Raw genomic sequence first — 72,089 nt, 5'->3', positions numbered from 1 at the left:
CACAGAAACTGTGAGGTAATAAATGTGTTCTTGTAAGCTGCTAAGTTTGTGATAATTTGTTACACAGCAGTAGAAAACTAATAACCTCTTATAGTGTTGTTAGGCCTATTAAATGAGTTAACATTTCTAAAATGTTTTCATTTCAATGATATAGAAGTGTTAACATAATCATATTCTGGATGACCAGTTTATTATCAAATGTGGCAGGCCCTTGAATAACGTTGTTTCATTCAATGTTGTTTAGTTATCCTGTTGATGAGATGCTGTAGGAATTTAACTCTTGTTTGTATCAATTAGCCTGTAGTAAAATTTTTTTGTTAAATGTCATTTCATCACACTTCCAAGGACCTATTGACAAGGTTAAGTGAGGACTTACTGTACCAGTTGAACTGCTAGACCCTTTGCTTCTGTTTATGACTGGACTAGAGACATGTGTTACCCTTTAATTGTCTCAAACTCATGAGGAAACACATTATGTAAAAGACCCCATTCTCACCCTCACTTGCACCACCTCCACCCCTACTAAGAATTTTTGAGAGCCCCTTGGGTTACAGCTGTGCACAAACTGCTCAACCAACTAGAGTCTACTTGGCATCTTCCATGCTCTTCTTGAGCTGCTCAGTCCCCCAGTAACAAGGTCCCAAAGCCAAGTTCACATGATGCTGTGAATAATCAACTGACTTTTCTGTGCAGATCAAAAAACAGAACTAAGTTTATACTTGAAAATACAATACTTGAGCGATGCCAGAAAACTTGTCACTTTGTGGTTGGCTTCATCAGATCTGAAGCAGAGAAGCTTCCTGAGGTGTCATATCTTAGTAACAATTTCCTAACATAAACAGAAAAACAATTCCCAAGTAGCCTTCTTACTTCCCCAGAACACATTAGTGGAGGATGATGTCACCAAAAGGACTTGGAACTGCTACATGAAGACAGGCCAGGAGCTTGAAGAGGCCATGGCAGGTGAAAGAAGAAAGCAGGTTCTAGATCAAGTGAACCACCCAATGGGGCCCCTAATCCAAAGGGAGGTATTTAAAAAAACATGAAGTTATTAATAATAACCAACATGCTAGTATATTGGGATCTCCATCTATCCATTTATTCAACCATTCATCCATCCAACCAACATCCATCCATCAAATATTTACTAGGAGGCTGCTAGGTACTGGGACCTTTTTAGGTGCTGAAGATATAGAGATGAATGCAACAGGTTGAGTCTTTGTCCTCACAAAACATGCATTCTCGTGGGGCAGAGAGCAGGGGGAGGAGACTCTGAACTAATACATAAATATTATATAACACAACCACAGGCAATAATAAGTAAAATAAAAGGATAAAGGGACCAGGTGTGGCAGGGGAGCTTTTTAGATAACATGGCCAGGACACTTTGCTAAGCACGGGACAAAAAACATGATGGCATATGATTCTACCCCTGAATGCATACTAGTTCTCCTACAGAGGACGGGGAACAAAAGCTCAAAGAATATTTATGTATTTGTTCACAGTTTCCTCTTTGTACATTTATCCTGGTGGAAAATGTTAAAGGCACTTAGAAAGATTTTGTGATGAATTATATGTGAGGAGAGAGCTGAGTGGAAGCTGGGGACACAGGAAGAAGAGTGGGTTTGAGGTAGGAAATAACTCCACTGTGTACATGCAGTAGAGTTTTCTAATGGACAGTCGACAGACAGGCCAGAGAATAGGAGAGGCATCTGGGCAGAGAATAGTGTGACCTGGAGAAACAAGCTGAGGTGTAGACGGGCGAATTGGTTTGACTACAATCACACAGCTTCTAAATGTCTTTAACATTTTCCACCAGGATAAATGCATGAAAATGTTACCACAGTTCTTGGCACATGGTGGTCATATATTGGTTATTTTTTGCCTCCATTTTTCTCTAATAAATTTCATGTGTTTTTCTCTAACTTGCAAATGAATTGCACAGGCATTCCCTGCCCTGCACTTCACTCACAGTTCTGGACATTCATTTGGGATAATACAATGCGTAGGCTTAAAGTGAAAGGCTTAATGCAATTTTATTCAGGCTTGTGGCCCAGAAAATTAGTAAGATTGGAAAATATAAGGTCGCCATTCTGCAACTTGCCATGAAAAAATGTGAACAATGTAGAATCCTATGAGTAGGGTATCAAGCATCTACCCCACAATGCTTCAGAAGAACAAGAAACCTGATGCTGAGTTATACAGCTACTGCACAGGTCTGCTTATGACCACAATGATTAGCACAGATACTGACCACATGCATGAGGTGGGTACAGTTTATAGTCACAGGGTGCCCAGAAGAGCAAGGGTTATGGTCGGTAAAGGCTCCTATAACTGTCATTCATTTATACATTGACTCAAATGTTCATTGAGTACCCAACTGAAGGCAAAGCAAGATGCTCGGTCCCATGGGAGTTATAAAGAAGAATGAGATTAGTGTCCTACCTTTAAGGAATTTACAGTCTCTAACATGAATAAGGAACATTTCTTGAACTCTTGCATTATGCCAGGCACTGTTCTAAGCAGTTTACATGCATTAGCTCTTTCGATCTTCACAATGAATGTCTAGATCACATGCTTTTACTACAGTTCTCATCATACGAATGGGAAAGCTGAAGCAAGGAGGGATTAAGGCACTCGCCTAAGTCCCTGGAACATGTGCTCCAGTTGGGGAGATCAGTGAAAGTCCGGGAGGATGTTGCACACACACTGGGTATTCTGCAATGGGCCCAGTAAGGATGGTGCCAAGGAACAGAAGCTTGAAGGTGGGAGCATCTGAGACTGGTCTGAGGTAGAGGCAATATGTGGAGAGTAACGGTAGACAAGAAGAGAAGCATGCAGCCAACCTGGCACAGAGCTGGTGCTTCATAGATACCTGTGGAATAAAGATTTGAGGAAAAAAAAATACTAATAAAAACATACAGATGGTATACTGGGACTAGATTGATGGAGGCCTGGAAGGCCAAGTTAAGGAGTTAAACTATTACACACACACACACACACACACACACACACATACACACACACACACACACACACACACTGTGGATCCAGAGAATCTGTTTTTTAAGATTTTTATTAAAAATAAAATTAGCATACAATATTATATTAGTTTCAGGGGTATACCATAGTTATTCAGCATTTATATACCTAAAGAAGTAGTCACCATGATAAGTCCAGCAACCATCTGTACCACGCTATCACACTATTATTGACTGTACATTACATCCCCATGACTTATTTCTTTTACACCTGGAAATTTGGACCACTTATTGTGCTCACTTCCCACCCCCACTTTTAATTTTTCAGTTACAGTTGACATTCAATATTATTTATGATTAGACATTTATATAATTTTAGAAGTGATCCCCCTGACTAGTCTAGTACCCACCTGGCACTATACATAGTTATTACCATATCATTGACTATATTTCCTATGCTTTACTTTACATCCCCATGACTATTTTGTAACTATCAGTTGTATTTCTTCTTCTTCTTTTTTTTTTTTAGCTGAGCCATCCTGCCACCTGTTGGCAGCTCAACAGCAACTCAGCTTGGACCAGGAATCAAACCGCTGTTGCTCAGAGCTCAAACTCTTAAGTAAGCTCTTAACCAACTGAGCCATTGGCCAGCCCCAGTTTTTACTTCTTAATCCCTTTTCCTTTTTCACCCTGCTCCCATCAATCACCCCAATAAATCTAGTACCTGACACCATACATAGTTATTACAATATTATTGACTATAATCCTTGTGCTATACCCTACATCCAATGACTATTTTTTTTTCTTTTAAGATTTATTGGGAATTGGGGAAGGGGAACAGTGTTGGGAAATTGGGGAAAGGAAACAGCCAAGTTGTAGTCCTTCAACCTTAGTTGTGGAGGGGACAGCTAGCTCAGCTCCAAGTCCAGTCACCATCCAGCCACCAGAGAGCAGCTCGCGGCTGCTCAGCTCAAGGTGCTGTGTTCAACCTTAGCTGTGGGTGGGTGTAGCCCACCATCCCATGCGGGATGACAACCTTGTTGTTAGGAGCATGTACTCTCACCAGCTGAGCCATCCTGCCACCTGTTGGCAGCTCAACGGCAGCTCAGCTAGGGTGCAGCTCATTGGCTCATGTGGGAATCGAACTGGCGACCCTGTTTCTCAGAACTTGCGCTTTTAACCAACTGAGCCACTCAACAGGCCCCCATGAATACTTTTTAACAACCAATTTGTACTTCTTAATTCCTTCCCCTTTTTCACCCACTACCCCAACTCCCCCCTCATCTGGAAGCCATCAAAATGTTCTCTGTATCTATAAACCTGTTTCTGTTTTGTTTGTTTATCTCATTCTTTAGATTCCACATACAAATTAAATCACATTACATCTGTCTTTGTCTGACACTCCACTCAGCATAATAGCTTCCAGGTCCATCCATAGCACCGCAGATGGCAAGGACCCATTCCCTTCCGTGGCTGAGCAATATTCCGTTGTATATATGTACTACCTCCTCTTTATCCATTCTTCTATCAATGAACACCACAGCTGCCTCTACATTTTGGCTATTGTAAACAATGCTGCAATGAACATATGGATGCACACGTCCCCTCAAAGTAGCATTTTGAGTTTCTTCAGCTAAGTACCAGAAAGTGGGATTACTGCATCCTTCTTTGTCTCTTGTTACAGCTTTTTTTTTAAAGTCTATTTTGTCTGGTATATTTATTGCTACCCCAGTTTTTTGTTTGTTTGTTTCCATTTTCATGAAATAATTTTTCCATCCCTTTACTTTCAGTCTGTGTGTGTCTTTCGATCTGAAATGAGTCTCTTGGAGGCAACATATGAAAGGGTTTTGTTTTCTTATCTATTCAGCCACCCTATGTTTTTGATTGGAGCATTTAATCATGTACATTGAAAGCAACTGCTAATAGATATATAGTTATTGCCATTTTATTATTTATATTCTTTATCTTTTTTTCCATCTTAAAGAAGTCCCTCTAATGTTCCTTGTAATACTGATTTGGTGGTGATGAACTCATATAGTTTTTTCTTGTCTGGGAAGCTCTTTATCTGTCCTTCAATTTTAAATGATAGCTCTGCTGGGTAGAGTAATCTTGGTTGTAGGTTCTTGCTTTTCATCATGTTGAATATTTCCTGCCAATCCCTTATGGCCTGCAAAATTCCTGTTGAGAAATTAGCTGACATGTCTTATGGGAACTCCCTTGTAGGTAACTAACTGCATTTCTCTTGCTGTTTTTAGGATTCTTTCTTTGTCTTTTACCTTTGTCATTTTAATTATAATGTGTCTTGGTGTAGGCCTGTTTGGGTTCATATTTTGGGGGACTCTGTGCTTTCTGGGCTTGTATGTTTATTCCTTCACCAGATTAGGAAACTTTTCAGTCATTATTACTTCAAATAGGTTTTCAATCCCTTGTTTCTCTCTTCTCCTTCTGGTACCCATATAATACAAATATTGTTATGCTTGTTGTTGTCTCACAGATCTCTTAAACTATCCTCATTTTTTTGGATTCTTTTTTTTCTTTTTGCCATTCCAATTGGGAGTTTTATGCTATCTTGTATTCCAAATCACTGATTTGATCCTCTGTTTCATCGAATCTGCTGGTGATTCCTTCTAGTGCATTCTTCATTTAAGTGATTGTATTCTTCACTCTGGTTCTTGTTTATGGTTTCTACGTCCTTTTTAATGTTTGCTATCTTTTTGCTGAAGTTCTCACTAAGTTCCTTTAGTATCCTTATAACAGTTGTTTTGAACTCTGTGTCTGATAGGTTGCTTGCCTCTGTTTTGCTTAGTTAATTTTCTGGAGTTTTCTCCTGTTCTTTCATTTGGGATGTATTTCTTTGTTTCCTCATTTTGGCTGCCTCTCTGTGTTTGTTTCTATGTATTAGGTAGGGGTGCTATGTCTCCCAGTCTTGCTGGGTAGCCTTATATAGCAGGTGTCCTATGAGGCCCAGCGGCACAGTCTCCCTGGTCACCTGCTCTGGGTGCTCCAGGAGTGTCCCTGGTGTGGGTTGTGTGTGCCCTTCTGTTATAGTTGAGCCTTGATTGCTATTGGCATATCAGTGGGTGGTACTGACCCTCAGGCTGACTGCCTGTGAGGTTTGGCCATGTCCACATCTTATGGGCTGCTGTCAGTGGTGGGGAGGTTTACCCCATGGAATAGAATTCTCCCCAGCAGACTCTGGTGCCTGTTGAGACTGCGTTTGTGTGTGCTGCTTATGGGGCTAATTGTGTGGCACTCTGCTATGGTCTGAAACTAACCTCCAAGCAAGTTCTGGAGCCTCTTGGGAGGGGCTTCTATGCAGGCCCAGGTAAGCCACTGACTGTGACTGGCCAGGGACTACCTAGTATGAGCTAGAAAGTGATTCACAGTTGGTTGCTGTGTGCTGTACCTGGAGGTGCATGGGAGAGGTCACTCTGTAAATCAAGGATGGCTGCCACCAGTACCGGGTCTGGGGTAGCTCCTCAAAAAGCCAGGACACTCTGAGGCCTGCTGCCACCTGCTGGCTCCCCTAAGGTTCAACTGCTAACAAAGCCTCCTGCTCTCTCAGGGAGTCAGCAGGATGGAGCAGTGAAACTCTCCAGGCCAATCAGATTCAAATTTGTCCATGTGGGGGTGGGCTCAACACAGAAAAGATGGCACCCGCCTGCCAGCTGCATGGGAAGAGGATCTCACACAGAGAAAATGGGGACTGTCCTTCCAGTACTCGCTTGGTTACACAACTTAGTCTCTCCTCGTGTGTCTCCAATGTCCCCAGAGTCACTGTCCCTCTGCTAAAGTCCAGGGTGAGTGCCTGCTCGGGGCCTTTAACAGGTTGGCTGGGTTTACCTGCAGTCTTCTGTCCCATCCAGATGGTCAGAATCCCCACTGTTTTTCACAGCCAGATATTGTGGGGGCTCCTCTTCCTGGCACAAGTACCCCAGGCTGGGGAGCCTGGTGTGGGGGGCTGGGGTGCCTCACCCCTTTGTGGGGAACTTTTGTGGCTGAGATATGTCTCCCAATTTTCAACTGCCAAACATGGGTGTAGGATCAGTCCATTTTGTGCCTCTGCCCCTCCTACCAGTCTCGATGTGGCTTCTTTATATCTTTAGTTATAAAATTTGTTCAGCTAGACTTCAGATGGCTCTTAGGCTGATTGTGTTATAATTTAGTTGTAATTTTGATGTGTTCATGGGATGAGGCAAGCACAGCATTTATCTACTCCACCATCTTGGATCTTCTCTCCGCCAGAGAATCTTTTAAAGCTAAGGATTATGTAATAAAGAGAACGAATCGGAAAAATTGATGGGACAGAAGGTGTAGGAGAAGAATTGAAGGAGAGGGAAAATGAAGGCAGGGAGATAATATAGTCAGGAAGGTTTTGCATTTCAAAGAAGAGATAAGAGTTGGCTTGTTTCTGCAGCAGATATTCTTTATAACTCATTTCACATTTAAAGTAGCACATGCTTGTTGTAGGAAGTTTGTTAAATACAGAAATGTGTGAAGATAAAAAACACCATGAGACCAAATACCCCAAGGTATTTACTGTTAACATATTTATTTATTTCCTGTTATTTTTCTAGGCATAAATCCTCTAAGTAGATGAGAGATGATGGATGGGTGGATAGAAAGATAGATAGATAGATAGATAGATAGATAGATAGATAGATAGATAGATAGATAGATAGATAATAGAATTGATTGACAAAATTGGAATTAGATTGCTTATAAGTTTTGGACCCTGAGTCCCCACCCCACCTCTTTTGCCCCCATGTTCATACTGGGAATATTTTTCCCATGCTATTAACATTTCTTTAAACAACCACATATTTGGCTGATTGAAATATGATGTAATTTAAGTAATTTACTATTGTTGGATATTTTCTTTGGTTTCTATTTTGTTGTTTTAGTTGAAAATAGTGCTGCAAGGAACAACCTTGTACATTAACCTTAGCCCTTGTCTCTGAATATTTCCTCAGTTTCAGTTCCTAAGAATGAAATTACTGGGTTAAGGGGTAGGAGCATTTTTAAGGTTGTTGATCTGAATTTCTAAGTTGCTTTACTGGAAAGATTGCAACCATTTGCGTATCCCCAGCCCTAGGCGAAAGTTCCACCAGTGGATTGCACATTTTGCGTCAGCTTATAAACATCTAGCCCTGAATTGTGTCGATTATTCTAAGCCACAGTTTCAAATTGAATTTCAAGTAATTTGACTTGGATTGTGTGTCAGGCCAGGACAGTTCTTTCTGGAAGCCAGGTTTGCTCAGCGGACCGAGGATTAGATAAATGATCGTTTGTGTGTGGGAGTAGAAATAAAGACTGACGTCACTGAGCTCCTTGCCTGACAGAAAAGAAAGCAGCTTGGAGAAAGTTCTTTAAAGAAATGGCAGGACTGACTTTTCGACACCTTATTGTTAGATCAGCTTCAACATAGGCAATCCTGATTATTTGGGGCCTGACATCCTTCAATTTTGATCCCTTTTCTGCCTCCTCCTGATGAGCTGAGATTTGACCAATTCACTGTTCATTAACACCTCCACCAGATAATAGAAGAGGGGATAACAGGAAAAGAAAACCAAAGCTTCCCAGGCTTCTTTTTTTGATTGGTAGGAGGACAAAATTAGAAAGTAAGTAAACACTCTAATAATCCCTGCTCTCTTTGACCCTCAAATCATTGAAAATTGAGAGATTGTTTTAGATGTGGCTGGGAAGGTTTTTCTTTCAATAACAAGAGAGGCCTGATTTTTGTAGTTTGGGATATTATACTTCTAATCTTTTTAAAACCTCTAACATATAGAAGGCCTCATGTTTCTTCAAGAAACTCCCTAGGATTTTATCATATCTCATCTCATTCACCCTCATAGCATGCCTCAGTTTGCTTGTATAAATGATTAGCAGGAGGGGGTGAATTAGGTGACTGTCAACTCTGACCCCAGTGGTTATTTCATTCTAATATTTCCACACAGGATGGATGCTCTATGGGAAAGACTGAGGGAGGAAAGGACCCTCTCTCCTTGGCATTTCTTGTAGACAAACTATAGTTTCTTCCCATAAGAGCTACACTATTCTAAGTGCACTACAAATATTATCACATCCAGTCCAAAGGAGGACAGGTACTTGTTAATAGTGCCACCATTTACAGATGAGAAAACTGAGGCACAGTTACTTTAAGTAATTTGACCAAGGTCTCACACACAGTAAATTGTAAAGATGCATTTCAAATAAAGCCAACCTGGCCCCAAAGAGAGTGCTCTCAACCACCATGTTTTGCTGCCTCCGAATAGTCCATCTTGCTTAGCCTCTGGATGGTTCAAATCCCATTGATTCTGCCTTCCAATGTTAACCCCTTAAACAGATCTGTTTCTTGCTTGCCTCAAACCAAAACTGAAAACACAAGCATACCTCACTGTGGTGGTGTGAAGCATAGTTTATTGTTTGTAAAACAACTTTATTCAATTATTGGCATTTGCTAACTGTATGACCTCAAGCGAGTTTAGTTACTCTTTTTGTGTCTCAGTTTATACAATATATCTGTCAAATGGATGTGATACTAGTGTCCATTTCAGGGGATTGTTGTAAAAGTCAAATAAGTTAATACATGTAAAGTATTCCAAATAGTATCTAGCATAGTAAAATTACCTTTTTAAGTTTGTTAATATCATTATTTTACATTACATTACATTACATTACAAACTACACTTACATGCCAGGCACTGTGCAAAGCATTGGAGAAACAGGATTAAACTAGACAGGTGGTCTCCTCCCGTAAGGGCTAGTGGGGAAATTTTTTGAACAAATAATGACAAATGATAAATGTTAGAAGTATTACAATGGAAAACTAAAGGTTTCTCTAGCAGCAGCCAATAAAAAGCTCCAACCAGGACTGGGGATCAGGGAAGACTTCTGTAAGAAAAAAAATTTAGCATAGCAGACACTGAAATCTTAATTTCTCCCCGGAGATAGTCCTCCCTTACTTTCTGATCGCCTCCTCTGTTTTTCTCACACCACCATCCAATCTGTGAACAAGAGCTACAGGTTATAATTCTAAAACACACCCTAATTCTCTTCAATTCCACCAATACTGCCCTTGTCTGCACCACCAATGTCTCCACCTTGCCTCCCATAGAAGTCTCCAAAGGTTCTCCTCCCATGCTTTTTCTCTGTCATCTCTACTAGCCAATCTGCACACAGCATCCAAGGTGATCTTTTAAAAATGAAATGTAAATTAAAATATTCCAGTGGCTTTCACTTATACTTAAAATCTGAGCCCCTTATCCACAGCTTAAAATGTCCTAGATGATTTGCCCTACCCACCTCTCTGACCTATGGTATACTTTTTTATCTCCATCACTGTGCCCTAGAAACATAGGCCTTCTTTTTTTTTTTTTTCCTCTTGACTTTACAAGTCTCATCCTTGCCTCAGGACCTTTGCACTTGCTGCTGCCTCTCTCCCTGGATTATCCTTTTTATAATTAATGTCAGAGCTCAGGTCACTAAGAGGTGATCCTACCAATTTATACCACCCTCTCCCACCCAACTACCACCCTCCAGGGAGCCTTGCTTTCCCTATCCCATTACTCTTTTATTGCCTTCTCAACAACCACCATAAGAAATTATCTTGTTCATTCATTGCTTGCTTGTTCACTCTTTGTCTCTCAGTCCTAGAATATGAGATTCGTGGGATCAGGGGCTCTGCCTTTCCATTCACTAGTCTTCCCAGCATCTAAAACAGTGCCTGGCACATAGTATACATTCAAATATTTGTGATTTGAATGACTGAAGTTAATTTAAACTGAATCCTAAAAGAAGGATGAGCGCTAACCAAGGAAGATGAAGAACAAGTGTCTTCTGGGCAGGAGAACAGTATGTTCTAAGGCCTAGGGTGGGAAGAAGTATGATATCTTAAGTGAACTCAAAGGAAGGCCGGTGCAGCTGGAGTTCCAACAGCAAGGGAGGACATGGCGTAAGATGAAGCTGGCAAGTGAGTAGAGGCAGAGCATGCTGGGTCCTGAAAGCCATGCTAGAGATTGTGGACTTTTGTAAGGATTGTAGGAAGCTGTCTTAAGACTTAAGCACCAGGTTTATGTTGGTGTTTTAAAATGAACCCTTGGGAAAATAGGTGGATTTAGGGGAGATACAGAAAACCAGGTCATAACTCCCTTTCCACTGCCTCAATCTTAACAAAAGCCCTGTGAGGTAGATGAGGAACGTAGGATTATTTCCAAAATTTAGATTAAAAAAACCAAAGATTCTGAGAGCATAAACAAGTTGCCGATGGTCAGGGTGACTTTACTCTGGCCTTTCCTGGCTTGAAGCAGCCATGAGCAAAGGAAACCGGGAGGTGATTAAAGAGCTCATCCAACTGAACGCCCTTGGTGTCTCCCCTCCTCCCTGTCCTAAGGAGGGAGGGCATCAGGCACAATAAGCATTAGAACCTTTGCTTGTAATAAATCTTCTCCTTCCTTGTGAAAAGACCATCATGAATCTTGTCCCTTAAAGAGATTCTCTGCTCCGTGAATTTTAACAACCCTCTTTAGTGTAGAAACGTGGCCTCTTGTTGTCCATGTTAAAATTCAAATCTTGGATGAGTAGATATATTATACCACGGGGCTGCAAGAGCGATAAGGCCATTCATCCATCTGTCTCAGTTTAGGTCAGTCTTTTTCACCTGTAACTGATGAGTCCTCCGCCCTGGTTTGCTTCCACATTCTTCTTCTCTCCTCCCTCCCCCTCCCCCTCCACGCCCACCCCCAAGAATGACGAGAGCCCAGAACTGTGGCTGCTGCAGGGGGAACAGAAGGGAAGCAACAAGCAGTTACTGAGTGTCTATTATTGGCCAGACTTTGGGTGAGGTGCTGTATCTGCCTGGTCTCATTGAATCCATGCAAACAATCCCTTCCCTATTTTATTGATTCACATATCTAAATCACAGTTTTCAGGCAAAACATACAAACACATTGAAATCAAAGTCATTATTCTCCATTTTGACTACCCTCACACTGGATCCAACCTCATCATCCCTCACATTGTGAGAACTGCCTTGCAGGTGACTCAGCCTCGGGAGTTTTCTCCCAACAATTTCATGCTCCATCACCACCAGAGTCATCTGATTGAAGCACAAATCAGCGTTTCTGTCCTGCTCAGAAATACTTCTTGGCTCCCCTTGCCTGCAGTTTACTATTCAATAAGGAACAAAACCAGCCATGCTAGAAGTATAATAATAGCAGAGGGCTGTTAAGGCAATGGGAGGAAAACAATTGATGATGCTTTTGCTGGGGGAGCATTGGTAGGAGGTGGGGAAGGCTTCAGAGAAGGCTGATGAGCTGGGTTTGGTGCTGGATAGAGGGGCCTCTCTAAAAAGAAGGCAGCAACACGAGCAAAGGCGCTGAAAGGTGAAAGCCATGGCTCCGGCTGGCCCTGGGACACATAACTGGCTGTTATTGCACTGTAGAATCTTTGTCTCGGGGCTCTAAGGAGCAGCATAGCAACAAGCAGTGATTTGTTACAGCTATGCTGTCAGGCAGTTTATCTGACGTTAGCATCCATGTGAACTGCATGATGATTTATGAAACTCAATTTATCCACCAGTATAGGCAAACAGATTTAGTGGCACAATTAGGAAGATCTTGGAGAAAGGCAGCCCTTAGGGAGAGACCAAGGCTACCCTCTCCATTGTTCAGCTTCACCTCTGTGGAGCACTGAAACACTGATTTGGATCAAGGCCATGGGAAATAAAGCCGCAGGGTTGGGGCTGAGCTTCTAGTGTGATAAGGAAAATGATTTTTTAAACAACCAACAACCCTGGAATTCAAATGCCATGGTGTCTCTTGGCTTTTCCCTTTCAGCATTCTGTATTTGGCTTTGGAAATGTCTCTTCTCCTGTGAGTCTAAGAAAGGGGTATATGTGTGCCCTGGGAAGGTCAAGTACACGCCACAAGGATACCAATAAAGGGGCTCAGAGAAAGAGAGGCTATGCCTGTCTGCTGAGGCATTTTCTATTCTAGACTTAAAGCTACAGGGGCCAAGAGGGTCCTTAACATTTTTCCAACTCTGCTTCTTGGGACCAAGTGCTCCACAGAGGGATGAGGTTGAAATCATAGCTAATAATAAACAGGGTCCATTTACCCAGGCTTGTTGTCTATGTGTATTATTTTCATGAAATTTGGCAGCCTAAGGTCAATGGCGGTTGGAGATTTGCCCCATACTTTAGAGTTCTATACCCCAGGGCCACACAGAGAAGAGACAAGGAGGACTCATTGTGATTGGTTTGTCTGGGACTCTGGCAGGCTCTGACAGAAAGCCACAGTAGGTTCTAGAAGCAAAGGCATGGACAGAGTCAGCTTGAACTGCATTTGGCCAAAAGCAGGATTCCCACTGATAAATGCACATTAACGTAGGCTCTGGTTTGGTGCCTGTGCTGAGCCCGGAGCTACTCAGCCAAAGTCTCAGAGCACGCCGAGGCCAGCCACTGCCCACCTGGGGACCATGGCCCCCGAGAGTTGTCCAATAAAGTGCAGAGCAGGCAGGGCTGGCTGCTGGTTGTGATAGTGCCTCTAGCATTGAGTGAGTTAGGTGGGGTGGCCTCCCAGGGAGCCACCAGGATGGAGCGAGAAGAGCTCACCAAACCAACGCAGATTCAAATTTGGCCATATAGAGGAGTATTCAACACAAGAAAGATGGCACCCACCTGCTGGCTGCATGGGAGGAGGAGTATACACAGGGAAAATGGCAACTGTCTCCCCAGTCCTCACTCTGTAGCCACACAACTCAGTTTCTCCCTGTATGTCTGTGATGCCTCCTGAGTCACTGTCCCTCTGTTGGAGCCCAGGGTGAGTACCTGTGAGCAAGTGAGTCTGTACACAGACCCTTTAAGAGGATGTCTGTTTTTCACAATCAAATGTTATGAGGTCTCCTCTTCCTGGCACTGGTGTTCCAGGCTGGGGAGCCTGGTGTGAGACTGGGGTCTTTTGCTCCTCCAGAGGGCAACCTCTGCAGCTGAGATATTCCTCCTGATTCTCAAATGCCACATTACCAGTCTCGATGTGGCTTCTTCTTTATATCCTTAGTTATAGGACTTCTGTTCAGCTAGACTTCAGATAGTGCTCCAGGTTGATTGTTCTATCATTTAGTTGTAATTTTAATGTAGTTATGGGAGGAGGCAAGCACAACGTTTATCTACTATGCCATCTTGGATCCTCTTCCTCTCCCATTGGCATATTTAGATTTTCAGACCTTCATTTCTCAGAGCAGTCATTATCAAAGAACTTATGGCTTTTCGGAGAAATTGTTCCATATTAGAATTTTCATGTTAGGTTAAGAAATCAGATCAGGAGCAGAAATCAAAATAGTCCTTCTTGTACTTGTGTTCTGGTCTCACCAGAAAATTTTTACCCAGTACAAAATCATAATTGTATTTTACGACTTTACCCAGTTCTCTGGTGTTCTTAAATTCACTCCCAGGCCTCAAAAATGGGGGAAATAGCTGTCTATTGCAAAGAAGTTCAGCTATATTTGGAGAACAAATGAGCCAAACTAGAGAATTCTAGTGCAAGATCAACATGTGAGTTGCCATGATTTGTTTGCTAAAAATATGTTTACTGTAGTAACATATTTTCAGACTGCCAAGATGTGGAATCCTCAGCTCATTCTTTCAACTCTCCATCTGTTCAATGCTCTGCCACTTTTATTTTTATAGCATGAAGATAATTTAGTCTCAATAAAACAAGAGATTAAGAATAGAACAAGGTATATATATCATGATGTCCAATAGCCTCAGAGAGGGTTTTTGGGTTTTTTTTTAATACAGTTTAATTTTTTTTCCTATATTTTTTCTAAAGGGAAGACACTATGTCTACTTGTCAGGGTGATATTATATAAAAATATTTAAAAACCATTTTTAACTAAAACACAAGCTGATATACAGGAACATTTGGGTAAGGAAAGGAGGCTTGGGTTCTGGTCCCAACTATGTCTCATCACATGGGCCAGTCACTAGGCATCTTTAGACCTCCCCCCCACTTTTTTTATGATTTTATTGGGGAATTGGGGGAAGGGAACAGACAAGTTGCTGTTCTTTTGTTCTTCAGTCTAGTTGTGGAGGATGTCACTTTACTGGCCCATGTTGGTATTATCATTGTGCTCTTCCCGGGTGAGGCAGATCCGTCATGGCCACTGGATGACCACTCACATCGGCTTTTGGCAGCTTATGCTGGCCACACATGGTAGCTTATGGCAGCCCACTGTAGCCCCACTGCAGCCTACGCCATCACTGGCGACTCACGGCAGCCCAGCTCCAGGTTGAGCTGTTGTTCATCATCTTAGCTGTAGAGGGTGCATTATCACTAGCCCTCATGTGGGATCCGAACTGGGACCCTGCTGCTCAGAGCTGGCATCCCAAGCCAGCTCTTAACCAACATGCCACTCGGCTGGCCCAGGCCTGCCCCTTTTTATCTCTGAAGTACTGCAAGAGATTTAGGGAAGATAATCTCTAAAGTGTCTTCTAGGCCTAAAATCTATGATTTAGAGAGCTTTTGTGTTTAAAATAATTAAACAACAGTTTTATATAAGATACTATATACAATTGTGGAAATACAATGGTCTTTGGAGTCAGAATTCTGCCACCACTTTGAAGTTTGTTACCTTGGTCAAGTTATTTCATTATTCTAAACATGAGATTAATAACATATACTTCATAGTCTTGGAGTATGGCAAAAGGGAGCCTCCACATATAGATTGCAATAGTTGACTACAAGGCACCATTCATTTTTATTTGGCTTATAGACAGGCCAAATAGAGCTAGTAAAGGGGAAAATTGTGGGAATGAGGACTCCTTCTGCAACCAAATCATGACCAATGGGTTTTAATTCTTTAATGTTATTTAATGTGATATTGTGAGTGTTTACAATTTTAATAGGATACACTAGATCCACTGGAGTCCATTTAGTGTGGCCAATTGTCAGGGCAATAGATTTGGGCCTAAACCAATGAGAATATTTTTTAGTTAGAGCATCTATACCTATCATAGGTTTGGGCAATTTCATTGGGGTTACCACTTCAGGGAGTTTTCAAGTTTAATGGTACCTATGGTAAGGGTGAGAAATATTTGAGCTCCCTGGACTCAATTTCACTGTTCAGTGATACCGCTGATACTTAAGGGTCCCCCCTTAATAAATTTTGAAGGGTCACTGGGGAACAAAATGATCTGGGATCCAGTATCAATGATGACTGTAAAAATTGAAAATGATGTGGAGACCAATATTACCGCCAATGAAGTACATGGACATGTGTCCACAGGGGATGGTCATGGTATCCAATGACTATTAGGTCCCTGATGGGGGCAAAGGGCAAAGGGCTTCCATTGACGAAGTTCATATAAATGGCATGATATGAATGTGGGGTTCACTGGGGCTGTAGAAAGAGGGCTTTGAGTGCAGCAATAGTTGCCATGCTAGCTAGAAAAGCAGTAGAAATATTAGGAATGGCATTAAAAACAAGAAGCTACTGAAGGATTTGTTGGAAAGGCTAGCCACTGCTGGACTTTCCCCAAATCAAATGATTAGAGAATCCTAAATCTCTGAGCCTCCCATTCGAAATAATTGGAATGGAGTCATAATGGGGGCATTATTTGAGAGACCTTTATTTTTATTATTATTGTGATAATTAAATTTTATTGAGGCTACTTTGGCTATACTGTGTCATCTGGAACAGATTCATGTGCAGTTAACAGTTCTAATATGTCTAGAGTCTGGTGGCCTGGCCTATTAGATGCAATAATGTAGTTCAATAAATGCAAGGAGATCCTTGTAAGGACAGGTGGAGGATGTACAAATCTAAAGTGACCTGTTCAGGGATGGTTAGGGCATCTCTTCCTTCAGGGTATGTGGCATAATGACAGATCTATAATAGGACCAAATAGGACAATGCCTATTTTACATAACAATTGACAACTCTTCTATGAACTTGTCCAATTTCTGAGGACATGCACACAAAGAACAGTGGCAGTTGAATGGACTATTCCATTGAAAGAGGGGAACGGACAGGATTGCATCTGCCTGCCAGGCATGGGGAGGTTTCGGCTGGCTATTTGAGGAGCTAAGTCAGGGATCTCAACAGATTGCCAACTTAGGGTTCATGAGAGACACTGGACATTTGTCTAATTCTGAGGTGGTTGAGTTTTTAGTCTAAATTAAAGAGATATAATAATAAGCTTCCATGGGAAAACCCCCATTTTTTCTTTTTCTTTTTGTATCTATATGAGATGGTGGATATTAATAACTAAACGCTGTGGTAATCATTTCACAATATATGTAAGTCAAATCATTATGCTGTATGCCTTAAACTTATACAGTGCTACAGTACTATATGTCAATTAAAGCTCAATAAAACTGGAAAACTATGACACCCCACACACACACACACACACAAACATTTAAAAAACTGGAAAGTGATATACTAATGTGAGATAATATTATTATTTCATAACTCAGTTGTTCAATACTCATTCTTTGAACATCAGTTACCAGATTACAATTATAAATACCAGTTTATCCTGCCTGACATGAATGGTGAATGAATGATGCAAAGGGGGGCGTTTCAAAAAATAAATTGGGAAAGGTGGTTGCTGAAAAATGCTAGGATAAATAAGACATAGAAGACAGGCAAACCTATAAGGTAAGGAAGAGATGGGGTGCGATGGGGAAAGAAAGGGAGAAGGAGAGAGAGAGAAAGAGAGAGATTCATTCCATAAGATGGCTATAAGCAAAAGAATAATGGCTACAAAAGGGAGTGAGTGAGGCATGCAGATCCTCACAGGAGCAGAGATAGACCTAGACGGGGGGATGGGGATGCTTAATCTTTCCCTTGTACTTGACAATTTCTTCCAATGCCTCTGGTTGAATTTGTCATTTTTTTCACATTAGCATTTAGTCCTTTTTAAAATTCTTGAAATAATCACAGTAATTATTCTGAGGCTACATTCCACATATTTAATATATCAGGACTGGCTGCTTGAATTTTAAAGCAGAATCAAAGTTAAAAATTGAAGTTATACTTTCTTATTCTTCCAAGCTAGAGGTAACTATCTCCCACCACTGAAATTCTACATTTGTATGTTATGCTTTGTACTCTGGGGTTTGTAGAAAGTCAAATCACTTCTAATAGACTGAATTTCTTGAGCAGAGAGGCCGGCCGCGTGTGTGTCTCTCATTTTGATCCGCGCTGCCTAACACAATAGGTAGCACATTGAAGGTGTCATTAAGTACTGTTGTATGAACAATGGAAGTGTGGATGGGAAAGGGGACACATATTAAACCTGACAAGCTCAGGAGGCTGAACATAACAACATAAGATGGCATGAGCATAAAAAAAATTTTTCATAATTAAGTGGGCCATGGCAGGAAGTCATATCTTTAGCCAAAAACTTCCTTCATAAAGTTCATCTGTGTCTTTAAGTGGGCCTGTGTATTGTCCTTTTGCACCTAAAATGACGTTCTTAGAATGTCAGTAATCCCTTTTTCCAGACCAAAGCAGGAAAGTACAGAATCCCTCATTATTATTCTTGTCCCTTGATTAACATCTCTATGTGAACTATTAACTATCCTGTACCCACTTATGTGAAAAAAGTACCTGTCTCAGGTTTACTTTTATCTTATCCCAGAGATTTCCCCCACTTTGCTTTCTCCCACCCCCTTAATCTATCACCAATGGGTTTCATGTAACCTTCTTTCTTTCTTTTTTTTTTTTAAAGATTTTTATTGGGTAATTGGGGGGATGGGAACAGTGCTGGGGAATTGGGGGAAGGGGAACAGACAAGTTGCTGTCGTTTTGTTCTTCAATCTAGTTGTGGAGGACGCTGCTTCACTGGCCCAAGTTGGCACCATCATTGCGCTCTTCCCAGGCGAGGCAGATCAGTCGCCGGCTTCTGGACGGCCGCTCACTGCAGCTGCTGGCCGCTCACGCTGGCTGCTGGCTACATACGGTAGCCCATGGCAACCCACTACAGCAGGGGCTGCAGCCTATGCCGTCGCCAGCAACTCATGGCAGCCCAGCTCCAGGTTGAGCTGTTGTTCAGCATCTTAGCTGTAGAGGGCAGTGTCACTGGCCCTCATATGTGGGATCCGAACCGGGGCCCTCTGGCATCCCAAGCGAGCTCTTAACCATTGCGCCACTCGGCCGGCCCTGTAACCTTCTTTCTTTGATTCTATGTATAAAATAAGCTGCACATCGCCATTTCGCGGAGCATTTTCTCAATCTGTTGAGATTTTGCTTCCTGGCAATTGTCATCAGCTTGGCTCAAATAAACTCTCGTAAGCTTTCTCTTAGGCTGAATGTTTTACATCAACAGAAGAGTGAATTACTATTAGATAAACTAACCTATTCTTTGGCTATTGTTTTGGACATTTCTGTGATAGATGGTAATGTCTATTCAGAAGAAACCACTGAGTTGGAGATGTCAGGGAAGAATATTTGACCACATTTTGGAAGCAGACAATTTCTGGCAATCTATGAAAAACAAAAGATAATTTTAGTCACAAATACTGGCAACTCACCCTGCCAAGAACTCATGGAAGCTTATGGATGGTTCAGACCTAGGTGGACTTGGATATGTATGAAGGAGGACAAGGATAAACATGATAGAAGGCAGATTCCTGTCTTGAGAGAACTTATGTGTTGTTGGAAAAGTAAGACGTATATTTTGAACAATAAGAGTAAAATTTAAGTCAGGGACCACATTGAAACGCCAAGAATAAGTAGAGATATATGTGCACTGAAAGTCAAAACCGAAGGTCTGAGATTGGGCTCAGTGTAGATAAGTGGAAAAAGAATAAAAGTTGCTGTCCCAAGACCCTACAGTCCCAGCTATGTGAACAAATGATCTGTATAATTTGGATTGAAGCCTTGTTTTCTCATCTGTACAGAAGGGTTAATAATAATGCATATCCTGTGAAGAGTTGCAAGGTTGCTTTGTAAATCAAACAACATCATCTATGTGAATCCATTTTGTAGGTGTGAAAGTGCTGAGCAAGTGATAGTTAATAGGGAAGGATGAGTTTTGTCATTAAGATTGGCAAAAAGGTAAGGTAGGGTGTCCCACAGAAATGAATAGCATGAGCTATCTCACTATGAGAGAGTGAAAATTCTGGCCTAATTGGCGGATGCAATATAATACATATTATATGGGACATAGTATGCTAAAAAAAAATTATCATTTTTCTGAAATTCAGATTTAATTGTGTGTCCTGTATTTTTATTTCTAAACTTGGCAACCAGGCTACCCCATTTCTGCTACCAAAGTCTGGCTTGTATCTGAAAGGCCAAATGCTGTTTGTTCCACTAGGTTTTCTGTTTCTACTGGTTAAGCAAGATGCAGACAGTGGGGATTTTGGGGGGTAGGGGGAAGAGCTGTATCATTTAATGTTTAAGACTTTAATTCTGGGGTCAGATGTCCGGAATGTATAGTTTATCTCTCTGGTTGACCATGTGAGTGATCCAGGGTTTTTTTAAATCTTTCTGGGCCCCAGTTTCCTCTTCTGCATAAGGAAAGTATTTACTCTATGGCATTATCTTGAGGATTCAATAAAGTCTATATACAATACTTGACATGCTTTTGCTGCATAGTCTCAACAATCCATCCATCCATCCATCTATAACACTTTGCGTACATACAATATGGAATGCACCCAACATACAGAAGTAAAAAGACATGGGCTCTGCCCTCAAGAAGCTTACAATCTAGAAGTACATTGAAGTTTACACAATTAAAACAAAACTAAATTCATCCAGTTCCATGTCTTTCCTGTCATCTAATTGCTAATGACAAAAAATCTTGCATTTTCTTCAAACTACTCTTCTGTATTTCATACCTTACTGTCTCCTGGACCACCTGCATAGCCTGCAGACACAGCAACCTCAACAAATCCTAAGTGGAACCCGAAGCCTTTTTGTCCTTTTGTACTTTCTACCTTAATGAACTATACCATCCAGTCCTACAACTCACTTCATCCCCCAGATTGGAGAAACAGACAGGGGGATATAGAGAATCATAACTTTCTAGAGCAGAAACCTCCATGGGAACCAGCACCAGAGTAGGAAAAACCTAACCTATAATTGATAACTCGTTGGAAGTTCATTGTGGACAAGTCTGAGAGATAAAACTCCAGGGGGACCCAGTCATAGAAAGGCCCCCACCTTTCTGTGAGTTTTTCCTCCAGGAGCTCAACCAGATTCTCACATTGAATATCAGAGAAAAATTCCCTTGTGTTTTCAGCAGGGCATGGGGAAAGGGAACCATTTTGAAATACTCCAGAGCATTCCATTCTTTTCAAGGTCTGCCCTTGAGAGAAACTATTTTACCAGAGCCTTAACTATTTGGTTTTTTTTTTTTTAGAGCCAAACTGGCCTGAGGGAATAAGATGCCCAACTCCAGCTTGCTGTAGCCATTCTGTCCCTGCTCAGGTGGAAGGAATGAAGAGCACATGTGAAATTCACGGTCTAGAGGTACAGGCACATGTGGCCGAATCATGGGACTATGGAATGCTTCCTTTCCCCCACACCATACCATCACATTATTAAAGGCCTATTTACAGTGTTCTTTTTACCCAGTACATCATGTCTGGCCATCACAAACAAAACAAAAGACCAAAAAAAAATTACAAGGCATATTAATGGCCAAAAAACACAGTTTGATGAGACAGAGCAAGCAAGCATCAGAACCAAACTCAGATATGGGAGCGATGTTGAAATTATCAGACTGGGAATTTAAAATACTTATGATTAACATGATAAGGGCTCTAATGGATAAAGTAGACAGTATGTAAGAACAGGTGCATAATGCAAGCAGAGAGGTGGAAAGCCTAAGAAAGAATCCAAAAGAGCATGTACAAATATGATATCATAGGAATGCATGTGACCATTTTTTCTTTTTACTTATCTGCATTTTCTTCTTTTTTCTTCAGAAAACGTGTTTCTTATGTAATAAATACATAATACTAAATAAGTATTAAGAAATTATTCCTTTTTACTTTAAAAAAATTAGATTGTTGCTAATTTAGGCACAGTAGTCCTAGATCAACTAGGTCAAACAGTTGGATGTCAGCAATTTCATATGGTTCAATGTAATAGCCAATCTTCTTCATTGCCCACTGGAAACAAAACAGAGACATTCAGTTTCTTTCATTAGGAAGCAGCATCTTTATTCCTCAGCCTTCACCCCCTTTCAAATCCCTCACTTTATCTCCTGCTTCCAAGGCTAATTTAAAACAACCTCACATTCACAAAACTCCTGTTTAAAATGTCATATTGATTGCTTGTGCGGTTTATGTTCCCAACTCAATTGCCCTGCTGTTAAGATTTAGACTGCACACTTCCCACTGTGTTGTGCCTCATAAATCAAGAGGTAAAGTAGTAGGCTAAATGCCTACAGTTCCAGGAATTAACACACACACACACACACACACACACACACACACAGCTAAAACTAAGTTCCCACTCCAAGAATTATGACACAAAGAAGATTTCAATACAGCAGGTAGAGTAATGAAATTTTAATGTAGCCTTAGACATTTAATAGGTGTGTCCACCAACCCTATGGCTCTAATGGACAAGATGGAATTCTGGACGAGAGTCCTACAAATTCATCAGCTGAGCGAGCTCCCAGTGACATGAGGCAGTGTGCATGGAGTGCCAATGGCAGATAAAAGCAGAAGAGAGAGAAGAGGGAAGAATAGTCATATCTGAGGACAGTGACTAGCATATCCATTAGGAATGCTGTTAGTAATGGAATACCCAACAAACATTAGCTGAAACAAATATAAGTATTTATTTTTTTCATATGACAATAAATTTGAGATAGGTGATTGCTAGTATTGGCTCAGCAGCTCCTGGATAGCATCCATGAATTCCTTCTTATCTTTTGATTCTGCTGTGCTTAGCCTGTTGGCTTTTTGTCTTTATACTTGTCATATCATGGGTACAGCATAGACATTGTAGCTTCTCACAGCAAAATGTCTGGCACATAGTAGGTTCTCACAAATGCTAGTGCCTTTCCCTCCTAGTTTTTAGTCCTTAGTGTAGGGAATGAAAGAGTAAGAAAAGATCCACTTCCTCTTTCTTCACTTAGCAGATATACGTCCCCAAAAGCAGAATTTCACTGACGCACCTCTCAGTATAGGGTGGACCTATTGGGCAGATGTCCTGCCAGGCCCCCTCAGAGGCAGAGGGCTTCTTGTGACATGGTCACATGTGGATTTGGTCCGGTCAGTCATGGCTTAGATATCAGGGCTGGGTTCACTGCAGGGGCACTGCCTGGTCCATAAGCGTTCATACAGATGACAGCTGAGACCTCTGAGCTTCTTCCTTATTAGGTTGCTACGTATGCAGTGGACTGCTGTCATCTGAGTCTTCAGGGGTCCCTCCTAAAAACTATACCCAGTAGAGTGAGCTGCATTCGTGAGAAAACCATTCACAAGGAAGACAGAAATGAGGATCTACAGGAAGCTACCAGCACTACTAAACCAGATGTGAAATTTGTCTGTTCCATTCACTCAACAGGCATGTTTTTGAACACTCATGTCAGGCACTGTTCTAGGTGCTTGAAATATGGCAGTGGGTTTAACAGACAACATCCTTATCCTCTGTATTCCATGCATGTGTATACACACACACACATGTGCACACACACACACACACACACACACACACACACACACACACCAATCCTCCTTTGCAGGCTCTGCTCTCCCTGGGCTGCCTTGCCTTCTAGCTCCTGGTAGCGTGTGGACAATGGAAGGTATAGCAGGAGACTGGAAGCTGAGAGGTAAGAGAAATCAGGATATTTCTCCCTTTCACATCCAGGGCTTTGGCCCAGAGATTCTGGTCATGGCTGCATCCCTCTAGACAATGTGCTCCTACTAGGTGAGCCCTCTTCCATGGCGCCAGCTCTCACTGGGATCTGAACACTTTTCTTTCTTCTTGTAGCTACAGTTTTAAATGTGGTAACATCTTCCTACCACTGCTAGCCTATGGATCCTTCAACATTCCTTATTCGTTAGCTCTTCTCATTCTGTAAATATTCCCTTAACTCAAGTCCCTTGAACCATCAGAATTGCATTCTGTTTTCTGCTAGGATCCTGACTCAAGGCTGGCTACATAATTTGTGAGTCCCAGTGCAAAGTAAAAATGAGGGGCCCCTTATTCAAATAGCAGAAAAAAGTGTTGTTAAAGGTACAAAAATATAAGACATTTTCCTTTAAAAATATTTTATTGGCTATAAAATATAATAGGAGTAATAGTAGTACATGAGTAATAACATAAGCTTACATACTGAAAAGAATAATATTTCTGGTGTCATAACTTTATGTAATAAACAATAAAAAAATATCAATGTTAAGCTTGATTGATTATAAGATTTTTTCTGGATCACTTTTCTGCAAATTAACTTATTAGGTAATCAAAATTCATATTTTTAACAACTTTTTTTCAATAAATAACACTGAAAAACTACCAATTACTCTTGGCAAATGCAAGATTGAAAATAATGCTTGACAATTTTTAATTTTGAGAAGGATCTTTCTGCTGATGCAGCTATTACAGAGCTGTTAAGAGTATTTTATAGGATGTGACAACATTGTGATAAATTTCAGGCAAATATATTGAAATATAAATTTTATTATATTTAGAGCTGATGATTCTTATGGAACAATTTTTCTAAAATGATGTAACCCTTCATACAAATGAGTTCCATGTAAGTCTATATTTAATTTTAAAAGGTAAATTTAACCAATGGTATTTTGTTTTCCCTGACTTTCTTTAACTTATGGAAATTGTACAAGAAACTGAAAGTGACTTCATGATTTGTATATAATTCAAAATGCCTGCTTATGCGTTCTCTCATTGTATCTTCAATTAGAAGGAAAAATTAATTTTATAATTATCTTCCTTGTTAAAAATTGGCTCATCTGAAGCTTCATACGAAAGTGGTATTCTTTTCTGTCAGATGCAGTAATCATTACGGTTAATTTCTATTTCTAAGCTTCTAAATATATTTACTTGGTAATATTGCAGCAGTTTTCAAAACTAAGGATTCCGGACTCTGAAGAATTATAATAACAGCCTGATATGCTTTATTACAATTTCATTGTATATACTTTTATTTTGTAATTATTGCTGACAAAATTTACTGTCTGCGCATCAGCAATATCTGTCCCAGTACTTAGGCTGGAAGCTAGAATTTGTGCAAAGCCTTAAGAACAAACCATAGAGATAGATGAGCAAGCCAGCCTCCCACCAGGGGTTCTGGAGTGGCTCCCCCAGTTGGAATCTCTTCTGTGTCCTACACCATTACAGCTGCTTCTGCGGCTGATGTTGTCATCATCACCAGCAATCTGAGGCTCATCCTAGCCCTTAGACACTGCCTCAGGGCCCCAAAGTGCCCTGGACTGCCCCAGGGTATGCACGTGCCAGGCCAACTGTGCACGTGGGCACTGCTGCTGGGCCACACCTACGTGCGTAGGTCATTGTCCAGCATAGCTGCTCTGCTCAGCCTTCGTCTGTGCATACTCCACTGTCACATTAGAATTCACTTAGAGCACACAGGTTCAAAGATAAAATTATTATAAATTTCAGGACAGCAACAGCAGAGGATTAAACCAAGCACAGAGACCTTTTGAGTATGGGACCCTGTTTTCTATCACAGGCAGGTCACACTACCATGAAGCCAGCCCTGGTCTAACATGTAGAGTGCATGAAATTTATATTCCAGTAGAAGACACCGATAAACAAGGAAATGTATATCAGAATACCTGGCAGTGATAATGAAGTAATACAGAAAATAAAGCAGGGCAAGGAGACAGTGTCAGGGAACGGGGTGTATCTACAAGCCAGGGTCGTCAAGTAAGGCCTCTCTGGTGAGATGACATCTGAGGAAAGATGGGAATAATATGAGAGACTGAATCTTGGTAATGACGGAAGGGGATAGAGGGTGGGGACAGAGCATTCTTAGCAGAGGGAAGAGCAGGCACTCAATCCCTGCTAAGGGAACATGCTTGGAGAGTTCAAGCAAAAGCCAGGAGGGCAGCATGCCAGGAGGGCAGCAAGTAAGGAGGAGAGTAGTAGGAAGTAAGGTAAGGAGAGATCAGTGGGGCCTGACTGGACTTTGGAATTTCTTATGTGTGAGAAGCCCCTGGAGGGCTGAGAATTGGGAGCAGACAAAGTCAGGAGGTAGGTGGAGGGCAGGAATGCATGAAGTTCTTCCCTGGAGCCTCAGTAATGCCGCCCTCTTCCTCTCTCCATACCTCATTCCTTGCCTCCTTCATATTTGTCATCTCCTATTTCTTCAAAGAATTTCATTCTCCACTAGGGCACTCATTCAAGCTGGGTTTTTGTTTTTTTTTTTTTGCCTGGATGCTCTCTGACCACTTTTCTCATAGTGGACTCCCTCTTACCCTTCTGGTCTCAACTGAAACTTCACCTCCTCTAGGAGCTGACATCCTATTCCATGTTATCGCCCTATGATTCTGTCTCAGCTCTTTTCAAGTTTCCATCATGGCATTGACTTATGTCCACATTATCTATTTACCTACTTGACTACAGTTTGCAATTTTGTTGATTTAGATGTTTACTTATTTTTGGTCTGTCTCCTCAACAAAAATGTAGACTCTGTAAGGGCAGTGATTATGTCTTCTTGTTGTCCACTGCCAGGAAACAGCCTTCTCACAGTGCCTGGTACATCCTAGTGATGATGGACCGTTTGCAGAGAGAATGAACCTCTCTTCTGTGCTTACCACGATGTGCATCCTGTGACGTGGCAAATCTGCTCCTTTGCCTAAAATTATAAAATGTTGATCCCAAATGGTCATCTAATCAGTGTGTACGTAGCTTTCAAGTCTTAGCTGTGTCCTTACCTTCACGGAGGGAAGGCTCGCTGGTTACACACATGCACACATACACCTACACATTTCATCAATCCATCTATGGTTTCTTCCTTGTGTTTTCAACATACTTTGCTCCTACCTGTCAAACGTTATACCACATTGTATCACATTGTGTTGTAATTATCTTTTTATATCCCTGTCTCCCCTTAATGCTATATGCCCTTTGAGGGCGGAGAGGAAATCTAACCCACTTTGACAACCTCTGCTTCTAGCACTGCCCTAGGACATGGAGGTGATCAATATATGTTTGAGAAATAAGTATAGGTGCATCTTAAAAATTTCTTTATGCAAGGGCTGCTTCTGCAATCCAATGAAACATTCCTCACACCTTGCAGTTATATTAGCATGGTGTTTCTTACACAGTTTTATGATCTTTAAATGAAAATTTAAAGGCAATAATACACACGCTTGTGCTTTTAGAGTCACTTTTCAACTTAATATTCTGTCGCACTCCAGCCCCAATTGTGAAAGAGTGTGGTATATTTGCATAAGAGATGAAGTGCTGATCCACAAAGACACCATGTTGGCTCTAAGATGTCATTATTAACCAGAATTTATTGTTAGATGGAGCCGGAGTGGGAATGGGAGAAGCCAGAAGTAGAAGGAGGCTCCACTGTGTCAGCTCTGAAACTAGACAGCCCAGTAATTTTTCCATTATAGGTGCACACAGTGAGGCCCGTCTCTAATTGGCTAGGCCATGATTATCCTTAGGCTGGCAGCCAAAACCTAATTCTGACTCTGCCCCAGTCTGGCAGATGGATCTGGTGCATCACAAGGTGGGCTCATTACATTCATTAGAGGTTAGGTCTGCTGCTCAGAGAGTGGTCAGTTCAGAAAAGGGTTTGCAGCTCGCTGTAACCCTTCACACTCTGATTCTCCAGTCCCAGGCACAGACTTGGTGATCCTTGGACAAAACCCTCTTCCTAATTTCCTAATTGTCTCTCTCTGCTTCCCACTTAACACACACACACACACACACACACACACACACACAAACACCATGTACATCACTTTATATGCATCATCTTAAACCCCAGGCCAGCTCTGGGAGGCAGGCATTGCAACCGCCATTGTGCAGATCAGGGCATTGGGCCTCCGCTAGTTTAAATAACTTGCATAAGGAAGGGGCTCAACCAGGATTCAAACTCTTAGCTGTTGATATACGAGTATACATGCTGAAATATGTACCATACCATTTGACAATGACTGAAATTGAAAACTGGTGTCTGAAACATAGACATTTGTGTCTGAATGAATATTTTCTGGAAAAAAAATATATATCCTGCCTTGGCTTTATAACTTAAATCTTTTAAAAATAAAATAAAAAACTTAGAATCATAGAAACAAAAAATTATGTGTCTAGAGGGGGACCTTAGAGGTTACTTAGTTCATTGCGCTCATTGGACAGAAGAGGATAAGATGGCCACAGACGCACTAGGGTACATCTAGAACAGGGGTCTGCAAGCTGCGGCTCGCGAGCCACATGCAGCTCCTTGGGGTACATACATGTGGCTCTGAAGTAAAATTGAAAATGAAAATAAAACTATCGTAGTTTCATTTATAAAAGTGTTAAAGGATATTATTCACGTAATGGTGATTTCATTTGTTTTATGGTTCTCGAATAATTTTTAAATTGTTGTGAGGGACAGGATTGGCTCTTCCATCTCAAAAGTTTGCCGACCCTTGATCTAGAAGAACCCAGCATTCCTGACTCCCAGCGTGTTCAGCTCTCGATGAGATGTCCCCAGAATAGGGCTGCCCTGCTGGAAACCCCTTTTCCAGTTCTCAGCTGTGATTGTAGCCTGAGTCTACTTGGTCATAGTTTTCCTCTTTGTTCCTTTTTCTCATTCAGCACCTCAGCACCTAGCATAAAGACAGCATCCTTTCTTTCATCCCCCCACCACACCCCATCACAGATGTGTTAACAACATTCTGCCATAGCAAATTATGAGCAAACCTTCACATTTTCAGGCTCCTTCCAGGTGAAAAACTCATGTGCCAACTTGTGATGGAAGCATTTTTCATGTCCCAGGGAGGGTGGGGTGAAGGCCAGTGTTCTGGAGGCCCCATAGGAGGCTAGGCCCCTTTAAGCCCCCCAAAGCCAAGTCAAACCCTTTTCATTGTTTCATGACATATGAAAGGAGTTTGATGTACAACCACTCAGGACAAAAATAAGCTGCTTGTTCAAATAAAATGTATTTTTGAGATTCCCCAGGGTGACCACGTTGGCCTGTGGCCTGGAGGCTGAGCTTTAAAATCTGTGCAGCCGGGCTCAGCACGCAGGCCTTAAGCCCCGAGGCTCACTCCTAAACCCAAAGGGAATAGGCCCTTGCATAACCATGAGCCCCGGCTCAGCCTCCTCTCACAGAGCACAATAAGGAAGGATCCTGGGGGAAAGCTCACATAAGAACAGATGCCAGATGCCATTCCAGGAGTCTGTTTTCTATCAAGCAGAGAAGATTGAACACGTTTACCAGCTTACAAGCAAAATGATTGCCGAGTCCTTCAGAACCAGCTCAAATCCCACCTCCTCTACTGTGTGTTCCCCAAGCCCCTGAAGCAATATGTGTGTCTGCCTCTTCCGCTTGCCCCTCTCGGATTCTTTTTAAACAAATGAGCATCTGTGGCTCTATGGCTCTGTTTTTATACATCTTTTATGACACAATGTAAGGTAGTCACCAATTTCAGACGAATTTTCACTCTCAGTCACACCCGAATGGCTTGATGCATATATAAGCATGCATATATCAACACATGAGAGTTGAAATCATGGCCAAGCCCCTTCCTTATTGCAAGTTCTATAGCCTCGTGGAGGTCCAGTGTCCTGATTTGTAAAATGGAGATTGCACTGCCTACCTCCCTGAGCTGTTCTGAGGTTTTTTTGTTTGTTTGTTTGTTTGTTTGTTTTTTATAGCTGAGCCATCCTGCTACCTGTTGGTAGCTCAGCGGCTGCTCAGCTCGGGCTGGACTTGAACCGCTGTTGCTCAGAGCTCAAACTCTTGAGCGAGCTCTTAACCAACTGAGCCACTCGGCCGGCCCTGTTCTGAGGTTTAAGCAGGGTGATGCTTATAAAGTGATTTGAATGTCACTTGATACTCAGTGAGGTATATTCAGGAAATGTCTTGCTCCCTATACCGATCTCTCTCTTTATACCTGCATGAATCCAAACACAGAAACTCTTGTGAAAAGAGCATTTCAGAAGTCAAAATTTTCATATTTATAACTCCTGCATCAAGTCTGAGACAGCATGCTACAGATTTAACATATTAATATTTCTGAGTGAGCTGTCTGAATACATGGCATATGTTTAAATAATTGTAAAGCTGGGTCGGGTTTGCTGTTAAAACAAGTGTTGCCAACTTTTGAAAAAGTGTTCTTTTTCAGAGCCCTTTGGACTTTGGAACTAAGAGATTGTGGACCTGTGTTATGGATAGTTTTAAAGATGTTACATCCCCACCAGATATTAAAGACAGGTTTAGCATTTGTTTTCCTTAGCACCTGTCTCATATCAGATACTCAATAACTCTTTTTGAATAAAGGGTTCTGAGGAAAGGAAGGAAAGGATCTGTACTCAGTAAGAAATGTGAGAGTAGCCCTTTTCCTCCATCGTTCACAAATAGAATTAGCTCTTCCTCTACATTTGTTCTTCGTCTACATTTCAGCTCCTGCACACAGACATTTGATAGACACTGAGCAGTGGGGTTGGAGATACAACATCAGAGTAGATCTTAACTCAAGGGCAAGCATGCCTGTCTTTCCCCCCCTTATGAAAATTACTGTTTCTGAGAAAGAAATATAATTGGAGATTTCCTAAAAGATTTGACTTGAATGATTGTCCTGGCATTAGAAAAGAAATCATTAACTTTTATTTATGGTATAAATAATCTTAAAGACATACTTTAAAATTAAAAATTGCCTTGCACCCAAAAGAACTGAAATATTTGTGACTCGAGTTTGCCAAAGTACACCAGATGTTATTCTCCCATATTTGATACCAACTAAGTGAAAGCCACAATAAGAATGACACTCCATGCGTGTACAACACAGCACTGAGTCACCTTAAATGCTGAGAAGCTGCAGGACAAGTCAGAGATGTTGAAAGGTTGGGAGAATGTTAGAATAATTCATGAAGGAGAACCCCTGAAGAGGCCAAGTCCCAAACACAAGATGAGGGATGGATTAACGTTGATTGGGATGAAGGAAGTATTTTCCATGAACTTGGAAATGAAAGAGGCTAGGGTGGGTGGGAATATGGGTGGGTTTATAGATAGGGGTGTCTGGAAGATGAGGAAGTATCACCTCATCACTTGTATTTTCTTGGTGAAATGGGGCGCAGGGTTTTCTACTGAGTGTCCAGGGTAAGAGGATAGGGTGGGGAGAAGCAAAGCAGAGTGAAGTTGGAGAGAACAATGTAGGATGTGGTGCAGAACACTCCCTATAGAAGCAGAGAGGGAGACCTGCTGTTGAGAGTGTTGTGGACCATGATGTCCATAGCTTTGCAATGACAGCAATTCCCCAGGCCCTGTGGACTTTGCCAGCAATATCCAGCATCTTGGGCACAAGAGCAGAAAAAGCATGTAGTTGATTGACTCAAGTTCAGGCTGGGGGGCACAGTTTGTCCTGTGAATACAATGGAAGTATCACAGGAAAAGAGTGTTGAGTTTATCTGCAAAGGAGAGCTGATATCGTCTACCAAGTATTCCCACGTTAGGCATGAAGGACATGAAGACATAGAAGAGACATAATCTTTCTCTCTAGATCTGCTCTTTCAAAAGGTGGTATCATGCAGTGGTTAAGAGCACAAACTCTGGAATTTGACATTATGTATCGAAAACCTACTTACTTCTGGCTGAGTGATCTTGGGGAAGTTACTTGACCTCTCTGTACCTCCTCTTTCTCATTTATAAAAGGGGGATGTTAATAGCACTTAACTTCACTGGTCTGTTGTGAGGATTGAATGAGTTAATATACTTAGACTGGAATTGACATAAAATGAGGTTTACTTAAGTATTACCTATTATTACTCTTCTAGACGTCTCCATTTCAGTAACTGTGACTCCTAACACATTCCCCATCTTCCTGTCCTATAACTCTACAATCCATTTGCCACATAACAGTTAGGCAGGGTTTTTCAACCTTAGCACCTGTCATTTGGGGCCAGATAATTGTTTCTTGGGGCGGGTAATCCTGTCCATCAGAGTACTTAGCAGCATCCCTGGCTTCTACCAGTAGTATCTCCTCCTCCCCCAGCTGTCAACACCAAGAATATCTCCAGACATTGCCAAATTGCCCTGGTTGAGAACCACTGCCATAGGAAGATAGAACACAACACAGAAAGTTGCAGAGCATATATGATATAACATATCTTGACAAAGATGACTTAACTACAGAATGAATGGTACAGTCAAAAACAGAACACAGAAATCTCAACTCTGATTTCAGTCCTTTTCCCATCAGCCAAACTCCCTCCCAGCGTTTAAAATAAAATATAATTTAGCACCAATATAACAATGATTACCCTGCAGGGCAAAGGAGAATTAAGATAGCTATCAGCTGGCCCCAGCATAGCGCGTTACCTTGCGTTATATGGGTGGGCCCAATAAAATCACAAGGGTTCTTTAATTTGTAAGAGGAAAACAGAAAAGGTCAGGGTGAGTCAATGTGAGAAGAATTTGACCTGATGGTGATGGCTTTGAAGGTGGAAGAGGGGGCTGAGAGCTAAGGAATGCAGGCAGCTCTGCAGGTTGGAAAGGGTGAGAACATAATTTCTCCTAGAGCCTCCAGAAAAGATTGCAGCCTGCCAACATCTTGACTTGGGCCCGGTGAGACCCATTTCGAACTTCTGAACTACACAAGTGTAGGGTAATACACCTGTGTAGGTTTAAGTCACCAAGTTTGCGGTCATTTGTTACAGCAGCCATAGAAGATTAATACAGCCCCTTCCTAGCTATAGAGCCTTGGAGTTAGTTCCTTAAATTCTCTGAACAACAGTTTCCTCAATACATAGTGATAATGGTACGTAACCCTTGGCTCATTGTGAGGAATAAGTGAAGAAATAGGAATAAATTGATTAGAGCAATATCTGGTGTTAGGGACTAAATTGTGCCTTTCCCCCCAACCCCCTCCCTATTCATATGTTGAAGTCCTAACCCCCAATATCTCAGAATGTGACTGGTTTTTTTTTTGGACACAGAGTCAAGGCACGCTGGAGACTAGAAGAGCTTTCTTTGAGTAATCTGCCCGCCTCAAAAGAAAAGGCATGTGGAGACTGACATTACTGATTCACTGACAGCCGTGAAGCCCACCCATCCACCAGCCCTGCACATGCCCCTCCAAGCCACCATGTAGATTTTTTAGTATCCTGTTCTTAAATATGTGCTAATAGCCCAGGGTTGACTGAAGACACATGAAGAAAGAATGATGGAGACCAAAACAAACACCAAAAAAAAGAGATAATTTGTTAAAAAGAGAGACAATGTGGAAAGAAGTACTTAAAAGAGAAAAATAACTATCATTAATATTCTTGTAGAGAAAGAAGGCTCTGTTGCAGCCACAAAATGAGAACAGTTTTTTTTACAAGAAGTATTCATAAAACAAAAAAGAGTACTTGTAAATCTAAAAATAAGGTACAAAAGGTGAAAAGTTCAAAGAAGAGGTGGCAAATACCAAAGCAAAAAAAAAAATGTGTACAAGAAAAGTACATATCTTATGGCTCAATTATGAATACCAGATTTTTTATGTCCAGGTTTTATGATATGAATATTTTAAAAGGCTGGGGGAAACAAAATTTGGTGTGTGTGTTTGTTTTTCAGGAGGGGCATAAGGGAATTGAATTCTCATCTTCCATAGCAGGAAGTCAAAACATAATGCCTAAAATGGAGAAATAGTAGTATAAGCATGTTATTGAGAAAGAAACCGCTACAAGGATTCAAAAACAGTTGTCCCTGGGTTATAGGAAATATTTGTTGGAATGGAGTGAGTATGGCAGGCCGGCTGCTTACCTTTAATAAGCTTTGCAGAAATAACTTTTAAAACCATGTGCATATAAGATTTTTATTTGAAATTAAATTTTAAAAAGACTAAATAGATGTAGCAGTTGGCACAGTGTCTGGCACGTGGCAGATTATTTATTATAACATCATCATCAGTTTCCTATTCTTTTTGTTTTGTTTTGTTTATTTCCCTATTCTTTTTTTTATGATTCATTCTTATTATTTTAACTCTTTGAATACTGTTTATAATATTTCAAAAAGCATTCTTTCCCCCCCCCCCCCGAAACAAAACTCTTTTCTGTAGACCAGCAAAGGCACTTATCAGGAAGTTTTTATGGTGTGTTTTCCAGTGAGAATGAAGTAGGCATCTTGCCATCTTTGTGGCCAACCCAGCTGTATACTTCTGCTGAAACCAAGGACAGGACATGTTCAACTCCATTCACTTAGCCACAGTCTGGAGTGAGCTGAGACTGGTCAGGGATGGCAGGAAAGCCATAGATTTTATTCATGTGGATGGAAAGCACCAGCTGGAGATTCTAAATTTATGGATGAGAAACAGAGGAGAGGACCTGAGCAGCTCAGTCTGGTAGAGAGTTGGCAATTTTGATACTTTATGCAAGCACACCTAATTTGCTTCCTTGGTCCTTCTAAGTGGCAACTCATTAACACCTCGAGGCTGATGGCTTCAATTTTACATTCAAATTAAATGTACATTAAGGTAATGGAATGTGCGCTGTGGCTGCTTCTCTGGAAAAGCTGTCCTGTTTAGTCAGCTGCTCTGGAGAAAAGAGGGAGATTTTTCTGCAGTCATGAAACAGTCGCACACTGTTCGAGTTTTAACTTTTTAAATGTTGATAATGTATGCTACCTTGTAACATTATATGTTACATTAATGTTACACATGTAATATCATTTAATGTTGGTAGGACATATTATTGTTCTCACTTGGCAAATAAGAAAACTGAAGTACAGATGATTTGCCTATGGAGTCTCACCGCTCAATAAGGATGAGTTGAGGAATTATACCTTGATTCCAAATCCAAAATTGAGTTCTCTCTACCATGCCAGATCATTCTATCACATGTGCTTATTTCCACATGGCTCTAACCCAGAGATGTGAACAAGCACAGAGGAATATAGATAGTATGACATACTAGGACCTCATATAAGAGGGCATTAAGGTATACAGCTCAGTGGTCAGGTATCTACACTGTCCATGAAGTGGTCTCGCTGATAAGACATGTGCCCGTCTGACACTCTACAAAATCTTTACCACATTATTGATTATATTCCCCAAAATGTCTTTCCTATCCCTATGGCAATATTGCAGTTACCTATTTATGCTGTCTAATCTCCTCCCCTTCTCCCTCATCCCCACCCCTCTCCCAACAAGCAATCATCAGTTTTTCCTTTGTGTCTCTGAGACTATTTCTGTTTACTTTGCTCATTTATTCAGTTCTTTAGATTCCACATATAAGTGAGATCATGTGGTATTTGTCTTTCTCCGTCTGACTTATTCACTTAGCATAATGCTCTCTAGGTCAATCCATATCATTGCAAATGGTACAATTTCCTTCTTTATAGCTGAGTAATACTCCATTGTGTAAATGTACCACAGTTTCTTTTTCTTTTTCTTTTTGTTATTAGTTTCAGGTGTATAAAGCAATGCAATAGTTATACTTTTCACCCCTCACAAAATGGCAACCCTCCTCCCCCAATCAACCGCCTCCCCCACCCCCTAAAAAACATTTACAACATTATTGATTATATTCCCCAAACTCTCTTTCCTATCCCTGTGGCAATATTGAAGTTACCAATTTATGTTGTCTCGTCCCTTCCCCTTCTCCCTCATCCCCACCCCCTCCCATCTAGCAATCATCCGTTTTTCCTCTGTGTCTCTGAGACTATTTCTATTTACATTGCTTATTTATTCAGTTCTTTAGATTCCACATACACAGTTTCTTAATCCAGTAATCTACCAATGGGCATTTCGGTTGTTTCCATGTCTTGTCTATTGCAAACAGCGCTGCAAGAAGCTGAAGCGGAATAATATTAAATGTCAACTATAATTTAACATATATATATATATATATATATATATATAGTCACAGGATATGGAATACAGCATAGGAAATAGAGATAATGGAATTGTAATAGATATATATGATGTCAGAGGGGCAATAGATTGAGGGAGGGGTTATCACTTTGTGAGGTGTGAAATGTCTAACTATTACATTGTTTTGTACACCTGAAACTAATAAAACAATTTTTTTAAAAACAGGTCATTAAGTTTAGGGAAGAGGTATGGCCAATGGCCTGAAGCAAAAAATACCCGGGAGAATTGGCTCCTGGGCAGGTTAACCATAAAATTCGAGAGAAGGGATTCTTCTCCAGTGATAGGCCCTGGTACTGGGAGTGGAATTGCAGAAGCAAGAGATGCAAGAGTAGTCACAGGCAGCAGAGTTTCCTTCATCAGAGGGCACAAACCAGGGACAGCTGGGCAGAGGGAAAAAAATTGGCTTCATCTCTCATGACAGCATCCATCAAACGGGAGTAGCTGAGGGCCGGCCAAGTGGCGCGATGGTTAAGAACTGGCTTGGGATGCCAGAGGGCCCCAGTTCGGATCCCACATATGAGGGCCAGTGACACTGCCCTCTACAGCTAAGATGCTGAACAACAGCTCAACCTGGAGCTGGGCTGCCGTGAGTCGCCGGCGACGTGTAGGCTGCAGCCCCTGCTGCAGTGGGTTGCCATGGGCTACCGTGTGTAGCCAGCAGCCAGCGTGAGCGGCCAGCAGCCGCAGTGAGTGGCCGTCCAGAAGCCGGCAACTGATCTGCCTCACCCGGGAAGAGCGCAATGATGGTGCCAACTTGGGCCAGTGAAGCAACATCCTCCACAACTAGACCGAAGCACAAACCAACAGCAATAGCAACTTGTCTGTTCCCCTTCCCCCGATTCCCCAGCGCTGTTCTCCTTTCCCAATTCCCCAATAAAATCTTTTAAAAACAAAACAAAACGGGAGTAGCTGATAAGGATTGTGAGGTCGAGGCTGGGCTAAGCAGGGAAGAGTGCCATGATCAATTAACACTGTCTGCCAAGGGGGCAGACAGTGTTTTGAAAGTTATGGGTTTTGAAAGACAGGGTTTTGAAAGTCATGACTAAATGTTTGTCATCCCTGGGCAACCGTCTCTGTCAGACATTCCCTCCGAGATGATAGACTTGGTCCTGTGAGCCATGTTACAAGGAAGGGTATGAAGATCCCCATCAGTCAGTCAAGAGGTGGCTATTGAACATCCACCGCAGTGGCACTCAGTCTTGGACATCCACCTGAATCAGTAATGACACTTTACAAAAATATACACGTTTGGGCCTCACCCCTATTATTCTCATTCTGTGGACCTGGAGTGGGGCCCAGAGTTAGTATTTTTTAAAACTATGAAGTACATGTTCATGCATCTTCAAGACTGAGAAAAATATGTAGCCTATTTTACATAGGGCATGATCATGCCTGCTTGGTGTGTGTATGTGTTGGAGTCGGGGGCGGGGCGCCTTGTTACCTCTTCTCCACCCCATTGATGAGGGAGAGAATCTTGCCCTAGGGTTCTGAGCGCATACAAACATACAACACCTGACAGATGGATGAGGTCTATAGTAGTTTACAGGGGTCCCCATTATCTGCGGTTTCACTTTTTCCCATTTTAGTTACGTGGTCAAACGTGGTTAAAAAATATTAAGTGGGAAAATTCCAAAAATTAACAATTCATAAGTTTTAAATTGTGCCTTGCTCCGAGTAGTGGGATGAACTCTCCCGAGGTCCTGTTCCTTCCCGCCCGATACATGAGTCATCATGAGTCATCACTGTTTCCAGCGTATCCATGCGTATCCACTGTTCCCTGACCGTTTGTCACTCGGTAGCCATCTCAGTTATCACATCTACCGCCATGGCACCGCAGTGCTGCTGAAGTCACCCTTATTTTACTAAATAATGGCCCCAAAGCACAAGAGTCACGCTGCTGGCAATTCGGAGGTGCCAAAGAAAAGCCGTTTGTAAAGTGCTTCCTTTAAATGAAGAGGTGAACATTCTCTAATTCGTACGGAAAGAAGAAAACATACGCTAAGAACTAAGGTAAGAACAACTAAGGTAACAACTAAGAACAATCTGTGAAATTATGAAAAAGGAAGAAGAAATGTGTGGTCGTTTTGCCGTTGTACCTCAAACTGCTAATGCTATAGCCATAGTGTGTGATAAATGCTTAGTTAAGATGGAAAAGGCATACATTTGTGAGTGGAAAATATCACATTGTCATGGCTCAGTGATCCTCCTCCTGACGTATGGTCAGGTCAACAGTAGCCTGAGGCTATGTCACACGGTCTACCTCATTCACTTCATTTCATGTCATCATGTAGGCATTTGGATCACCTCCCATATCACAAGAAGAAGGGCGAGTAGAGTACAATTAGGTATTTTGAAGGAGAGAGAGACCACATTCACATAACTTTTATTCCAGTATATGGTTATACTTTTTCTGTTTTATTAATTATTGTTTTTACTCTCTTACTGTGCCTAATTTATAGATTAAACTTTATCATAAGTATGTGTGTATGGGAAAAAAACATAGTATCTATAGGTGTTGGTACTGTTCTTAGTTTCAGGCATCTGCTTGGAGGTCTTGGAACATATTCCCCATGGAATTAGACACATAAGCTCACAGCCCAAGGCAGGAGGACAGTGTGCACCATGCAGGGCCACACGGAAGTTGCTCTCGGGGGGCCGGGGGAGGGAGGGTTGTTGTAAAAAGAGGGTGGTGTGGGAGGATGTGACTGGACAAGTTTGAATAATTCTGTGGCTGTCGGGAGACTGAACCCCATTAGGCTGAGGACTGAGTGAAGTGCAGGTGATTCTGCTGATAAGAGAACCTTTCCTGCTGGTTGGGAGGCATACCTGCTGAGAGCAGTGCAATTCACAGGTAGGTCTGTGGAAACCCACAAGTCTCAAAGATTTCAGGGCAGCACATGAAATTTTAGGCTTTCCAACATAGGCGACGGGGTGGGAGTGTGGGAGGGAGGAGAAAATAAAAGTGAGAGTGACAGAAATAGCCCTCAGGAGTCTAAAGGAAAATAAAGAAGAGTAAGCAGACCAGTACTTAACAGCGATGCATACTAGGTATGGGAATCAGGTGCTGTGGGGGCACGTGGAACAGCTAAGATAATGATTTGGTTTTTGTTTTTGAGGAGAGGAGGCCAGGCAGGAGAAGTAACATTTAACCAGAAATGTGAGAGTTAAGCAGAGCTGGTAGTATCCAGGTCTTTCTGGCTCCAAAGCCCAAACTTCTTCTCAGAATGCCTTTTCCTTCAAGACCTATCACATTGATTAGCACAATACTTTGCACATGACAGAGACTCAGTTTTTTTTTTTACATAAATTTATTCCTTAGAGCAAGTTTAAAGGTATGTGGTAAGGTTCAACCAAAGATAAGGCAAGTAATATTCATGTTTGTCAGATTGAGAAAATGAAGGTTTTTTGTTGTTGTTGTTGTTGTTGTTTTTAAATTGGGCACCTCCTCTATATTTGCAGCCATTCTGCTAGGCACTGGGGATACAAAGAATTGATATAGTCTCTGACCCATTGAGGTTATATTCCACTGGAAACATAAATGAAAATCCATCACACAGAAAACAATGTCAAACAGTGACAAGTGCTCCTCTAAAGGAAATGAACAAGGCACAGAGATAGAGAAAAGGTAGGGGAGGAGAGAGGGACCTACTTTGTATGGTGAGAGTCGGGCTAGGTCTTCCTGGGAAATACCATTTAAGGAAACTATTGGGTTGTCAGAAAAGTAATGATGCATTTTTGCAACGAAAAATGTAGAAAAAATATGTCATGACTTTTCCGACAGCCCATTATAAGCTGAAAGTTTAAGAAAGAGCCCTACATGTGGACGGACCACTGTTTCAGGTAGAGCACCTAGTATGTATAAGGATTCTGAGGTGACAGAAGCTTGGATTGTGCAGGACAATGAAAGACAACTCATATATCAGTGATGCAGAGAGCAAAGGGAGAATGGACAAGAGGAAGCAGAAAAGGTTAGCAAAGATACATATACCATGATAAGGACTTTGGATTATTTTCTGAATGCAATGGAAAGGTTGAAGGATTTTTTTTTAAATAGAAGAGTGTCATAATCTAAGAATCTACATTCTAAGATCACTATAGCTGACATTGTAATAGACAGATTATTGTCGGAGGGGACAAAAAAATAGCAAGCAACCATTGAGGTGGTTATTAGTTATGGCAAGAAATAATGGTTGGTGGCCCCATCCAGTTGACAATTGAGGTGGGAAAACTGGATAACCCTGAGCTATAGTAATGTATTTTGCTGGTAGAAGCAATAGGAATTGCTAGTGGATTGGATGAGAGTGGGAGTAAGGAATCCAAAATGGTACCTAGGTTTCTGGCTTGAGCAAACAGGTTGATGGTGGTGCCAACCTTTGGAGATGTAAAAGACTGTGGAAAGGGATGACCAGTTAGCTCAGTTGGTTAGAGTGTTGCTGGTTCGATCCCCGCGTGGGCCACTGTGAGCTGCATCCTCCCTAAAAAGAGTCAATTATGCCATTGTAGCACAAAAGCAATGTGTAACCAATGACCATATCTGTTCCCCAATAAAATTTTTTTTAAAAAGACTATGGAAGAATGGGGTATGGCAGGTAGCAATCACAGGCTCTTAGGCCATCCAAAAATTAGTAACTTGCTTGAAGCCACAGAGCTGTAGAGTGACAGAGCTTGGATTAGAATCGATCCTGTGAGCCCATCATATTTGTGAATAAATTATTACAAATTGCCATGGTTTAATCTTGGCAAAAAGGAAAATAAATTCATTATGATTTACAGGCAATTACATTAAGTTGCAATTAAGCCTTTGCTCTTTTGAAAATAAATCTAAGAAAAATAAGAAAAAAAAATAGGGAGAGGATTGCTAGAACAGTCTCTCAATGTGCATTTACTGACCAATGTTTATGTGTACAACACTACTAGGCACTTAGGAGATGCCAATATTTACAAGACACGGCTCCTGCCTTTAAAAAGCTCAGTGTAATTCAGCAGTTTCCAAATACGTGTGTACCAAGAGACACCTGAGAGTGTTACATAACAAAATGGTTCCATGGGCAATCGGTTAAATAAAGATAGGCAGATTTCTATTGGGTTGTCGGAAAACTCATGATGCATTTTTGCAACGAAAAACATAGAAAAAATATGTCATGACTTTTCCGACAACCAATACATTGCAGGGCTTCTTGGAGACTTTGGTCAACTAACATACTTTGTGAGACCTCAGAGGGGGAGAAATATGGCTTACAGCACTTTCTAAGCTTATTCGACCAAATAACCTTTATTTGGCAGAACTTTGTCTTGCAATATTATAACATGCCTGTGTTTCATAGAACAGCATTTGGGAAAACTGTATCTAGTTGGGAATAGACCACATTTTCTTTATCCATTTATCCATCGATCCATTAATGAACTTGAGTTGTTTCCATGTCTTGGCTATTGTAAGTAGTGCTACAGTAAACATAGGGGTGCATATATCTTTTAGAATTAGTGTTTTGAATTTCTTTGGATAAATGCCCAGAAGAGGAATTGCTGGGTCATATGGTGGTTCCATTTTTAATTTTTTTGAGGAACCTCCATACTGTTTCCCATAGTGGCTGAACCAATTTACAATCCCACCAACAGTACACGAGGGTTCTCCTTTCTCCACATCCTTGCCAACACTTGGTGTTTATTGATTTATTGATGTTGGTCATCCTGACAGGTGTGAGGTGATATCTCATGTGTTTGAGTTAATTTCTCTGATGATGAGTGATGCTGAGCACTGAACCTTGAATTTGACCAGAGTGTTTAAAACTCAAAGGTGTCGAAGAGACTGTAGGTGAGGAGTCACTCTTAAGAAGATCAACCCTTGCAGATCTTAAGCAGCTGTTCTCTTATGCAGCCTAGGACAGATCCATTAGGAAGGCAATGATATTGAGGCTGAGACTTTCCCCCCATTATGCCTTTATCCCTCTTGTCACCCTCCATTTGCCAGCTTCTGGTTTATAGATGAAAAAACTGGGGCACAGTGAGGTTTTAAAAATTAGTCTAAAGCCACACAACTCGTAAAAGGTAGAGATAGAATGCATGTCCAGGTCCCTGGAATTCAGCTCCTTCTCATCATTCATTTTGCCAATATTCAGTGTGTATGATGGGAAAGGCCAGCAAGGCGAGCAGGGAAAGGGTGGGGTCTCCCTGTACCCCAGCCTCATCCTTGCCCCTGTGAAGCTTCACTCCGTCCTGGTCAGGACAGGGAGAAGGTGCACCTGGCATCCCAGAGACCTGGGGAAGCCCCAGGCTCTCTCTGATGCAGAGATTTCAGGCAGCTTTCCAGGGGAGTCACCAAGACACAGAGGCCACCCTGATGTCATGCTTAATTATAATAGCAGACATGCAAATGATCAGGAAACAAGTGCCCAAGCTTGCAGAACTGGGGACTGAGCCCAGTGAAACCCTGTAGTAGTGTGTTACAGTAACAGCTAGAGTGTTAGCTGGTAGCCGAGTGCTGGATACAGAGCTTGACCTGCACCATCTCCATTAAGCCTTATAAGAACCCCATGAGATGGATATGGTTAGGACCCCATTTTGAGGACAGTGAAGGAAGTGGGGAAGTGAAGTCGCTGACCCCAGGTCACACAAAGAGTTGGCTGCAGACCCGGGATGAGAACCCAGGTCCAACCAAGGCCAGAGCCCTTGCTCTCAATCCTGTCTGCAATATGTTTCTGGCACTAGCCCCTGTGCTCTGTTCACATCTCAGTCTTTCTGCAGCTATAAGCCAACTATCAGAGCCTGTCTCTTGAATGAACTATACACTCCCAATGAAATTGATTGTCAGTGCTTTTAAAATGCAAACATGAAAACCGAGTATGTCTCCAAAGGTTAATTAATTTACCTCAACACGACAAATACTTTTTGAGTATCAACTCAGTGACAGACACAGGTTTAAAACTGCTACGGGGAATGTGAGGGGTGAGGGAGGAAGGGGAGAGGCCAGAAAGAGGGGACAAAATGAGGAAACACTCAATCCTTGTTCTCAAAGAGCTTTTTATCTGAAGGTGAAAACACCCAGTGATCCGAACTAGACCTACACAAGTTTTTTTAAATGACTTAGCTGGGTAAAAAAAAAAGTAGATAAAAATATTGTCCAAAATGAACACAAGCCAGGCTGACATTTCACTGGGCTCAAGTGTCAGACAGCGACAAACACACCCCAGTCTCCGGCTCTGCTCTACCTCACCATGGTAACCGCCAGGGCCCTCATCTGCCAGATGGTTTTTTATATCCTGAGTGTAGCCAGGGAGGAGAGTATTCATGGATGGATGGCTGAAGTACCCTCACTCTCTCTGCAGCCCAGAGACCCTAAATGTGTCTCTCAAAATGGGTCCCCTTACAAGCAGCCCATCTGGAGAAACCCTACTGTGTGTCAAGATGGATGTTTGAAACAAGTGCAGACTGAATCCCAAGTATTCCAGCCTGTGAGGCAGACCTGGGATGCTGTATTGGTTTGCTTGGGCTGCCATGACAAAGTACCACAGACTGATGGCTTAAATAGTCATTTATTTTCTCACACTTCTGGAGGCTGGAAGTCCATGATCAAGGTGTTCAGCATGTTTGAATTCTCCTTAGCTCTCTTTTCGGCTTTCAGGTGGCCACCTTCTTGCTGTGTCTTCACATAGCCCTTCTTCTGTGTGTGCGTTCCTGGTGTCTCTCTGTGTGTTCAATTTCCTTTTCCTTTAGGGACTCCTGTCAGATGGGATGAAGACCCACATTATTAGCCTTATTTTAACTTAATCACCGCTTTTATTTTAAATTGAGGAATTGGGGGAGGGGAACAGTGTTGGGGAATTGGGGAGGGGGCCAGCCAATTTGTTGTTCTTCAGTCTTCATTGTGGAGGGTGCCAGTCGCCATCTGGCTGCCTGTTGGCAGCTTGTGGCCTCTAAGCTCAAGGTGCTGTGTTCAATCTTAGTTGCGGGTGAGTGTAACCACCATCCCATGTGGGAGTCGAACCGGCAGCCTTGTTAGGAGCACATGCTTACCAGCTGAGCCATCCTGCCACCTGTTGGCAGCTCAGCGGCAGCTCAGTTTGGGCGCAGCGTCACTGACCCATGTGGGAATCGAACCATTGGCCCTGTTGCTCAGAGCTCACGTTCTTAAGCTAACTCTTAACCAACTGAGCCACTTGGCTAGCCTTAATCACCTCTTTAAAGGCCCTACCTTTAAATTTAGTTATATTCTGAGGTACTGTGTGTTAGGGCTTTAACATATGAATTTGTATAGGAAGTGGGGGAACAATTTATAACACCAGACATTGCTCTAATCACTTTATTCCTATTCCTTCACTTATTCCTCACAATGAGCCAAGGGTTACGTACCATTATCATTATCTATTGAGGAAACTGTTGTTCAGAGAATTTAAGGAACTAACTCCAAGGCTCTATAGCTAGGAAGGGGCTGTATTAATCTTCTATGGCTGCTGTAACAAATGACCGCAAACTTGGTGACTTAAACCTACACAGGTGTATTACCCTACACTTGTGTAGTTCAGAAGTTCGAAATGGGTCTCACCGGGCCCAAGTCAAGGTGTCGGCAGGCTGCAATCTTTTCTGGAGGCTCTAGGAGAGACGATTTCCTCACCCTTTCCAACCTGCAGAGTGGCCTGCATTCCTTAGCTCTCAGCCCCTTCCTCCACCTTCAAAGCCATCACCATCAGGTCAGGTTCTTCTCACATTGACTCACCCTGACCTTTTCTGTCCTTTCCACTAGACCACGAGCTTATTGTTGCCAGGAATTACGTTTTTCATCCCTCCCTTCCCAGGGCCTCACACAGAGCTTGCATATTGTAGGAGCTCCATAAATTAAGGAAGGAAGTAAATCTTAAAAGATGAATGAGTAAAGCAGGCAGAGAATAAGAAATTTGAATTCTTCCTGGTTCTCCCACTATTTTGCTATGAGAGCTGGAGAAATGTATCTCTCTTCTCGGGTTCATTTTTTCACCAGCATTCTGAGGGTACTTGTCTAATCTTGAATACAATTCTAACATCTTATGCTTCTCAGCCAATGTACCAGCAGCTCCTACTTTGTTTTTATTTTTGTTTTCCTATTTCAAAAAAGGCTCTAGTTCCCCCACAGCTCCAGAGAGCCTAATCCTTATCACTTGTCAGCCATGTCAGTCACCACATGGCCACTGACTCCATCCCATACTTTCTCGCCTTTCCCAGACTGCTTCCTGGCCTGTGCTCAAGCCATTAGCTGCCTTTCTTAGCAAGCCCCTTTCATCATCCGAGCCTCAAAGCAATTCTCTTCCCTTTGTAAACCGCTCTCAGACACTCCAGGCCCCCCCCCTCCCCGAGCTCTCTCCTGTCTTAGCATTGATAACCACAGTGCTCACTGCCTCAGGAGTAGAGGGACAAAGGAGCTATTCATTAATTTAACAAATATTTGTTGAGCACCTCCTGTTTTTCTGTATTCCACCAGTTGCTGGGATACAATAATGAGCAAAACACACATAGTCTCTGTCCTGAGGGAACCTGTGTGTCTACATATTCTGGATAACAAAAATACCAAATATGGGGACATCTCAAACATCACACAGTTAGAAGGCGGGGAAGGATAGGAGAGATGACAAAGCGGCAAGAAGAAACTTTTGGGGCGGATGATAGATCAACATCTTGATCGTGGTGAAGTGTATATCCATGTCAAAACTTATCAAAATGTACACTTGAAATATGTGCAGTTTATTACATGTCAAGCGTATCTCAATAAACCTGTTTTAAAAAAGAAGTTTTCTGATCAAGAAGATGAGAAATTTGATGTGTGTGTGGGGTGGTGGTGGAAAAGGAATGAGGCTTTTTAAAGAGGGAAGAAGGATAGACCTGTTAGATATCTATCATCTTAAATATCAGAGCTTAGAAATTGTTTAGACCCACACTTTCAGTTTCCATCCTGGAGTCTGATGCAGAGGGTTATGATGGTTTTCCGAAGGTCCTGGAACTCTTCTCTGGTCATTAATACTATGAATAATAACAACGACCATCATTTAGGCAATCACCGAGAACCATGCCCTGTAAGAGGTGCTTGAAGTCCATTATCTCACCCATCCTTATAATTTCCCTTCTAACTAGATATCATTATTCCCTTTTATGAAGAATGAGTTAAATATCTTTCTGAAATCCCCATGACTAGAAAATTGAAGGACTGTGATTTAAATCCAGGTCAGTCTGAGTCCAGGGACAGAGCATTTTTCATTTTAATAACACCTAGCATTAATAAACTACCTACAAAGCATTTTGATTTCAAGTATAAGGTAAACTTATCATATAAATTTGTATTACAACACACAAGGCCTTTGAAGACAAAGAAAACGTTTTGGAACTAGATAGAGGTGATGGTTGTACATTGTGAACATACTAAATGCCACTGAATTGTACATTTTAAAACAGTTAATTTTATGTTATGTGAATTGCACCTCAATCAAAAAACAAACAAGTAAATAATAATTAACTTTAGTTTAAGTAAAGAACATACCTTTCTTTATCTTAAATTCAATGAATAGAGTTATCTTTGCTTGCCTGTTATTTTTAACAGAGCTGTTATTTTGAAAGCCCTCTGGAAATGCTTTTTTTTTTCTTTTAGCTGCAGAATAATAATACATGACAAATGAAATCAGATTAGCAGTGCAGGGGGTATGGCAGAAAAAGCTCTCAGCTGTAGTCAGGGGCTGTGAGGAGTTGGGTGGGCTGGGCATTTACCCACCATATATCTCCAGTGAGTCTCTTTGCTTCTTGAAAGCTTAGTTTTCTTAAAATGAAGATAGTACAGCCTGCTCTGCTTACCTCAAAGTCTTATTGTGAGGCTCAAATAAGAGAATCAGCCGGAAGCTTTTTGTAAGTCTAAAAAGCTAATCAAAATTGAGGCATTATTATTATCATCCCAAACAGTGTAATTTAAGAAAAAGAGCGCCTCTGTTTTGCGGCCGCTGGTAAGGAGCGGAGATGATGGTCATGAAGCATCTAATGAGGCAGCAGAGAATCTGGGCAGGCTCTGTGACTCATGTAGCCATTATATGATGGCAAAAGTCATACTGTGCCAGCTTCTGGGCTTAACACTTAAACAACTGGCAGCTTCTAATTCCTGTCTCTTCCTGTCCGTCTTGGAAGTTACCATACAAAACTCCTGACTATCCTGAGACCACCGTGCTATGTGGAAGCCAGAGCTAGCTACATGGAGGATTTGGGTGGAGAGAGAAAGAGATGTTGTTCCAGCCGTTCAAATCCAAATACCAGATAATGTGAGTGAAGAAGTTATTGTTTAGGACATCCGTAGATGGGACGTGCAGTAAAACCAAGGAACTCAGTGGAAAGTCAGGACTGAGACCCCACACATATGGCCCCAGTAGAGTTATCTCAGCTATCTCTAGTTTTAGAGGTCACCCCAGCTGAGACCTCAGTCATTGCGGAGCAGAGATGAAGCATCCCCGCCTACATCCTTACCCTCAGAATCATAAACATAATAAAATGGTGGTTGTATTTACTCCACTGACTTTTGAGGTGGCTTGTGATGCAGCAATAGATAACTGGAACTCCAAGAAAGGGGAAGAATTATGGACCAAGGCATCAGGCTGGATTTGATTACAGGTGCTTCCACTTATTTCCACACTGTGTGACAATGGACATCTGAATTAGCATCTCTGAGCCTCAGTTCCTCATCTATCCAGAGGGAAAAAATCACACCTACGTTGCAGGGTTATTGTAAGGAATATACACAATGTATGGAGAAAGCATGTTTTAGCACTTCATAAATGGTACCTATAATAGTTATTTTAATTATTGTGGAGCTTTCAGTCATCATACATGAGAAAAACAGAAACGTTTGGGGAAACATTTCTGCAATTAATTTTTAGTTTTATTCGGCTGAATTCAAATAGACTGCCAGATTGATATCCTCATCAAAGTCCCTTTCCCAGGACTGTGCACCTCCTGGGGTCTGCTTTTCCCTGTGGGTGCTGCCTCCCATACTGCCAGCACCCTTTCCAGTCGTCCGTTTTTCATTTTCCTTGGAAGCTTGGGCTCTGTGTTAGATACCCAGGGGCTCAATGCCACAAAAGGCTTCCAGAGTTAGGGACTACAGGTCAGGATTGCAGGGTGGAGCGTTCAATTCTTTCGATTTTGCTAGCTAATTAAACTCCTGGCTGAGAGTCTGGCAGAAGGCTTGAGGTTTTCATTGTAGCCAGCTTTAGACGAGGCGCTCTGGGCCATTGGTTCCTGCGCTGCCACTGTGAGTCCTGGATGGGGTCTATCTGGACATTGGCCATGGTGTGGATGCCAAATATCCCCCACACTTTCCCAGCTCTCCTTCTTCATTTGCTTTCTCCGACCATAGGCGCTGTTGAGCAGGGGAGCAGGGTGGGAGCGCGTGGGCTGTCAGCTCTCCTCCCAAGTCTCTTTAATTTCCTGTCCCTCCAAATCCAAGCAGCCTCTTAGGACCTGTTTAGAAAGACTGATTTATCAGTTGCAAATGCCAACAGCCGGAATCAGGGGATGATGAGCAGCCGGGCTAGAAATTGGAAACGTGGCTTCTTTATAAATGTTTCAATTAACTAGACAATTTTCCTCTCTTCTTTTTTCCCCCTCCTGTTAACAAAGTACACGTAGGGAAATGATGAAGGGCTGCTGAGAGCACAGAGAGAGAGCGAGAGAGACCGCCTCCGTTGGTCACCAGGCCTTGTGTGCACCACCTCATGAGGAACCTGTGTGGCCCAGCCTGAGCAGTCAGACCCACCATGCTGTCAGATAAAAGGCGTCACGGTTGGTCTCTGTCCTGTGAAATAGCAACCAGAGCCAGCAGTCTTCACATTTATTCTCCCGTCTTCCTGTAAACACAGTAACCCCTTAATTAGTGCCTAGCCACCTCTGATGTCAGACAGCATCCCTCCTGTGGGCAGCAAGCCACCTATCACCAGCTAAAACCAGTCTGGTTTCTGGAGCAATTGGAGCCCCCAGACAGCATTCTCTGTCTGGAAAGAAAGAGCCACAAGGGAGCCCCAGCAGTGAAAAGAGGGAAGCGCCCACACCAGAGCTAATTTTCTCAGGAGCCACTGGGCATTCACACAGCCCTGACATTGGCCAAGATACCCATGCGGGATTGCAGCAGGCACGCCTTCCCTCTGCACCTCCTGAAAGAGAGCTCACATTTACTAACCCAGGTGCTTAGAGAACCCTATTTTTATACATGTGCTGCTCTGATCCCCATTTCCTAGAAGAAACTAAGTCTCAGAGAAGGTTTAGCCACTTCGCTTGTGTTCATTTCAGCACAAAAATCACCGTAAAACAATGACCACAAACTGAGGGACTGAAAACAACAGGAATTTATCCTCTCACAATTTTGGAAGCTGGAAGTCCAAAACCAAGGTGTCATCAGGGCCCCGCTCTCATGAAAACTCTCCGGAAGAATCAATAAATACATAGCAGGTGTGGTTGGCGCCCCCGCCACTTCAGTGCACTTTATCCTGACTTCCCAGCACCAGCCCCTGATTTTTTCCTGCCAGGAGAGCCTTCACTGCCACCCTGTAGGCAGGCCTGCAGTGCTAGGGAGTGAACGCTCCCTGGAAGTCTGCGTCAGGGGTGAGTGTTTCAACATCCCTGCTCGCTTGTTCCATGAGAGGAACGGCTTTGAGCTGCATGCTGCACATTGCTCCCAGAGCTCCCCAGCGGGATTAAATGCCAGTTGTCCACAGTGGTGGCCGGCATGGTAATGGGCCCTTTTCTGACCATGCAGCCCCTCGCACACTTCTCTGCTCCTCTCTTCATCTCCCTGATAAACCACTGGCACCCAATTCCTTTGTCTCAGAGTCGGATTCTGGGGAACATCAAACTAAGACAGCAGTCAAGCTGTTATTGTCATACTTATACACATCTCTTCGGTAATACTCTGCAATGGTTAAAAAGACTTCTTCATTATATTGAGCTGGAATCTGCCTCCAAGTAAAATTCAACCGTTGGTCTGGATCTTGACCCCTAAGCCGTATAAGTTGCTTCCCTTTCCATTTTTTTTCCACAGAGCTCCCATCAGCCACCCGTCTTGCCTTTACCCGGCCCTTAAGTCTTTTATTCGCCATTGTTAAAGTTCCCATATTGCACCCTCATTCTTTATATTACCAGTCTTTTTGTCTCTCTCTCCCTCATTCTGCCAGAACCAGATCTAACTCTGCCTGGGGCAACGGTGCTCCATCTTATCTCCAGGAATTTCTTTTGCTATGTTTATGCTTAAATCATTCCCCCAGATCTATTTTTATGATCATGGTATTATAATTAAGGAAAGAGAAAGAGAGGAGGAGGAGGAGGAGGAAGAGGGGAAGGAGGAAGCAATCAGAACAAGTGGCTCCTCATTCTCTTAGAGACTGTTTCCTATTTCCTAAGATTCATCAATCTTGCTCCAGCATTAGACAGCAGAAAGCATGACTCAGGAATCACACGTATCTGAGTTCAGTCATTTAACATATACTCACTATTTACTGTGTGCTAGGTTCAAGGAGCTGAGAAGGAAAGCTGCTGTTCCTGACACTCAGAGCTCCATGCTAATAGAGCTTGCTTGACATCTCTTCCCTCTTATTATACTGGCACCCTGATATTTCCTTTGAGGAATTTCTCTTCCCTGCTTTTACTCCATGTTCTTTGGATGGAGATGACTACTGGGATTCACCAATCAGAACATGTCATTCTCTTGGCCACAAAAAACTCATACCTCATAATATACTTAATGGTGATAGACTGGATGCTTTCTCTCTATAATCAGAAATAAGACAAGGATGCCTGCTCTCACCACTTCTATTCAACATTGTAATGGAGGTTCTAGCCACAGCAATTAGGCAAGAAAAAGAAAAGGCATGTAGATTGTAAAGGAAAAGTACAACAATGTCTCTTCACAGATGATGTGATCTTGTATATAGGAAATCTTCAGGAATCCACTTAAACTTTATTAGAACAAATAAGTAGGTTCAGCAAGTTTCCAGGATACAAAATAACATGCAAACATCAATTGCATTTCTATACACTTGAAATGAGCACTCTGAAACTGGCCTACTGTAATAACAGTTTTTTCCTTCTCAGTAAGAATTAAGTTAGGGCAAATATTTCTCTCATTGTCCTTTGTACCTAGTCCAGTTTGAAATTTTATGGAAATGTTCTCCATTCATGGATTGAAACGTGCTTTTTGAATGCCTACTCTGTTGCTAGTCTGTGCTTACAAGCACTTGAGGGCAGGTAGATGATCTATGCTCTTGAGAATTTCAGGTCATCTTCAGCATTGTGGCTTTTCTTTCGGTGTCATGCCTGTGGTTAAATCCTGTGGGGAACATTTTAGGAAACAAGCCTCACTTTTGCCTTGTAAGAAAAACTGTTCCAACATTTTCTAAGTTACTTCTTGGCAACGCAGAATCCATTTTTGCATTGTTTATAGAGTAGCCAACAGATATCATAATACTCTGAATCTGGCTAAAATGCTGCCTTACTAAAAATGTTCAATTTTACTTTAGGAGGCTTTGTCCCGAGTGAGCACTAGTGAGTGCTCCCGTTATAAACCTATCAACTCTCATAGGACACACTGCATTTAATTCGTTATTTGCTGTTCTTTGTACCCTTCTCAAAAGAATGTGAGCTCCACACGAGCAGGTGCTCTGCTTCTCTTGTTGACCTCTGTACCTCCATTGCTTAGCTATGTTAAGTACTGTGTGTCTGGTACATAGTAGAGACTCAGTAAATATTAACTGAATGAATGCATAAACCTTACTGGCCAGTATTAGCAAATCAGATGAATAAATGAGGCATTGAGGTATGAGAAGACAACATGTCTTGTGTTAATATGAGCACTCAGAGGAGAGGAGGGAGGCTTAACTTAGATCCCCTGTCTCTGGTATATAGGAGGAAAAATAATTTTCCCTCTATCCTTCTGAGTTCTTGGCTGAGACCCCTGTAATAAAAGATCGATTAACAAAAAACAAAAAACAAACAAACAGAAGTGCATTGACATGTATACCTCATGTATCTCTCTCACGTATACATGGAAAATACCAAGGGAAAAATGAATAACTCTGAGGTGGCTTAGAATCCTGGCTTAAATACCATCTTCAGCTAAAGACAAAGGAAAGAAAAGTATAGGGGATGCCAGTTATGGGGAGGTTGTCAAGAAAAGTATGGTAAAAATGAGTACATTTTGTTATGTCTGTGCCTTCTCCATTGATAAGAGTCTACAGTTGTCTCTGGAAAATTAGCCTGTGTCCTTCCTGGTAGAGAGGGGGACACCTTTGAAAATTTATGTCCTGCTTTTTTAGACAAATAGGGGGAGTGCAGAGAGCTTTTCTTCTATTTTTTTTAAGATTTTTTTTTAATTTGGGAATTGGGGGGATGGGAACAGCGGTGGGGAATTGGGGGAAGGGGAACAGACAAGTTGCTGTCCTTTTGTTCTTCAGTCTAGTTGTGGAAGACGTTGCTTCACTGGCCCAAGTTGGCACCATCATTGCACTCTTCCTGGGCGAGGCAGATCAGTCGCTGGCTTCTGGACGGCCGCTCGCTGCTCACACAGGCTGCTGGCTACATACGGTAGCCCATGGCAACCCACTGCCACAGGGGCTCAGCCTACGCCATTGCCGGCGACTCACGGCAGCCCAGCTCCAGGTTGAGCTGTTGTTCAGCATCTCAGCTGTGGAGGGCAGTGTCACTGGCCCTCATATGTGGGATCCTAACCGGGGCCCTCTGGCACCCCAAGCCAGTTCTTAACCATCGCGCCACTTGGCCGGCCCTTCTTCTATTTTCTTGTTCTCAATTGCCTTCAGCTCAAAATTATCATTATGTCAAAGCAGCATATTTTGGAGTGGCATATTCTGTTACCCTTCATCTGCTAGACATGTGTTCTTCAGCAGTACCTTTCCTTCTCTGAGTCTTACTTTCCTCAGTATAAAATATCTCGAACGTCCTTCCGAAGATCAAACAGTATGGGAGGATACTTGAATTTACTTATCCTGTACAACGCTACTTAAAATGGGACAGGCATGATTAGAGAACAATAGAGAGATAGGCAAACTTTCCGGGAGATTCTGAAGAAGACTTCTGAGGACTTTGAAGGACTTTGCAAGTGATGGCACTGTTATTATCATGTCTTCATTTTCCCAGAACGCTTACAGCTCTCTTTTTCCCTAGCTATAAGTGAGTCGTTAGAGTATCGTTATGCCCATCATATGTAATTAGGGCCATTTTGCACTCATGGCAAGTGCGGAGAGAGAGAATTTCATGACATAATTAGGTAAGAGAAAAAGAGCTGGGTGAAGGAGATCACATACATTTGTGTGAGAAGGAGAAGGCTGGTAATGAAGCAAACTGGGTTGTAAGTAGTGAATGGCACGAAAAACACAGGAATAATGTTGCTCAGAAGAAGGAAGAACGGAAGTGGTGGGGAAGAAATGCTGGATCAACCAGTTCTTTATGTTGTGCATCTAAAGGCAATATCTACCCAGAGAGATTTGTGGGAAGAAGAGAAGAGTTTACCTCTGTGAGGCAGGAGAGGTCAATTACTCTTTTGCTGTTTTTTTAAAAAACATTTTGTTAACAGAGGACATATTCTTTTTACTCAGTATCTCAATTCTTGTACAGTTTTGAAGCCTTAATCTATCATATATAACTTCCTCTGTATCCTGACCAATGAAGCAGGTGGTCAGCTGTGTGCTATTTGCCTCTGGAGAGGAATCTGCGGGACTAAAGGCAAAACCATCCTGCCTATCTCTCACTAGGATAGTCAGCTTGTGATGGAGAATCATGAAGAAAAAAGCCATTCTCTAGACCAGATAGAGACATTCTAATGCAGCGGTTCTCAACCTGTAGGTTGTGACCCCTTTGGGGGTTGAATGACCCTTTCACAGGGGTCGCCTAAGACCATTGGAAAACACATATTTTCGATGGTCTTAGGAACCGAGACACTGCTCCACTCTCCGTCTCCATGCTTTAAGACAAAATTTCATTTATTTGTAATTAGAAACAAATATTTCACAATATATAATTACATATTGTTTTTGTGATTAATCACTATGCTTTAATTATGTTCAATTTGTAACAATGAAAATACATCCTGCATATCAGATATTTATATTATGATTCATAACAGTAGCAAAATTACAGTTATAGAGTAGCAACAAAAATAATATTATGGTTGGGGGTCACCACAACATGGGAACTGTATTAAAGGGTCGCGGCATTAGGAAGGTTGAGAACCGCTGTTCTAAGGGATGGAGAGAATAAGGACAGAGAAGCCTCCAGAGCCTAGAATAAAGGAATTCACACACAATGTGTCAGCACTACAGAGGAGAGCGCAGCTGCCTGTGATCCCTGGAATGCTCCAGAGGTGAGGAGACAAGTCCTGCAAAATGATAAATGCCTTCTGGACCCTAGATAGTCTCAGCAAAAGTCTTGTGTCCCAAGCATGTCACAGAAGAGTGTCCCTGAATCTGAAGGGGGTGATGAGGTTCCAGTGGCTCTTTGAGAGGACAACACACCACTCCGCTCTCCCTAGCCCTTGCTGTCTGTTATGGGTTAAATTGTGTCTCCTGAAAAGATATGTTGAAGTCCTAATCTCCAATACCTATGAATGTGACCTTATTTGGAAATAGGTTCTTTGCAGATGTAATCAAGTTAAAACCAGGTCATAGTGGATAATGGTGGGCCCTAATCCAACATGGCTAGTGTCCCTATAAAAGGAATGGAGATACGGAGGGAAGGTAGACGTGTGAAGACAGAAGTGGGGATTGCAGTTATGCTGCCACAAGCCAAAGAACGCCTGAGGCTCCCCAAAACTGCAAGAGACAAGGGAGGATCCTCCCGTAGGAACTGCAGAGAGCATATGGCCCTGTCAGGATCTTGATTTTGGACTTCAGGTCTCCAGAGCCATGAGTGAATTTCTATTGTTTTAAGCCACCCAGTTTGTGGCACTCTGTTAAGGCAGCCCTAAGAAATTAATACAGCATCCTGAAAGACCTTGGAACTGTGATACACTCCAAGAGAAGAAACTCTGTAAGAGTAAATACATTTTTTAAATTAAATTTAAAATTTTTCCTCTAGTCAACAGAAAAAGAGAACTTTCCCTTCTCTTTCAATTTAACATTTTCTTTAGAAAGCTAAATATTGTAAATGCGCTCTCTGTGTTTTTGAGGTGTATGTAAATCGGTTTAAAAGCTAAATAAGCCACTTGCTGGTTTTTCATCCCAAGAATGCCTTCCTTGAAGGCCTTAGAGCCATCTCTCATAAATGCAGTATCAAGGATAGGGTTCCTGTCTCTGGGAGTTTAAGCCTATGCCACTTGGCCCCATGATGTAACTTCTATAATGATAGGAGAACTTCTATTTTTCCTTTCAATAAAGACAATTAACATGCAAGAGGTTCTATTTTCCTTGCTATGTAAAAACTTGAGATTTCTTTCTCGTTTGGCAATTTCCTTAGCAGATTGCTTGTGATATACATCACAGTATGGTTTAATGCCATGGATTCACTGTGTTGGCAGAAGATTGTATATTTAATTATTTTCCTTAACAACTCCAAGAAAAACTGGGGTTAAGTTTTTAACCAGTGAAGTTGAATTGGATCATGCCAGCAGAAATTAAGTTGAGCTATTAAAAAGAAGAGAATTTATTCCACATGTCATTAATTCTACCACACATCATTTTTTCACATTTTAATACATTTTAACACCTTTGAAATTAAGGTGCATATTCTTGATGGCATATCAGAGTTTAACTGACAAGTTTTTTTTACTGACATATGAAATAATTATGTGTCATTAGAGTCAATGGAAGATGGAATTTCTTACACACCCAAGATTATAAACTGGGTTTCATTTTTACTACACTTGGGAGAAACATTGGCGTGTGTGTCATACCATATGCTTTGGGTTTGAATTTCATCTCTTCCATTTACTAACTGTCATAAATTACTATAGCCACTCAATTTTCTTATGCTTAGTGTCTGTATTATATACCTTTTTCCATTCTCATAATTTTTAGAAAAATGAATCATATTATTTCCATGCTTAGAAATTTCAGTGGTTTCCTACTGTCAAACCATTCTCTAAATCCTTCAGCATTATATGAAGGACTTTATTATTCATCTGCAATCTTTCTAGCATCATCTACCATCAGTGTTTTGTAGTAGGAAGTTTTGACATCCTTATGTGATGAGGTTATGTCATAGAGTGGAAAGATAAGGGGAAAAATGGAACCAGAAAAAGTTTTCTAGTCCTAGTGAGGCCATGAGCTATTAAACTTGGGTCCCAAAAACCCACTTTATTTCTTTGGTTACAACTTCTTCATCATGAAAAGGTTGCAATAAATGGTCTCTGCTGTACACATCACACATCACTGGTACACATTAACTGTGATATTCTGTGATTCTAGCAGAATCAAGTTTAGTTTTTCAAGTCAGTCTCCAACATGATGCCCCAGGACATTGGCTGGATGTTCAAAAATAAAAATCAATTGTGCTTCTCTTTCTACCCCTCTGAAACTTGCAGGAACTTATTACGCTGAAAAGAGACCCATGCTCTAATGATTAAACAGCACCTCTCAGGTGTCCCTCCCAGCCTTTGATCTTCTCACCTTCCTCCACCCCACCCCTATTCCCTTCATCTCTTAGCTAGCACTAGTTATCATCCACACAGTGGTCGTGAGCCTTGTTTCATGGAACCAAGCCTGAATAACTTTCTTGACTGAACCGCTTCATCTAAAAATTTAAGGTTAACTTTAGAATTGGCTGGAGAAGTGCATTTGGCCAGTATGCTTCTGTTGGGAGCCTGATTCCTGCCTTAGTCCTATATTACAAGTGATAATTACAGTGTGATAAATCTTGTGATTGCCAGTTTTCAATTACAGACTGCCTTTACGTAATTTGACCTCTTGGTTTCCCTGAAGAAGACATGATGAATGACTGTGGTACCTGAAACTAGACTATTCATTTATTCATTCATTTATCAAGTACCTACTCTGTACCAGACATTGTATTATACACTAGGGATGCAAAGGTGAATAAATCAGATTCCTGCACTCACAGTCTTCCCAAGTGCAGGAAATCTTCAGATGGTCCATGTCACAGAATCCAGGGAGCACAGTCACACTGTGAATATGTGGATAATAGCCACTACCACTGCCACCCCTCCCGCCCATGGAATGGTGGGACACAGTGGCTCCACCTGACACATTTTTCAGTTCTCACTGACATTCAATTCACTTTGAGAGATCCTCAGGTAAGCCAAGCATAAGACTATCTTTAACTTGAAAAAAAAATGCTAAATAACAAGCCCATTAAAAAGGTCTTATAAGATTTTTGGTCTCTTAGGTTTTAGCTTTAAATAAGTCAAAAGTCAAAGAAACCTGCAAAAGTAGTTCCTCCTTGGACATATTGCCATTCTGTTTAACTTAGACGAGTGTCAACAATTCTAACGGTTTCAGATGCTCCTGGACTAACATTTCCCAAAGAGTGTTTCATGAAACACAAATAAAGGAGTTATTTGATGAAAGGATCCTGAGGTTAGATAAGTCTGGGAGACACTAGGTCCGATAGGTTTCTTTATTGCAAAGTCTGGGAGACGCGAATGTGCTAATGGGGGATGTGGATCTCTAAGGGAAGGCATGATGTGAAAGCAGATCGCAGGCCTGGTCTTCTGTTAAAGACACTGGGAAATCTTCCTGATGACTCTTTGACCTTGGCCAGGGTCACCTGTTAATATGCATATCGGTGGGGGATAGAATGTGTGGCAATAAGCAGAATGGGGTGGGCAGCAGGGCATAGTGGTCCCCTGGGGAAGGAGTAAACTTGAATTGTATGGTACTCTGTAGTATTGATCTTCAAAGAATAAGAGAAAGCCTAGACATTCAGCTCCCTGAGGGCAAGGATCAGGTCTGCCTTTTCAATGTTTGGGGCAATACCTGGCACGACTTGGTATTCAAGCAGTATTTGTTGAAATAAATGTAATGTGCAGGTTGGCATACACATCACTCCTTCACATAGGTGTGTATGGGCTTATATGCGTGAGCAACTGCATTCATTTAATTCATCATAAACATTTTGCCATAGTCTAGCTCTAGTACTGCATGTATAAAAACCTTTTTTATCAGCAACACTGAGAATATAGTATTCTAATTTCCTCTGGAAGCCAATAACACTGTAATCAGGAGAAAATCAGCCCTGCTGTTAGGGCTGAGAGCCATTTACAGGTGACCTTTTCAGCAAGAAAATTGTTCCCCTCTTAGCTGTGCCTGCCCTGAAACTTCCCAGCACCACAAAACAGAGCAGCAACAAATGTTATTCTCACACCCTGGCTGAATGTGCATTAGCACAGAGCCGCCCTAGACACAAATAAATATTACTTTCACCTATCCCTTTTGGAAGAAAAGCTCAGCAGCCATGACCTGCTGTAGATCAAATTTTTCTCCAGATATTATTTGTCTTCTGGATTTTAGATAATTTCTGTATTCTAAGGAGAAAGGGAAGGAAGCACCTCCCAGAAAGAGGCTGCCCCAGAGTTTCCCTGATTCTCTCTTAGTGTGGGCCAGCAACATGTCCAGCATGATAAGTATTTTGTGGTGCTATTTTTCTTTTCTAAAATGTCAATGCTGTTGTAATCTGAAAGAAGAACTGTGCCCCCGGGGAGCATTTGGAGAAAGGCTTAGTCGTAAGGACACAGGTATTGATTTTAGCTGCGATTCCTTGAGCTCTGCAAGGACCTGGAACTTTCAAAGAAAGTGTCTTTATTTATTACCTCTATCTTTAGGCTGAAATCTCTCCATTGACAGGGCTAAGCTAGTTGTGGGGAGGGGGATTTTGCTTTTATTTGAATTTTCTTACTGTGAAAAAAAATGTAATATAACCAAAGTAAGATAATTCAGTAATGACCAAGGCTTTGTCAGATTGTTTCATCTTTCTCCACTCCCTTTTATTGTTGGAGTAGTTTAAAGCAAACCTAGGCATCATGCCATTTTATATCTACATACTTCCATATACATCTTTTTAAAAAATATATCTTTATCTCATCCAAAGTATGACATCATAACTCATAGTAGGTTATTATATTTGAAATAGCAGAATATTTCAAATTCCCCAATTGTCTTTTTTTTTTTTAAGATTTTATTGGAGAATTGAGGGAGGGGAACAGCATTGGGGACAAGGGAAGGGGAATAGCAAGTTTCTGTCCTTTTGTTCTTCAGCCTAGTTGTGGAGGACGTCGCTTCACTGGCCCATGTTGGTATTATCATTGCGCTCTTCCTGGGTGAGGCAGATCTGTCACTGGCCACTGGACAGCCACTCATAGCGGCTCTTAGCAGCTCACACTGGCTGCTGGCCGCTCACGCTGGCTGCCAGACACTCATGGTAGCTTATGGCAGCCGACTGCAGCAGGGGCTGCATCCTATGCTGTCGCCGGCGACTCACAGCATCCCAGCTCCAGGTCGAGCTGTTGTTCAGCATCTTAGCTGTAGAGGATGCAGCATCACTGGCCCTCATGTGGGATTCGAACCGGGGCCCTGCTGCTCAGAGCTGGCATCCCAAGCCAACTCTTAACCAACGGCGCCACTCAGCTGGCCCCTCCAATTATCTTTTTAATGGTTGTTTTATTCAAATCAGGATCAAAAAAAGGGACTATGCATTTCATTTGATTGTATGTCTCTTAAGTTTCTTTTAATCTAGAGCAGTACCCTCTCCCCTATTTTTTTTTCCATGTCATTGACGTGTTGAAAAAGAGATTGTTACTTTAAGGGAGAAATATATGTAAAAATAATTTCCTTTCTTTTCCATCATCCCCTCTCCACTCTGGAAAATGGGAGATTTAATATCCATGGAAGAGGCCACTGGTTACCAATAAAGCTTCTCTCCTTCTTCAAATGAATGGAATTTTAAGCCGGGCCCATGACTGCCCAACATAAAGACCACATATCCCAGTCACCCTCACAGTTAGATGTGGCCATGTGTGCAAAAGTGATGGTGAACTTTACAAGTTCCAGATGGTGTCTTTCAAGGAAAGAGGTGTGTTCTCCCCTTACTTTTCCTTCTTCCCCACTGCTTGAACTGCAAGCATAGTGTGAGCCATCCTGGACCATGCAAACAGGACAGCAGCCCAGGATGGCAGAGCCACAGAATGAAGGTATCCAGGTCCCTGGTGGTTTTGTGGAGCAGAGCTGCTATTCCAGCTCAGACTCTTACATGAAAGATATGCGTCTACCTCACTTAAGCCACTGTTACTTTGGCACTTTGTCCCATGCAGCTACATATTTATGCTTACAAACTTAATATCTGTATTTCCTATGTCTTCAAACTAATTTTCTGTTCCTGTGTCTTTGGAAAGGATTTCATCCCAGTAATACTGAGTTTCCTCAAATATGAAAGGAATGCTATCAATACCTATCTCATAGCATTTTTGTAAGAATTAATTCATGCATGCTGTTGAGTACCAGGTGACAGTTAATAAACTGTGCACTGACTGGGCATTCAGTGTTGAATATGACACACTTCCTGCCCCACAGGAGGTGACAATCATCAAGGGAGCTAACAAAGAAACAGATAATCACCTTATAGTGTGATAATTTTGCAATAAGAGACTAGGCACTGTGTGCTATAAAAACATATGGGGGGAGGAGCATCCAGCTCTGTCGGTGTGGGGCACCATGGAGGAGTTCCCCATGGGGAGTATCTGAGGCCCAAGGGAAGGGCAGAATTAAATCAAAGGAGCTGATATACCATCGAGAACTTGGACATGGTCAGGAGCTTGTACGCCATTGGGAACCACACAAACTGTTGTCTTTCCTACTTACTTGAAAAGTGAGTTGGTGGGGTTCTGCCTTTTACAAGGCACTGTGCTAAATGTTACACATGCAGCAATGATGAATGCATGCTCTGTGTTCTGCTTGGGGGAAGTCCACAGTCTAGTGAGGGAGACAGCCATTAAGAGATTAATTATAAAACACAGTGAGAAGTACTTCAATAGAAGTACTGCATGCGTCAGTAGAAAAACAGAACACAGATAAAAATGATAGTAATTAACATTTACTGAGCTCTTCGCATGAGCTCAGCACTATGCTAAACACTTTATACACGTATTTTTAATGATAATAACAATAACACAGGGTTTGAGCCAGGCACTCTTCAAAATGCTTTGCATGCATTCATTTATTTATTCTTCACAAATAATAGCTCTAAGAGGTAAGTGATATTATCATCCTCATTCTCAGACATGGAGAGCTTAAACAACTTGCCTAAGGTCATGTGGCTGGTGAGTGGCCCAACCAGGACGTACACTTGGGCTCCAACTCTACGCTGTCAGCCACTGTGCTGGGGCTGCCCCCACAGAGCACCTAAGCACATGTGAGACAAGGGAAGGCTTTGGAGGGGATAAAAGTTGACATGGACCCGAGCTAAAGCAGAACAATAGGGATAGAGAGGAGACTATAGTTATCTGAGGAAGATCTGACAGGATTTAGTGGCTTACTAGATATTGGTGAAAAGTGGAAGAGAGACAGAGAGAGCTAAGAAGCTGACAAGAGACCTTGGGAGGCACTAGCATAAAAGAATGGAAGACGGCAATGCCATTAATCAAGAATCTGAGAAAAGGACAGATGTAGAAAGGGAAAGATAAAGAATCTTGTTTTGATCGTATGCCTTTCAAAGGTGTGATGGATATCCAAGTGCAGATTAGGAGCTGGAGCTCAGGGAAGCAGATAAGGCCAGAAATAGATTGCTCAATCATCAGCATGGTGTGGCTGGTCATAGAAGCCATGGGGTGAGATTATGCATGGAGTGTACATGTGTGGCAAGAACACAAGAGAACCAAAAGCAGAGCCAGGAGAAGACCTAATGTTTAAGCATGGACTGAATTGGTGAGATAATAAGAGATGATGTCAGGTGGAAGGTTTTCCCTTCTTATTGCCATGAACATGGAAATAAATTCTGGAGCTTTCTCAGCCATCTCATAGCCATGAGGTAACAAGAGGAGGGAAAAATCAACAAAATCACAGATATATTGATGTAGTTGCGGTACCAAATCACACTAGCATGGCTTTCTACAGACTTCTTAGTAGGTAGTCATTAAACAGCAGAGATTATTCTTAGCTGTAAAATGAGAATAACTGTCACAAAGAACAGCTGTGAAAGCTAAGCCTAGAAGAGTGTTTGTTGCATATTCTATACTTAAGAGATGTGGCATGAAGATACATAGTGGTGAAATTTTCTTAAGTATTTATCTGACAATCTGGGAACAGAATTAAAGAAAGCAAATGGTTGGATATCTCCAGAGTTGGGGACCAATTGCAAGGGATAAAGAGAACGGGTTACACAAAGTAGAAGGTGAAACTACAAAGTTTCTTTGACCGTTGGGTCCAAATTGGGTAGGGAAGAAGATGAATCCAGGCTGGTGTTGACATCTTGTGTCTTCCCATGTTATGGAGAAGTTGAGTCCTCAATGAGGACAAACTATAAAACTAGTTGTTAAAACGGGTGGAAGGTTAGATCTGGTGATCAGAGAAAAGGATTTCCATAAATTAAAATTTCACAGGTAAAGTAGTTTCAAATAGTGACAAGTACAAAAGTGAATACTTGTAATACAGTGAAAGTGAAGTCTACTATCAAAATAATTAAAATTAACAGTCAACATTTTATTTTAGCCCTTGCCTACCAGAGATTTCAGGCATGTTGGTTTGCTAAGGCTGTCATAACGAAGCACCCCAGACTGGGTGGCTTAAACAACAGAAATGTATATTCTCACAGTTCTGGTGGCTGAAAATCCAAGATCAAGGTTTTGGCAGGTTCGGTCTCTTCTGAGGTCTTTCTCTTTGGCTTATAGATTTCTGTCTTCTCCCTATCTTTACGTGGTCTTCCTTCTGTACTTCCCTCTGTCCTAATCTCTTTTTATAAGGACCCAGTCATGCTGAATTAGGTCCCACCCTAATTATCTCATCTCTTTAAGGCGCTGTCTTCAAACACAGTCACATTCTGAGGTACTGCTAGGGTTTAGGATCTCAACATGTAAGTATGGCAGTGAGAGAGAGGGGAAAGAGATATATTAATCATTTAGTCCATTACACAAGCAATGTGCTATTTTTCTCTACATATGATTGCTAAGTTTCTCTATATAGCATTTCATTCTCACATAAGCCTTTTGAGAACAAAGGTACTATTTTCAATTTTACGTATAAAAACCCCAATACTCAGAGTAAGTAACTTGACCAATGTCTTATTTAGTTTGGGCTGCTATAACAATATCACAGACTGGGTGGCTTAAACATCCATTTATTTCTCACAGTTCTGGAGGCTGGGAAGTCCACGATCCAGGTACCTGCAGATTCAGTGTCAGGTGAGAACACTCTTCCTGATTTGCAGATGGCTGCCTTCTCCCTTTATCCTTGCATGCGCAGAGAGAAAGAGAGTTCCTACCTCTTCCTCTTTTTATAAGGACATTCATCCCATCATGAGGGTCTCATCCTCATTACTTAATCTAACCCTAATTACTTCCCAGTGGCCCCACCTCCTAATACCATCACATTGGGGATTAGAGCTTCATCATATGAATTTGGGAGGGGCAGGGCACAAACATTCAGTTTACAACACCCAAGTGCAAACGGCTGTTAGCTGGTGATGTTTGTATTCAAGATCAAATCTATCTGATTCACAAGCCCCTGTGACTTCTTGTCTATCTTGTTTCTTCCCCTAATTTAAAATTATACCTTATCGTCTTCCAAAATGTATTAGAGGAGGCATCTTACAGTTATTTCTAACATTGGTAAAAAATATTTTTATCCTCAAGTGTTTTGATAGGTAATAAGAAGTAGAGAGGAGGGATCATCAATCATGAAAAGGAACCAAAAAGGAAGTTTTCAAGGAGATCAGTATGGGAAGAGGAACTAAATGATCTCCTGAGAAGGGCTATAAAAGGGGCAGAAATGCAGGATGCTGCACGTCTGTTTGCTAACAGTGTTAATTTTCCATTACTGCTCTATACAAACTTAGTAGCTAAAAATGCCACAAATGTCTGACAGTTTTGGAAGTTTGAAGTCTGAACCTTCTGGAGGTTCCAGGGGAGAATCCATTTCCTTGACTTTTCTAGCTTCAAGAGATGGCCTGCATTCCTTGGCTCATGGAAACGTCCTCTATTTCCAACATGCATCAATCCAACCTCTGTTTCTGTCATTATATCTTCGTTTTCTCACTGTTACCCTCCTGCATCCCTCTTATAAGGATCTACCCAGAAAACCCAGGATAATCATCCCAAGACCCTCAGTTACATCTGCAAAGTACCTTTTTTCTATGTAAGCAACATATTCATAGGTTCCCAGGGATTAGGGCATGGACATCTTTTTTTTGGGGGGGGGCATTATTGGACTTATCACACCTATTAATGGTTGTCCATTGGTGAATAGTTGAACTAGGGGGGAAGTACCATGGATGTTATGTTATTAAAGCAGGTTGCAATACTTGGCACTTAAAAACTTCTAGAAAGAATTGGGAGTGTAGCTTTGATAAACCAGTTGAATAATGTTCCTCTATATAGTGATGTGCAGTATGTATGGAGGGGCCAATTGGAGCTGACGATGATTGCTCTGAATAACAAACATCTCCAGGCATAAGATGTATGTCTCTTATGATGTTCATGTTTGGGAGCTTAAAAGCAGAGCACGAATTATGTTCATGATTCACTTCTCTATATGAAATGTAAAAGGGGCACTAAAGCATGACTATTGTCAAGCACAGAACTTGAATTCTTTCTCTACCCCTTATCGTGAAAGTCATCTTAGGTAAGCATGAGGTACTTTCTCATCTGTAGAAATGAAATAATAATAACTTCCTTGTAGCGTTGCTTGGTGCTTAAACAGAGCTGGGGGTGGTACCTGAGACATTGTAATATCTACTTTAATGACACTACCTATGGATATGCCACTGTTCACAGTTATTTGGTATCCATTCTTTCCAGACCCATAAGAGAATTGCTCTTCTCCCACACCCTGGAAGTTAAAAGGAGCCACATAAATTGCATTAGCTAACCACGTGTGATTGAAGACTTTCAAGCTACACTTGCCCTGCAGTAGTGATGGTGGGAGCACATCTTGATATCAAGTGTCACAAACACAAAAATACCTAAAATTCTGGAGTACAATTCCACCAAAAAGCAGCCCAGACCCAAAGCAGAATGGATACAAATAAGAAATAGACTCTTGTTTAAAGCCACTAAAATTCCGGGGATGGGGGTGGTGATTTTGTAGAATTAAACAAATTTAATCCGATTAACATGCTATTGAAGAGATAAACCTTCAAAGGTGGGAGAGGCTGCCTCAAGGGAATTTTGATGCTAAAATGCTTCAGAGCTTTAAGGCAGTCAGGCTAAACATATAGAGCAGCAATATTAATAGTAATATAACTGTTATTGCTGCTTATTACATTCAAGACACCAAATCAAACACTTTAGATTCTTTGTACATGTCTATATTGTTCATGCTGGTATCTGCAACACGAAGAACAGTGTAAAAACATACAGGGGTACTTAATAAATAGGTTCTGATCTAGTAAATTTTCATTTTTTATTAGGGATTTTAGCATTAAATTAAATATAACTAGAGTGATTACATTGTAATTGATAGAAGTTAATGTGAAATAAATACAGTAACTTCCTTTACATAGGCATTCATTTGCTTTTCAAACTTTGCCCTTTAGTACTAATTGTCATCATCAACCAATGTATTGAATGTTCGTTGTGACTATGTCTGCTTCAACCTTTCATGGTTTTTCCTAGGTGTTTTAAGGCTGTTACAACAGGCAAGGTAAACAAGCAAAAGACAACAGGTACCATTAGAGGGTAGAGTAGAATAATTTTTTAAAATTTTATTAAGAAACATAAATTCAAAAGAACATGTATGGTGATTTGTCTAGTTTAAAGAGTAGCAAGGAAACATACACACCTCGTACCTTCACAGAGTTTCACAGACATTCCAGTACCTCTGATGTTCTCCTGATGCCCCTCTGTGACGGGCTTCCTCTTCTCCACATAGGTGATCACCCTCCAGAACTTCGTGTTAATCATCCCCTTTTTCTCGTTGTACTTCCTATGTGTATACAGTGTCCCTAAAGAATATATATTTGCATATTTTTGTTTGTTTGTTTGTTTGTTTGTTTGTTTGTTTTAGCTGAGCCATTCTGTCACCTGTTGGCAGCTCAGCTTGGGCTGGGAATCGAACTGGTGACCCTGTTGCTCAGAGCTCACACTCTTGAGCAAGCTCTTCACTAACTGAGCCACTCGGCCGGCCCTATATTTGCATATTTTTGAACTTTTCATATCATACTGTATGTATTCTTCTGAGTCACTTTATTTTGCTTAAACTATATTTTGGAGATTCGTCCATATTTATATGTATAGCTGTCACTCACTTTCATTGCTGCAAAGTATACTTTATGACTTTATAGGAAAACGTTTATCCATTCAGTTTTTGATGGATTTGGCATTTCCTTGGTTACATCTATAATGAACAATTGTGCTATGGATATCTTTGTACATGTGTAAAATTTTTCTCTAGGCATTCCTTCAGTTAGGCATGTTTCAGCCACAAGTGATATTATAGAAACCAAAAACAACAGTGGGTTAAACCAGATAGAAATGTACATCTTATTTAACTGAATCTGGATGAACATGATGCATGGCTAGTAGAGCAGCTCTGGTCTCCTAAGTCCCCAGAGACCCTTCTAGCTCACAGTGTGACCATTTCTAGGGTGTGGTTCTTATCAGCACAATCCAAGATGATGGCATTCTCTATTTCAGCCAGTGAGATGAAGGGAGAACGAAAATGTAGGTACAAAGCACACACATCACCTGTCTGTTAAGGAAGTGTCCTGGAAAATGCTACACAATATTTCTACTTATATCCCATTGGCCAGAAAGCTAGTGGCCACACCTAGCTGTAACAGAGGATGAGACTTTATTCTCAGCAGTCATGTGATCATCTAGGAATTCTGTTTCCATGAAGGAAGGAGAGAATGAATATTGGGAAAGAACTGGAAGAATCTACCATAAATACATGTCTAGGAGTAAAATTGTGGGTGGCAGGGTATGCATATATTCATTTGTACATGGCAATGCAAAATCATTCTCCAAAGTATTTATACCAAAGGGTAGAATTTGAATATTCATTCATTAAACAAGTATTTCTTGAATATGTACTATGCACCAGCATTGTTCAACAGTTGGCCTACAACAGTGAGCTCACAGTCTAATGGAGACAACCCATAAATGGGTAAATAAATAAATGTTATACTTCGGGGAGTAAAGTGAGTAGCAGTGAAGTAGAATAGCTGACACTGATTGTGGAGGTTTTAGAGAGCATTCAAGGAAGACCACTCTCCCTGGGCCTGAAGAAAGGAAGCCAAAATGTGTGAGTGAACTAAATTCAGATCCTTCTGTGCCTTCCCTTGGCACATAAGAACAAACTTGTCTTTTCTAACAAGTGGCCTTCTGGTTTAGTCCATCAAAAGAACTGAATGTGATGTTACTGATAATTTCAAATAACGATTATTCTGGTGAGGACCTCTTACCTGGAATACAGTAGAGCTAGAGGCCAGAAGTTCAGAGGCTAGTCCTTCATTTACCATTCATTCATCAAGAACATCACATGTACATTGTATCAACTAAAGGGTTACTAAAAACACACAGAACAGGAGTGCAAAGGCTAGGCAACAGGCACAAAGACAATGCAATTCCACCGCCGTTAAGGTGGGTACAGGAGGACAGGCAACCTGCCTGACATGTGCAAGGCTGGGGTGTGTGGCACAGGAAGCAAGCCCCAGGTGGAGGTGATCATAGTTCCTTTTCCAGAAATGGGCTGAGAGGCTTCTTCTGATAGAGGGATCCAAGCTGAGGATTTTTTCTTTGCTACTGTAGTTATAATCCTACTACCACCAATACAGCTGCCCTTGCCGAGAAAAATTATGTGAATGAGCTAAATGGTATTATAAAAACATGTTGTAGCATAGTAAATTCTATTTATACACCCATGTTTCCCATATTTATCTACCCAGTCCTTGAATGCAAACCTTACTTAACATAACTCAGTATCCCCATCCTCTGTCCCTATCACATTATTTGATCACTTATTACCAACTAAACCTTCATCTGAATAGGCAAGCAATTAGCATGATGACAATCGACTCACACCTGGCTTTAACTTGGAGCCTTGTCCTAATTAGGTGTCCGCTTCAGGCAGCTGAGTGAACCAACAACCACCAACAGCAGGGAAGCTGAAACAAAGAAAGCAGCCACCATTCAATAAACAAACACCAAAAGTGAGTGTAAAAAGCATTCTCTGTGTGAACACCAAAGTGGACCCTACAGGGTGCCTATCCTTGAGGAGTAAAAAAAGTCTAATGGGGCATCAAATCTATACGGTGCTAACATTAAAAAGCAAAACCTGGAATGAAGTAGGTGCTGTGCAACCTGGTGATAAATGTCACTTGCTGCTTCTGGAGGCTCATAAACATGTTTGTGCACGCTCCATGGCTGGGACCATCTATTACACTGAACCAGACTATCTATTACATTACATACCCCGCCCCCCCAACACACACACACACACACACACACACACACATACACACACACACACACTCTATATCTTAGAAGCCATCTTGGCACACAGTTATGTTACAGAATTTCATCACCCTAAAATAATCTGAAGACATCAAGTCAGGAAACAGAGTAAGATGTTTTGCAAGCCCCTTCCCCACGCTGCCAACTTTCTGATCTTCAGGGTGCCCTTCTCTTCATTTACGACATACAGGCCTGGAGTTGAATTCCTAATTTTCAGTTTTCCTGGGTCCAGCAGACCATCATATTGTCAGGGCCACATCTTCCACTGAGTGCTGTTGTTGGAATCCAGGAGTCCAGACTATCTGTGGACCTTAGTGAGAGGAAATGGAGACTTTCTTAGCCAGTTATCATCTTCTGTGTCCTGCATTTGTCCCCCATCTGTCTATAACCAGACTATCCTTCACCACACCACAGAAAGAGAACATCCCTTCCTATCTCTTATGGAGACCTTCACGATTCACCACTCATTTTTTGCCCAACTCACCCCAACTATAAACCCCTGCTTTGCGGTAGGCCACTGCTGATGCATCTGATAGAATTGGGCTTTTAGCAAATTTGTCTTAAGATGAAGTGACATGTGTGGGGCTTGTTTAAAGTCTTACTGCAGCTACAGGATTACTGAGAAATAATTCAATAATTCCAACTAGGGAGTTGGAGAAGGCTTCTAAGAGAAGGCGGTATTTGAACCATAGCATGGATTATGGAGTCGGTCCTGATAGGCAAAGAAAAGAGGGCCAAGGCATCCAGGCTGATGGGATGGCATAAGTAAAGGCATGTTATGCTCAGGGAGCACAGAAATTTGGTGGCAGCACAGATATCATAAGTTTGATGGGAGATAAGTTTGGAATAATGTGCTAGAGTTAGATCATGGAGAATCTTGAATGCCAGGTTAAGAATTTAGATTTGACTCAGTAGACAACTGGAAGCCACTGAAAACGTCTGTGAAGAAAACGTCATCTATTCTTTAGAAAGGCAGAGAGACAAATTTGGAATGCCAGGTAAGGCTACTGCAGCACCCCAGGTGTTAGATAATGGGGACTTATCATAAAGAGTAATAGTGATAATTAAATGGAAGGGACTGGATTAGCAAGCCACTGAGGAAGCTAGGACTTGGTTGCTGATTTTTAAATTCTAAATTGAGTTGGTTTGTATAACCTAGGGATTACCTAAAAAAGTCATGGGTCTGCCCATGTGTTTGTCCAAGGGCAGAAAAAGAACTAGGCCTGATGGATAAATGTATAAAGACATTGGAAGACACAAATAAAAGACTCAAGTCAAGAAGGACAATCTGAATAAAAGGTGAGAGAGGGCTTCATGTGTTTAAAGGAAACAAGTCACTTGTATGGTGCAAGATGAGAAAGAGGTGAGAGTGTTGGGTAAAGTGAAATATCCAGATAGTGTAGTCTCCCAAACCATCCCAGGGACTTGGTACAAGGCAGTGGGAGCCACCAAAACCTTTAAGCGAGGCTGTGACAGTCTTGTGTTTTAGAAAGCTCCCTCTGGCTGCAGGGAGGAGGGGCATGAAGCTGTAGTTTGGGTGTCTACCATTCGTCAAGTGGCTGTTCCTGCCCAGTGCACCCTTCTGCCTGTAGAAATCTTCCTCATCCATCAAGATTCAGCGCCTGGGACACCTTCTCTGTGTCTTCCAGTCAATCACAGTTAATTGCTCTTTTTTTTTTTTAAAGTATTTCTACCATCCAGTCTGATATACCTCTATTTTCCTTAATAAGCTCAGTTCTAGAATACCTCCTGGGTATTGATAGCATGAGAATGCTCTGTAAATTATAAAATGTTGTACAAATGTTTGCAATGTGATGATGGTAGCAATGAAGTTATTTATCTTCCCAGCTAGTCAGAAAGACCTTTGAGAACAGTGGTTGTGTACTAACTCTCCCAAGTCCGTGTCTCAGCTTGGGCAAGTCCTCATTTCAAATGGTCTTTCATGCTGCAGAAGCATTGAGATCTACTCTATTAGAAAAGGCTTTGGAGCCAGACAGACCGTTTTGACCCCAGGCTACTGGACTAGCTGTGTAGTCTTGTGCTCATTTTACCTCTCTAAGCTTTAGTTTCTGTATCTATAAATAGAAATAAAAACAACTTAACCCATAATGTTGTTGTGAGGATCAGAAGTAACATATAGAAAGTGCCTGGCATGGTACCTGGTACAAAATAGGTACTGCATAGCAGTGGCTATTCTTATATTGTCTCTATTCACATACCCACGCTGGTGAAACCAAGTGCCAATTTAGAAAAAGATACTCTAAGGAACTAATGATGAACAAGAAAAGCTGCAATGGAAAATCATTTTGCCCAGATGAAATTCAATGAACAAGTCCCAGAAAGACAAGCAAGTTCCTCATAGTGATACTTCATTCACATAGAATTTTCTGTGATGATGGAAATGCTCTAAACCTATACTAACCAATGTGTAGCCACTAGCCACGTACGGCTCTTGAGCACTTGGGATGTGGCTAGTATGAATTTTTTACTTTATCACTTTTAATTAATTTCAATTTAAATAATAACCCATAGCATGTGGATACCACGTTGGACAGTGCAGGTGGATGCTTGCTATGTACTGGACTAGCCCTCTATGTGTATGGGGGCAGGGAGGAGCTTCAGGGGGATATGCAGTGACAAGAGGGATGCACGGGGAGATCTGTTTTCAAGGCTGTCCCAAAGGATTGAGTTAATCTATGTGCAGCAGTTATAAGAAGTTATAAGAAGGCAGGGCCAAGTGGCCAGACAACAAGCTAATATGGGTTAAGGAGGCAGATGCACCCCCTAGCATAAGGACAGAGATGATCATCACTATGTGCAAGAAAGAGAAAGCCAGCCCTGGAATCCTGAGCTATGTGCAGGCCTTACCTAGGTGTAACATCCTTATGGGATTCTGCAAATGAAGTACATCGGCAGTTCAGATGGTTTTATCGGTCAGAATTTTATGATTTTGCTTCATGACCTTTGGCTGAAACCTAGGTTTTACTACAAAGGCAATTCAGTTCTGTGGAGCAGTGAACAACTGCCCGAGACTGAAGGGGAAGATGAGGTGCTACAGTAGTGTTCTGAGTTCCAGAAGAGGGACTCCCCTGGCTCTGAGTTATCTCCACTCACAATATCTTAGGGGAATTTCACTACAGAGCAAGAGAGGGAAGGGCCCTGAACACCTGCTTTGTTCTCCTGTTCCTTTGTCCTCCTGCAGCTGGACAACTGTCTATTACATTCCAGGTCCCCATGAAGGCAGTCCCAGGGTGGGGGGTCACCTTCCTCCCTCTTTGTGGGGCCATCAAACAAGCCAGAGGAAGAAGGAGGCTGATCCCATACCTACTGGCCAAGTAGAGGAGGAGGCAGTAAGCCAGAGACTGAGAGGGAAGAGGAGAAAGAGAAGAACAGCACAAGGTCCCCGTGAGACAGCAGTTTCTGCTTGGTGGCATCTGAAATATCTAACAATTCTGGGTAGTCAATAGAACA

Source organism: Hipposideros armiger, unplaced genomic scaffold, assembly GCF_001890085.2.
Source record: "Hipposideros armiger isolate ML-2016 unplaced genomic scaffold, ASM189008v1 scaffold_106, whole genome shotgun sequence".
Lineage (NCBI taxonomy): Eukaryota > Metazoa > Chordata > Mammalia > Chiroptera > Hipposideridae > Hipposideros > Hipposideros armiger.
The sequence above is the reverse complement of the archived record's forward strand: the minus strand, read 5'-3'. Positions refer to the sequence as shown.